The following is a 72,089-nucleotide window of genomic DNA, read 5'->3' as shown; positions in this document are numbered from 1 at the left end:
TTTATTGCTTCATTCTCCGGGCGTTTTTGTAAAGTAAACAATGCTGGGTGCCGAGGTCTGCGTGCTACAAAGACGTGGCAGTAACGTCTTCTCGACAATCACAACGTGGTAATCAGAACGCAGCAATAAAAACACGATAATCCGAAGGCGACATTCACAACGATGCAGTCAGAAATCGCCAGTAAGTACATAACACTAACTACTCGACGACCCTAGCACGACAATTACAGTGGGGCAATCACACCGAGGCAATCACACCGAGTGAATCACAACGAGACAATCACACCGAGGCAATCACAAAGAGACAATCACAACGAGACACTCAGAATGCGACAACCACAACGCGACGATCACAACGATACACTTTACGACATCACAACAAGACACAGCAAGACATGACATCACAACGAGACACATTACATTATCACAAGACACATTAAGACATCACAACTAGGCAAATTAAGACATCACAAGACACATCAAGACATCACAAGATGACACATTAAGACATCACGAGATACATGAAGACATCACAACGAGACACATTAAGACATCACAAGATACATTAAGACATCAAAACAATACAAATTAAGACAATCAGAAAGCAGGAATGATGTCCTTAACTTACCTAACCAAGAAGGACGAAGTAGGTTCGTGCAGGCTACTCGTAAACGTTCTCTTCTCCTTGAAGACAGAATTTGCCACAAGTTATTCTCTCATATTTTTTTCCTCTTGAGAACTTTGTCGAGTAGTGTCAGGTCGTGACAGTGGCTTAAGTCTGGCTAGATTTGTTTCTCAGCGTTTTTGACTCTGAATGGGTAAAGTCTCGTAGGTCTGGCCCTGTGACAGACGGAGACTGAAGGGGCATGTCATTTCCCTTGTCTTCTAATAATTATGTTATTTTTTCCCCTGTATTCTACCTTGCCCATAATTACTATCACATTTGCTTTGTCTGCTTTCGTAAGGCGAAGTCCAAGATCTTTTGTTAATTCATGGTATAACTTAACAAATCTTTGAGGATAATTGTGTTGCTAAGCTTTTTCAGATCTCAGCAACACAATTGTCCTCAAAGATTTGTTAAGTTATACCATGAATTAACAAAAGATCCTGGACTTCGCCTTACGAAAGCAGACAAAGCAAATGTGATAGTAATTATGGACAAGGTAGATTATAGGAGAAAAATAAACATGATGTTAGGAGACAGGTAAACTCACGCGCCTCTTAAAGGTGTCTTCGTTAGACCTGAAGACAAGAAAACAAAATGGTGGATAAAATACATGTACAACACCTTGATTTTTTCATTTTCAAAACATTCCGGAAATATCGAAACCACACTGTTGCACGTGATTTTTTTTACCGGCATTGTACAGCAATATTATTGAAAACAAGGTCTTTGCATTATGCCTAAGGTCAGGAGGCTGGAGTGACAGGCCCTGTAAATTAAGTCCAAGGCCGGAAATCAAAATGAGAGGATCTCTGCATTAGAGTTAAATTCAAGAAGTAAGACTGGAAGGACTTCATCCATAAGCCAAAGACAAAAGGTGAATTTGAAATTGTCTATGTATCAAAGCCCGAGACCACAAAGTAATACATAAGGACATCGAAGGATAGGGAGGATAACTTCGAAGGATAGACGCACTGACGTCACTGACTTCATAGTCTGAGGTCGATAGAGCAGTGACTTGCAATTACAAGACGTCAGCTTCCCAAGTAACTATTTAGATGCAGGTAAAAACAGGTAGCAGGCGTAAGAGCTTCTACGTTACGCCCCACCCTGAAATCAACCCCGAGTCCTTTCGGCTGTAAGCCGAGTGATCTAACCTGCGCCACAAGCCACTTATGTTCAGGCCAGCATACAGTAAGACACCAAATAATACGAGGGAGGAGCAGCAAACAAGCAGACAGCAGGAGAGAGACAGTAAGCATGAGAGAGAGAGAGAGAGAGAGAGAGAGAGAGAGAGAGAGAGACAAACTTGTGAGTGAGCTGCTCAATCTTCTCTGCCAATTTAAAGTTATTTCAGTTTATTTTCCACCACCACTTGGAACCATTTCAGAATTTGCTACGGGTGAAACTTTAATGAGGTCAGGACTTCAGATTTAAACCCCTGAAGCCGAGACGGTAAATGAAAGTGAATATAGAAGGAAGGTCTAACTTCAAACATACACACACACACACACACACACACACACACGTGAAGTATGATGTATCTCCTCTCCATTCTTCAAGATCTGAAAAAAAATATGTGAAGACTTCATCAATCCTGCTGAGATCGAACCTTGAACCTCTGGTTGAGACATGGAGGTAATATACCTTACCCCCACACAATTGATGAATAAACGTCACCTTATGTGTGTATGTGTGTGTGTATGCAATATATGTATTACAGTATATATTATACACTTAGAAAGCGCTAAATTGGTTTAGATTATATTTATTCAAGTCAGTATGTTACGTTCTGCTCTCGTTTATACGTGTTTGGTTATACCTCGTAGAATATATTGTCAGTAAAACAAGGTCTCTCTTTTTTAATTTTTTTCTCATTAGTTTGGTCTGTTGCTATACTTTTCTCATTATATCATGGTCTGTTGCTATATTTTTCTCAGTTTAATGGTCTGTTGCTATATTTTTCTCAGTTTAATGGTCTGTTGCTATATTTTTCTCATTAGTTTAATGGTTTGTTGCTATATTTTCCTCATTACTTTAACGGTCTGTTGCTATATTTTTCTTATTAGTTTGATGGTCTGTTGTTATATTTTTCTCATTATATCATGGTCTTTTGCTATGCTTTTCTCATTAGTTTCACATCATCTGAGAACAGGGATGCCTCTGACTATTTCTATTGTCACAGTGTTTACATGCATATAAAACAGTACAGGTCCTGGTACTGACCCTTGCAGAGCACCATTCATCATGCTTGCCCATTACCAAACCACTTCCTGGACAACTGCTCCTTGTTTCCTCCCTGTTAATTATTCCATAATCTATTATAGTGCTCCTCCTTGTTATTCCAGTTTCATCCTCTAGCTTTTGTTCAGGTCTCGTCTGCGGTATTGTACTCACATATTTGTGTGTGTCGTGTGGCCCCGCCTCTTCGCTGTGTACTAGGTGTGAGCTGTTAAAACTATGTATGTGTGTGTGGCCTTACTGTGTTTGTGTGTGTGTTTGTGTGTGTGTGTGTGTGTGCGTTTGTGTGTGTTTGTGTGTGTGTGTGTGTGTGCGTGTGTGCGTGTATTCACCTGTTTGTGGTTGCATACGTAGATTCACAGCTCCTGGCCCAGCCTCCTCGCTGGTCGATACTAGGTCAATTCTCTCGATCCTCCAAGAGTTTTATTGTGTGTGTACTCACCTAGTTGTGGTTGCGGGGGTAGAGTCACAGCTCCTGGCCCCGCCCCTTCAACTGGCCGCCACCCGGTCACTCTTCCGCTCCATGAGTTTTATCATACCTCTTCTTAAAGCTATGTATGGATCCTGCCTCCACTACATCAATACCCAGGCTATTCCACTTCCTGACAACTCTGTGACTTATTAAGAAATACTTGTGTGTGTGTGTGTGTGTGTACTCACCTAGTTGAGGTTGCGGGGGTCGAGTCCGAGCTCCTGGCCCCCGCCTCTTCACTGATCGCTACTAGGTCACTCTCCCTGAGCCGTGAGCTTTATCATACCTCTGCTTAAAGCTATGTATGTATCCTGCCTCCACTACATCGCTTCCCAAACTATTCCACTTACTGACTACTCTGTGGCTGAAGAAATACTTCCTAACATCCCTGTGATTCATCTGTGTCTTCAGCTTCCAACTGTGTCCCCTTGTTACTGTCTCCAATCTCTTTAACATCCTGTCTTTGTCCACCTTGTGTGTGTGTGTGTGTGTGTGTGTGTGTGTGTGTGTGTGTGTGTGTGTGTGTGTGTGTGTGTGTGTGTGTGCGCGCATTTCGTATGTATATGTGTGAATGTATGTGTATGTGTCTACAAAAAAAACTAGGAACAATGGACACAGTCACAGAGTCATTACTCTGAGTGACAGAGATTCGGCGGGTAACAGAATCCTCTGATGAATGTCAAACATTAATTTCAACGCGCATATTATATTCATTGATCATTCAGCATTGTGAAAAAAAGATCACTTTGATCTTTATTCCTTTCGTGAAAATACTGGCGAGCTGTAAACCTAATTGAACTTGACAGCGCAAACGAGGGCCTGGCCTTTTTTACACGAGGACAATTCTTCTAAATTAATAAGTCGCCTTTTATTACAGCTGGTAAAAAAAAAGGTGAAGGGCAGATTTTTACCATTATATCGTCTGTCGATATGTAATTTTTCGGCTAGAAGTGGGCCATGGAGAGAAGGGAGGGAGGTGGTGGGTGTATGCCTGATGGGGATCCAGAAAGATCAGGGGAGTTTACACCTGCTGGAGGCTCAGGAGAGTATGTGAAGGTGGGGCAGGCGAGTGTGTGTGTGCTGCATAGCGGGACAGGTAGGAATATATATATATATATATATATATATATATATATATATATATATATATATATATATATATATATATATATATATTATGTGTATATATATGTGTGTGTGTGTAGTCAATGAGTTGTGGCATATTTCTATTAGTACTCCATCTTCCTTTAATATAATAATAATAATAATAATAATAATAATAATAATAATAATAATAATAATAAAAATAATATCTTTATTTCTACAAGTACATGTACAAGGTATACAGACCATAGCTGACATAAATGACATACTACTATATAGAAAGCCTCTGGTTATGCTGAACATTTCGGGCAAATTAGGTCAGTTTTGTCCCAGGATGCGACCCACACCAGTCGACTAACACCCAAGTACCCAATTTACACTGTTGGGTGAACAGGGACAGCAGGTGTCTTATGCAAACACGTCCCTAATGTTTTCCAACCGTACCGGAGATTCGAACTCCGGACCTCAGTGTGTGAGCTTAGTGCGCTAGTGATCTCTCTCTCTCTCTCTCTCTCTCTCTCTCTCTCTATCTATCTATCTATCTATCTATCTATCTATCTATCTATCTATCTATCTATCTCTCTCTCTCTCTCTCTCTCTCTCTCTCTCTCTCTCTCTCTCTCTCTCTCTCTCTCTCTCTATAAGTAACTAACTAAAGAAAACAGCACTGTCTTCTAAGTATTGCAGGGTAAACTTCTGTAAACGGAAGGAGCCTCTCTCCTCGTCTCAGTTGCATCTCTCTCCTAAAACCGTGAAATTTCTGCTTCGTCTAGCAAACCCTTCCCTACTCCACACCCTGCTTGAGGCACTCTGCAGTCCCAAACAACCTCTGATAGTGGAGGCACACAGTAGCGTTCCAGTGGGAATACAGTGGGCGAGATCCCCTGGTGGGGACCTGAGTTACAATCATCGATTAAAGTGGAGGTTGGTCGCAGTGGCTGGCACAGCTGGTCTGATGACGCAACTCCAGCTAGCCCTAGAGGTTAGTTCCCTTCCACCTCCAACACATCCCCAACTTTAACCCCCTACTGCCCTCCCGTCACCACCTCATCCTCTAATCCCTGGCGATGAGATGTCTGTTATAGACACTGGACCTATCCTACCCTTCATCGGATCAGATTTGATTATCTCCCATTAGACCAGCTGATGTTTGGCCCCTACGAGTGTTAAGACTGAATGAGTGTAAACATAATGTGCACCCTAATCCATCTTTACCTCCCCTTCCACCCATCCCTCGCGTCCCAAACTGCCTGATCCTTCTGTCTCCCTTCCCTTATTCTTCCCCATTCCCCCCACCATCTCACATTCGGTGCAACTCTCCTGGCTATTATGTTCGTTAATGAAGCCTTAGTAGGAAACTGAGGGGTCTACCAGGTCAAACGAAGCAAATTAGATGTGGTTCATTGTGGTGACGCTGGCGTCACGATGCTGGCTTGTCTTCCTTGGCTTGTCTTCACCACACAATTCATGAGGGCATCTGCTAGCCTGGCTTGCCTTCTCAAACTGCAAGTGGTTTGTCTTCTCGGTTTTTAATGGTATTTTATTTGTGTGTTCATGGAAGCTCTATTAAAGTGAAGTCGCTAAAGTCTTCGTTATCACTGTTGGTGACTGAGTGTTATTGTTGGTGACTGTGTTGTTGTTGGTGACTGACAGTGTTGCTGTTGGTGACTGACAGTGTCATTGATGATGACTGACAGTGCTCTGTCTTATTTCTTTTTGTTGTTCCTAAAATAACAAAAAAGCCACAATACCGTGACTGGAACGATACACAAATAACCCGCACATAAGAGAGAAGCTTACGACGACGTTTCGGTCCGACTTGGACCATTTACAAAGTCACACTCCGTTCAGTCTTCCGAGGTGTTTGAAGATAGAGAGCAACTTGACGCATGTGAAGGGCTCTTGATCAAAGAGGCGCTGTATAATCCTACGGGTTTAGCGCTTCCCCTTGATTATAATAATCTTGATCAAAGATGTGGACGTTAGGGGTGTGGAGGAAGGGGAAGGGGTGAGAGGCAAGGAGAGTGGGGAAGGGGTGAGAGGCAAGGAGAGTGGGGAAGGGGTGAGAGGCAAGGAGAGTGGGGAAGGGGGAAATTAGGGGTGAGGAGTGTGTGGTGAATGATACTCCTCTGGGAACCTGTGAATATTCATGTCCTAAAACAAGGTAATTTCCATCTCTCCTGAAACTGCATGAGAGATTCTGGAGGTGTGTGGAGGAAGTGGAGTGAACCCCTGGAGGAATTGGAGTGACTGTGTGCAAGATTTGGAGGTATAATGAAAGATGTGTGTGTGACCTGACTAGTTTGTTCTACTATGTCAGATGTGGTGCTCCTTCCTTTAGTGAATGTGACCTGACCTGACTAGGTTGGGGCATTGGCTTAAGCTGGTAAGAGACTTGGACCTGTCTCGCATGGGCCAGTAGGCCTGCTGCAGTGTTCCTTCTTTATGTTCTTTTGCGTGTGGGGAAGGGCATGCACACGGTAGGTAGGGGTTGAACCTTTGTTCCTGGTGTTGAAGGGTATTGAAGGGAAGATGGTGGTGTTGCAGCTCCTTGAACTGTAATGGGCGTGGGTGGGCGTCTAGAGGGTATCCCCCGCCCACTCTCCGGTCGTCTTGATGAGCTTAATGTCGTTACACGAGTATGCTCTTCCTCCCTGGGCGGCGAAATAAAAGCGTAAACAAATTTATCCTTTCCTTGCACACACCCCCACACACACCCCCACACACACACAGTGAAGAGGCGAGGCCAGGAGCTATGACTCGACCTCTTCAACCACAAATAGGCGAGTACAAATAAGTACGCAAACACACACACACACATACACATACACACAAGGAGGCAGAGGAGAGGTTTGTTCCCAAGGGAAACAGAAATAATGGGAAGAACAGAACGAGTCCTTGGTTCACCCAAAGGTGTAAAGAGGCAAAAACTAGGTGTACTAGAGAATGGAAAAGGTACAGAAGACAGAGAACTCAGGAAAATAAAGAGATTAGCCGAAGAGCCAGAAACGAATGTGCACAGATAAGAAGGGAGGCTCAGCGGCAATACGAAAATGACATAGCATCGAAAGTCAAGACTGACCCGAAGCTGTTGTACAGCCACATCAGGAGGAAAACAACAGTCAAGGACCAGGTAATCAGACTGAGGAAGGGTGATGGGGAATTCACAAGAAACGACCGAGAGGTATGTCAGGAGCTCAACACGAGATTTAAAGTAGTATTTACAGTGGAAATCAGTAGGACTCCAGGAAATCAGAACACGGGGGGTACACCAGCAAGTGCTGGATGAGGTACATATAACCAAGGAGGAGGTGAAGAAGCTGCTATGCGAACTTGACACCTCAAAGGCGGTGGGACCAGACATCTCTCCGTGGATCCTTAAAGAGGGAGCAGAGATATTGTGTGTACCATTAACAAAGATCTTCAACACATCATTTGAAACTGGGCAACTCCCCGAGGTATGGAAGATGGCAAATGTAGTCCCAATTTTTAAAAAGGGAGACAGACATGAGGCACTAAACTACAGACCTGTATCACTAACGTGTATAGTATGCAAGGTCATGGAGAAGATCATCAGGAGGAGAGTGGTGGAGCACCTGGAAAGAAACAAGTGTATAATTGACAACCAGCACGGTTTCAGGGAAGGTTCCTTGATGTTGGTGAGGGGCTCTTGATTTAGGGAATTGGATCTGTGCTCCAGCTCCCCAAATTAAGCCTGACTGCCTTCCACATCCCCCCCCCCCCAGGCGCTGTATAATCCTCCGGGTTTAGCGCTTCCCCTTTGATTATAATAATAAATTCAGGGAAGGAAAATCCTGTGTCACAAACCTACTAGAGTTTTATGACAAGGTGACAGAAGTAAGACAAGAGAGAGAGGGGTGGATCGACTGCATTTTTTTGGACTGCAAGAAGGCCTTCGACACAGTTCCTCACAAGAGATTACTGCAAAAGCTAGAGGATCAGGCACACATAACAGGAAAGGCAATGCAATGGATCAGAGAATACCTGACAGGGAGGCAACAACGAGTCATGGTACGTGACGAGGTGTCAGAGTGGGCCCCTGTGACAAGCGGGGTTCCACAAGGGTCAGTCCTAGGACCTGTGCTGTTCTTGGTATATGTGAACGACATAACGGAAGGGATAGACTAAGAAGTGTCCTTGTTTGCAGATGATGTGAAGTTAATGAGAAGAATCAAATCGGATGAGAGTCAGGCAGGACTACAAAGAGACCTGGACAGGCTATAAGCCTGGTCCAGCAACTGGCTCCTTGAGTTTAACCCTGCCAAATGCAAAGTCATGAAGATTGGGAAGGGCAAAGAAGACCGCAGACACAATATAGTTTAGATGGCCAAAGACTGCAAACCTCACTCAAGGAAAAAGATCTGGGGGTGAGTATAACACCGAGCATATCTCCTGAGGCGCACATCAATCAGATAACTGCTGCAGCATACGGGCGCCTGGCAAACCTACGGATAGCGTTCCGATACCTCAGTAAGGATTCGTTCAAGACTCTGTATACCATTTACGTCAGGCCCATACTGGAGTATGCAGCACCAGTTTGGAATCCACACCTAGTCAACCACGTCAAGAAATTAGAGAAAGTGCAAAGGTTTGCAACAAGACTAGTCTCAGAGCTACGGGGATTGTCCTACGAAGAAAGGTTGAGGGAAATCTGCCTGACGACACTGGAGGACAGGAGGGTCAGGGGAGACATGATAACGACATATAAAATACTGCGCGGAATAGACAAGGTGGACAAAGACGGGATGTTCCAGAGATGGGACACAGACACAAGAGGTCACAATTGGAAGTTGAAGACTCAAATGAATCAAAGGGATGTTAGGAAGTATTTCTTCAGTCATAGAGTAGTCAGGCCATGGAATAGCCTAGAAAGTGACGTAGTGGAGGCGGGAACCATACATAGTTTTAAGGCGAGGTATGATAAAGCTCGTGGAGCAGGGAGAGAAATGACCTAGTAGCAATCAGCGAAGAGGCGGGGCCAGGAGCTATGACTCGACCCCTGCAACCACAAATAGGTGAGTACACACACACACCTGTTGACCTGACGACAATGGAAGACAGGAGAGTTAAAGGGAATATGATAACGGCATATAAAATACTGAGAGGTATAGACAAGGTGGACAAAAACAGGAGGTTCCAGAGATGAGACATAGCAACAAGGTGTCACAGTTGGAAGCTGAAGACACAGATGAACCACAGGGATGTTTGGAAGTATTTCTTCAGTCACAGAATTGTCAGGAAGTGGAATAGCCTGGGTAGTGATGTAGTTGAGGCAGGATCCATACATAGCTTTAAGAAGAGGCATGATGAAGCTCACGGAGCGGGAAGAGTGACAGGGTATCGGCCAGTTGAAGAGGCGGGGCCAGGAGCTGTGACTCTACCCCCGCAACCACAACTAGGTGAGTACACACACACACACACACACACACACACACACACACACACACACACACACACACACACACACACACACACACACACACACACACACACACACAGAAAGATGTCACACTCGTCTGCTAAAGGAAATGATAGATATAATAGAGTGAAATGATGGATAGAATGATAAAGATACAACACAGAAAGGCAGAGAGGAGTGAATGAGAATGATGGATAAAAGAGAATGAAAGAATATAGCTAAATGGGAGAGAACTCAGAGGAAGAGAGAAACGTTGCGTTCTGCACTTTGACTCACGCTAACACCAGTAAAAAAATTGACAGAAACTTTGGATAGAGGAAGACAACATGCAGAACATATTTTTTAATGGCACAACGTTTCGCTCATGAGGCTAAATTGTACTACCTTGTACAGGGCCCAGGAACCTACCTTGTACCGGGCCTAGGAACCTACCTTGTGCCAGAACCAGGAACCTACCTTGTACCGGGCCTAGGAACCTACCTTGTACTTGGCCCAGGAACCTACCTTGTACCTGGCCCAGGAACCTACCTTGTACCTGGCCCAGGAACCTACCTCGTACCTGGAGCAGGAACCTACTTTGTACCGGGCCCAGGAACCTACCTTGTACCGGGCCCAGGAACCTACCTTGTACCTGACCCAGGAACCTACTTTGTACCGGGGCCAGGAACCTATCTTGTACCGGGCCCAGGAACCTACCTTGTACCGGGCCCAGGAACCTACCTTGTACCGGGCCCCAGGAACCTACCTTGTACCGGGTCCAGGAACCTACCTCGTACCGGACCCAGGAGCCTACCTTGTACCGGGCTCATGAACCTACCTCGTACCTGGCCCAGGAACCTACCTTGTACCGGGCCCAGGAACCTACCTTGTGCCAGAACCAGGAACCTACCTTGTACCGGGCCCAGGAACCTACTTTGTACCGGGCCCAGGAACCTACTTTGTACCGGGCCCAGGAACCTACTTTGTACCGGGCCCAGGAACCTACTTTATACCGGGCCCAGGAAAATACTCTGTACCGGGCTCAGGAACCTACCTCGTACCGGGCCCAGGAACCTACCTTGTACCGGGCCCAGGAACCTACCTCGTACCTGGCCCAGGAACCTACCTTGTACCGGGCCCAGGAACCTACCTCGTACCGGGCCCAGGAACCTACCTTGTACCGGGCCCAGGAACCTACCTTGTACCGGGCCCAGGAACCTACTTTGTACCGGGCCCAGGAACCTACCTTGTACCGGGCCCCAGGAACCTACCTTGTACCGTGTCCAGGAACCTACCTCGTACCGGGCCCAGAAGCCTACCTTGTACTGGGTCCAGGAACCTACCTTGTACCGGGCCCAGGAACCTACCTTGTACCGGACCCAGGAACCTACCTTGTACCGGGCCCAGGAACCTACCTTGTACCGGACCCAGGAACCTACCTTGTACCGGGCCCAGGAACGTACCTGGTACCGGGCCCAGGAACCTACTTTGTACCGGGCCCAGGAATCTACCTTGTACCGGGCCCAGGAATCTACCTTGTACCGGGTCCAGGAACCTACCTTGTACCGGGTCCAGGAACCTACCTTGTACTGGGCCCCAGGAACCTACCTCGTACCGGGCTCAGGAACCTACCTTGTACCGGGCTCAGGAACCTACCTTGTACCGGGCTCAGGAACCTACCTTGTACCGGGCTCAGGAACCTACCTTGTACCGGGCTCAGGAACCTACCTCGTACCGGGCCCAGGAACCTACCTTGTACCGGGCTCAGGAACCTACCTGGTACCGGGCCCAGGAACCTACCTGGTACCGGGCCCAGGAACCTACTTTGTACCGGGCCCAGGAACCTACTTTGTACCGGGCCCAGGAACCTACTTTGTACCGGGCCCAGGAACCTACCTTGTACCGGGTCCAGGAACCTACCTTGTACCGGGCCCCAGGAACCTACCTCGTACCGGGCCCAGGAACCTACCTTGTACTGGGCCCAGGAACCTACCTTGTACCGGGCCCAGGAACCTACCTTGTACCGGGCCCAGGAACCTACCTTGTACCGGGCCCCAGGAACCTACCTCGTACCGGGCCCAGGAACCTACCTTGTACTGGGCCCAGGAACCTACCTTGTACCGGACCCAGGAACCTACCTTGTACCGGGCCCCAGGAACCTACCTCGTACCGGGCCCAGGAACCTACCTTGTATTGGGCCCAGGAACCTACCTTGTACCGGGCCCAGGAACCTACCTATCATGTGGGAGTTCGATACGTGGATTAGGGAAGAAATACTCACGTAGGCTGTTATTACGTATAATTACTGTTATGTGGAGAGAGCCCTTGCCAGCCCTACCTATCTCCTTGGCTACACTCGTAATACTGACTAGCCGGCTGCAGTACCCTATGTGAGGGGGCCTTATACTGCTGAGGTCAGCACAATATGAATTCAGATAGTGACTCAGGCAGAGACGGTTGGTCGTTGAGTCAACGGACGGTTACTGGTAACTGGTTACTACTACTGAGACTGGTAACTGGTTACTACTACTGAGATACCTTGTACCGGGCCCAGGAACTTACCTTGTACCGGGCCCAGGAGCCTACCTTGTACCGGGCCCAGGAACCTAATTTGTACTGGGCCCAGGAACCTACTTTGTACCGGGCCCAGGAATCTACCTTGTACCGGGCCCAGGAATCTACCTTGTACCGGGCCCAGGAACCTACCTTGTACCGGGCCCAGGTACCTACCTTGTAGCGGGTCCAGGAACCTACCTTGTACCGTGTCCAGGAACCTACCTCGTACCGGGCCCAGGAACCTACCTTGTACTGGGCCCAGGAACCTACCTTGTACCGGGCCCAGGAACCTACCTTGTACCGGGTCCAGGAACCTACCTTGTACCGGGTCCAGGAACCTACCTCGTACCGGGCCCAGGAACCTACCTTGTACTGGGCCCAGGAACCTACCTTGTACCTGGCCCAGGAACCTACCTTGTACCGGGCCCAGGAACCTACCTTGTACCGGGCCCAGGAACCTACCTTGTACTGGGCCCAGAAACCTACCTTGTACCGGGTCCCGGAGTCAATAATCTGGCCCAGAACGTGAATGCCTCACCTCCTCAGGGAAATTAACTTCTTACAAAAGCTAAATAAGCCCATGATTTTCCACTTTGAGTGGATACACAAATGGTAATCATTTTAATGCATTACTCTGCCACAAACATTCAAACCAAGGAATTACTGCTTTGGTCTAGGCGTATATATACGGTAAATATCATACCACAGGAACTGTCTGGGTGTGAAGATTTCAGTATGTATAGCGTCGTTCTTGCGTGCGTAAATATACTCACACACACACACACACACACACACACACACACACACACACACACACACACACACACACACACACACACACACACACAAGCTAGCAGAAGTCAGAACAACTTGGAAGGAGTTATCGTGAGAGAAATGTTTGGGCTATAACTATGGTCAAACGAGTTGCTTGAGGTCAGGATCCAAGAGTCTGACGACGTAGATGTTCGCTGCTGGACTCGCCAAGACGGTGTTAGATGGTTAGATTCTTAGTTGTTAGATTTAGTAGTGACTGATGGTAAAATTTCTATGAAGGTTGCTGGAAGACCTTCCAGGGAGGCTGCTGGAAGACCTTCCAGGGAGGCTGCTGGAAGACCTTCCAGGGAGGCTGCTGGAAGACCTTCCAGGGAGGCTGCTGGAAGACCTTCCAGGGAGGTGAAAAGCACGAGAACAAATTAAATTTATTAAGCCTGTGTGAAGAGGAAGGGTGATGTCTATCTTCTCTCTCTCTCTCTCTCTCTCTCTCTCTCTCTCTCTCTCTCTCTCTCTCTCTCTCTCTCTCTCTCTCTCTCTCTCTCTCTCTCTCTCTCTCTCATCTTTAATAGAGACTCAGACAATTGAATTAAATCACAAATGTTGCCCTCTTGCCTATTTCCTGTTTCTCTTTTCTCCCAATTCCCGTTACGCATCCACGTTCCTGTATTGTTTCAGCCACGTTCTCTGTCATTTACGATTTATGGTCCTATTCCAGCTTCTCCTCCTCCTCCTCCTCCTCCTCCTCCTCCTCCTCTTCCTCCTCCTCTTCCTCCTCTTCCTCTTCCTTTCTTCTTCTCTTCCTCCTCCTCCTCTTTCTCCTCTTCCTTCTTCTCTTCCTCCTCCTCCTATTCTCCTATTCCCCCTCCCTTCCTCTTTTCCCATTTTTCTCCTCTAGCCTCTTCCTCCTCTATCCTTCCTCCTCCCCTCTTCCTCGTTTCCCCTTCTCTTTTATCTCTCTCTCTCTCTTTCAATTTCACAGAAAACCTTGAAGAACACAACACTGCAATATATTGATGTGCTCCTAACACACATGTTTCTAACATGACTTATTACGGCTTCACAAGGAGCGAAACGTTGTCCTAGTAAAGGCTTCTTTTCGCAGCATGTCTTTTCTTTACTAGTGTCGAAAGAACGACATTCCTTCCGCGAATGACGTGCCAAAACATCGTCTAACATTTCCTGTCTAGCTTGCAAGTTAGATTTGAAATGTTACAGCCGGGATATTGTGGGTTTTTTTCTAGATTCTAATACCTCACGTGAATTAGCCAGGATTTTTCCCTTTGAACCGAGAATAAAAATCCATGCCAACCAGTGGTTTCTGTCTTCTTTTTTCCCCTGTTCCATTTTTTTTCCATGTCGAGGCTGGAAGGTTCAACTAATTTCCATGTAAATGGGTGTTGTTGAACATGCAGTGGTCAGCGTGGCAAAGCGTCCAGAGGATTGTTCCAGCCCTCAGGGAGCAAGGAAGCTCTGACGTGAACCGTGATGCATGTTGCTCTGTGGGGATCAGGCAACACACACACGCTATACACACGCTATACACACTCTACACACACACACGCTACACACACACGCTACACACACACACGCTACACACACACACGCTACACACACACACGCTACACACACACACGCTACACACACACACGCTACACACACACACGCTACACACACACACGCTACACACACACACGCTACACACACACGCTACATACACACGCTACACACACACACACACACACACAAACACACACACACACACACACACACACACACACACACACACACACACACACACACACACACACACACACGCACACACAACTAGTATTTAAAAAATCATGGGCTGCTAGAAGCATCCTGATAAAGAATTCACCCCAACAGTGTGCTTAGGTGTCTACAGAATTGGTTGCAACCGTTGTAGTCTCTCCTATTTGGGACAGATGGGAAAACCGTTAGATGTGAGAATTTCACAACACTGTTATTCGATATGTATAGCTCAGGAGTCGAACGCGATTTTCAACCATATTAGAACTTGTAATAACCTGGCAAAATGGCAGGAAGCAAGAGTCATCTTCACTTGTTCCTCCTGGCTTGAAAGAAATATTGTAAAATCGGCAGTTATTGAGCTTAATAAGCATTCATTATACAATATCAGTGATGGGTTGTTCAAATTAGATGCGTTTTTAGTTGAGGCAATAGTACACAGCCAAAAACTGGGCTCTTATGAGAATGCATTAGATTGTCTTAAATGTAGTGCCACACCTAGGAATTAATGCCTATTCTTCCTGCTGTTTCTGAAGGTTGAACCAGAGTTTGCCTCACAATCACGTGGAATGAATAACTCTGGCCATCTTATTTGTAATTACTTATGCCTCCCTCTTTAAATGAGTTTATTTTAATGAGCCCCGTTTTCCTTTGTATAACTTTTAGAAGTCTCCTTTATATGTTCAATTTTTCTCGTCCGTTTAAATGAACCCGCCGAAGTAAGGCTACTCCATAATTGCCAGTGACTTCTATGTCACTGATAATATAATTATGAATGTAAAATTACTTATAGTGGAATATGACCGAATTTTTATTATTGCCACGTTGCTTTCGTTTAGGCTACTATTGCAATATCAATGCTTGTGGGTTTTTTCTAATGCTATAACATTCATCCTTCTGGCTATGGGCACTGGTATGCCTGGGGGCATTTCCCGTTCCCTTCTCTCTCTCCCTCTCTCTCTCTCACTCCACTGAATACATCCTCTGGGATCCTCCGTTTTCTCTGCAACTTTGCAAGCTCCTGATGTGTTGATTGCAACACGAAAGGCCTTGAGCTATCATTCTATTCCCCCCGGTAGCTGTTTTGCATCCAGTATTGCTTGGTTTGTGATATTTTCATATATATATATATATATATATATATATATATATATATATATATATATATATATATATATATTATATATATATATATATATATATATATATATATATATATATATATATATATATATATATATATATATATATATATAAAGTCATTGGTTAAATTTATTGAATATTACTTAAAATCAGTGATATATATTTTCTGAGTTATGCTAAGATTGATTTTCCGCTAATTTATGAGAAACACAAATTTCCATTCTGCTGATGGAAATTTCCAACTAGTTCCATTTTCTCTAAATTACCTTTCTATAATGTTTCCATATTTGTTGATCGACTTATTTGTTTTCTTTACGTCGAAGTTTTTTTTACATTAATTTGTTCGTTGTAATTTCCAGTGATTTGATTATAAGTAATCAATAACTTATTTACAAGGGTAATTAACTTGTTTAGTAAAGTAATTAGCTTAATTAGTTTAACGAAAGCAATTACCTTAATGAGTTCCCAGCAACAGTTACATTAACAACAGCAACAACAGCGATCTTCATCATTATTAGTGAGGACGTGAATGAAACTTGTAAAGAAAAAGTTAGGAAGGAAATAAAAGTGGTAAAGAGAGTGGGGAAAAGAAGATAGAAAGGGGGAGAGAGAGAGAAAGAGAGAGAGAGAGAGAGAGAGAGAGGGAGAGAGAGAGTGGGCAGGGAAGAAAGTGATATTTCAAGGTATAGAAAATGTAGAGCTGACTTTTATGAAGGAGACAGTGGGAGAGGTGGTCATTCCCTGAGCCTTGAATGAAAATGGTTTGTCCCGTAGCCTTGAATGAAAGTTGTCAGTCCCTGAGCCTTGAATGAAGGTTGTCAGTACCTGAGCCTTGAATGAAGGTAGTCAGTCTCCTAGCCTTGAATAAAGGTTGTCAGTACCTGAGCCTTGAATGAAGGTGGTCAGTCCTTTGGCCTTGATTGAAGGTGGTCAGTCTCCTAGCCTTGAATAATGGTGCTCAGTTCCTGAGCCTTGAATGAAGGTGGTCAGTCCCTTAGCTTTGAATGAAGATGGTCAATTCCTTAGCTTTGAATGAAGGTGGTCAGTTCCTTAGCCTTGATTGAAGGTGGTCAGTCCCTTGGCCTTGGATGAAAGTTGTCAGCTCCTTAGCCTTGAATGAATGTTGTCAGTCCCTTAACATTGAATGAAGGTTGTCAGTCCCTTAGCCTTGAATGAAGGTGGTCAGTCCTTATCAGCTAATTTTGAGCTCAGCATCTATGAGATTACTTAGAATTCAGTATATATGAGATAATTTTGAGCTCAGCATCTATGACCTAACTTTGAGATCACACACGCACTACAAAGTTCCGACTAATGAGACGACCTCGCTCAGAAGGCCAACTTCGGAAGCCTGTTCCAGCAGTGTCCATAATTCATAAGGTATTCTGAACAGCACCTGCAGCAGCAGGAGCTGCAGAAGCAGCAACAGCAGAATGACAGACAGCAGAAGCAGCTGCAGTAGCAGAAGCAACAGCATCAACTGTGGTAGTAGCGTGAGCAGCATTCACAACAACAGAAGCACCAGCAAAACAATGACAGATCCACAAGCAGCTACAACAGCTAAGCAAGAAAAGCAGAAGCACAATAACCGCAACAACCACAACAACCACAACAACCACAACAACCACAACAACACAGGTTATCTGGTTCCTCTTCCAAATAATATAATATTTGCATTGTGAATATTTCACTTCTTAATTAAAAATTTTTTTTATATATACGTAGGAAAAGTAAAAAAAAAACAAAATACCTCAAGCTCAGCTAGGAGCTATTCCATTAACTGTGAAGAAAAAAATATCCGGAAAGTTTTCTTGATTCCAAAAGTTCCAGTCGCAAGAAGCAATTCCAGTGTTGATGGTGATTTGTTGAGATAATTACTAGGAGTGCTTCAAGTTTGCCACAGACAGCACGTCTGAGAACTCGATTAGTTGTACTCGACTAGCTGTACTCGACTAGTTTTATCGACTAGTTGTACTCGATTAGTTGTACTCGACTAATTGTACTCGACTAATTGTACTCGACTACTTGTACTCGACTAATTGTACTCGACTACTTGTACTCGACTAATTGTACTCGACTAATTGTACTCGACTACTTGTACTCGACTAATTGTACTCGACTAATTGTACTCGACTAATTGAACTTACAGGAAAAGAGTCGTAGCCTAATACATTCTTTCTCTCCTCATATTTACTTTACTTTCTAAGTTCTGTTTTATTAATTTCCTTTTCTTCTCCCTTTCCCTCCCTTCCTCCTCCTCCTCCTGATACATCTAATTTCCTTGATGGTTCAGCCTAATTTATCAAAATACTTTCAAGTATATTTTTTATATTGTTAGTTATCATTTTATGTCCCTTTCCCCATGGCATTTAACTCCCCATGCATGGGAGGTTAAATACCCACATACCCGAACTGACGAACCGACACGTAGAGAGAGATATGAAGAAGATACCATACAAGGTTTTAAAGAGTAGGTTAATTAGGGCCCCGCGAGTCTTGGAAGAGAGTTCGACACTGTATGTGTGTGTGGGGGGGAAGGGGGGAAAGGGGTTAGAGCACTTACCACTTCACTGTTGGCATCAGTATCAGAGCTGATCAGAGAGTGACGAAGCTGACGAAGCACTGAACCTTCCATACACTCAAAATATAAATAATGATAACTAGTGATGGCGTGTTATTGTAAGTAAGTGAATTAATGCTATCAACCAGTACATCATTGGTGTAGCTCTGAGCATTAAAATACATTATTTATATATACATTAAGATACACTATTTATATATTTTGTCTGTAATATAAATACGCTCGTAAAGTATAGATTTCACCCTCAAATCTTTTCTTAACTGATTGACCAGGAATAAATATTACTGTCAAACATCTTAACTGATTCACCCACAAATGGATCACATTCTCAAATCTTTTAATAGACTTGCTGACCCAGAAGCCAAGTGAAGGGTATAATTCATTATTTAAAACTAGAATAACTCAAAATAGCGAAAGGTTTGAGCCTGCGGTATATGGGAAACTTTAAGTAATTCTAGAAATTAGTTAGAAGGCAATTTATTAAGCCCAGGAAATTTCCTCTCCCTCGAAAGGCCTGGTCGTGGACCGGGCCGCGGGGGCGTTGATCCCCGGACTGCCCTCCAGGTAGACTCCGGCGTTAGAGTCTGGTATTAGTAAGTCAGCTAACTGTATGGTGTCAAAGGTTTTCCACACTGAGGCGTCAGCGAGTCACACCAGCGGTTGCTTGGTGGCTTCACATCTGTTTTCGAATTAAGGGTGCCAAAGGTGCCATCCAGATGGTCATGTTATTGACTATGATTCACATTAGTAGGATTTAGTGACAGAAAAATATATCCTCCACCTTCTCTTCCTAACCCTTTTCTGCCTCTTACTCTGCCTTCTTTATATCATCCTCCGTCTCTTCTTTCTCTTCCATCATAATCATCTAACTTCCTTCTATCCCTCTCATTATCATCATCTTTCTTGTTCTAGTCTTCCTCCATCTTTCCCCTGTACAATTCCCCTTCCATTTCCACTTCTTCCATATATCTCCCTCCCATCAATTCCCAGCCTCTATTTTTCCCCTCTCCCCATTCCTTTTTTTCACCTATTCCCCCCTCACTTTTCCCCTCTTCTCGCCCCCTCCTCCCCTTCCCCTAGGAGTGTAAATATCCCCAGTGACACTAACGGTGGCAGGAAATGAAAGGCAGTGTCAGCAAGAGGGAAGGATAACTCCACTGCAGTGAACTATTGCCTATGGTAGCGACTGTCGCTAGTTTTGTCTACCTTAGTGCTACTTTCCTGTCCCTCTTGCTCCTCTCTCTTCCTCTTCTTTCTCCTGTGACTTTTCTTATTTCTTTATAACAGCATGTTTCTTCCAATCTCTCTGTCTCTCTCTCTCTCTGTCTCTCTCTCTCTCTCTCTCTCTCTCTCTCTCTCTCTCTCTCTCTCTCTCTCTCTCTCTCTCTCTCTCTCTCTCTCTCTCTCTCTCTCTCTCTCTCTCTTTCCACTTCATCGTTCTTTACGGTTTATTTGTCACCACTAGAGCGAGCTTTCTGAAGGTTCCTCCTTATAAACAATGTAATTTATCCATAAGTATAAAGAATGTATATGGCCTATAAATTGACGCAATGTATATTTCTTTTAAGATTCGTCGTTCAGTCTGTTTTCATGAGATTTACTGAGATGTTTATTATTTATTATTTTTACTGTCCAAATATTGATATGTTGTATAGATGATGATAATAATCATTAAAATAGTGATAATAAGAGAACAAACTTCTTCGTGAATTTACTTATAAACATTTTTCAGTGTATATACATAGTTCTTTCACTTAATATTTTTTTCAATTGACTTTCATTCTTGTTACTTTAGTAATATATATATATATATATATATATATATATATATATATATATATATATATATATATATATATATATATATATATATATATATATATATGTCGTGCCGAATAGGCAGAACTTGCGATCTTGGCTTGAATAGCAACGCTCATCTTGCCATATAGGACAAGCGAAAATTTGTGTATGCAATAATTTCGCCAAAATCATTCTGAACCTAACGAAAAAAATATATTTCACTGTGTTTGTTTAGTATTAAATTATTGTAAACAAATCTAAAATATATTTAGTTGAGTTAGGCTAAAATAAATTGCTCTTGTTATGATAAGGTTAGGTAAGTTTTCTAAGTTCCTTTTGGTGCAAAATTATAAATTTTTACATCAACATTAATGAAAAATATATATCTTTAAACGTATAAGAGAAAAATTTAGAAAGGACTTAATTTTAGATGAGTTCTTGCTAATTGACCAGTTTTACATATTCGGCACGACATTATATATATATATAATATATATATATATAATATATATATAATATATATATATATATATATATATATATATATATATATATATATATATATATATATATATATATATATACACTTAATAGACTCTCACATAACACGATAATAAAAAGAACATATAAGAAAAAAATAGGGTGCGCCTTATATGCTCAAGGTCAGGGTTAAGGGTAGACTTTGGGTTACGTTTTAGCAGTTGTTTACTAAGTTACGTTATAACTGCTTGGAAACATCATCTTTCATGTTTTATATGCTCATGTGCACCTTGTCTGCCGAAAAAATACGGTAAGTACAATTATCATACATAATATAAATTATTTACGTCCTTGAAAACTGACACTAATTCATGCCACATTTTTAGATACAGGCATAAATATTCAAAAGGTAAGAAAGATGCTACTGGAAGGTATATGTTACATCTGTCTCTCTATCTCAGTAGAACTAAGTCTACTGCAACTACTCATGCTACTCTACTTCCATCCGTGGTGGTGTGCATACCACCAGTTTCATATCAAAACTGTCTGCTAGATGGAGGCCACCCGTGGCCACTCCACCTTCCTGTGTAGTTATGTCAGGAACTTCCACCAGGGTGCCTGTGACCACTGCCCAGAGTGAAATGCGGCTAGTAGCATCCTGTATCTCGAGAGAGAGAGAGAGAGAGAGAGAGAGAGAGAGAGAGAGAGAGAGAGAGAGAGAGAGAGAGAGAGAGAGAGAGAGAGAGAGAGAGAGAGATGGAGATGTAGGGAGGAATGGAGGAGGAGAAAGAGGAACGAAGGGAGGAATGGAGAGGAGAACAGAGAGAGACGGAGGGAGGAACTGAAGTACAGCCAGACTGTCAGAAATTTGCACTAGATTTCTGGCATGGGTTGGATTCCTTGTTTTAATCCTGACAGATTTTGTCAACGTATTTCCCGGTGGCTATTTTCTTTAAATTTTCCCTAACACTGCAGTTGACATCCCTGGAAATTATTTACTATTACTTAGCAGTTGTCAGCACTGGGATTATTTCCCTATATTTCTCAAAAACATTGAATTCAATCGACAGTTATCAGCTCTGGCCAGTATATCCCAATACCTGCCAATGTGACTCGCCAGGCGAGGGACAGGGAAATAGCTGACTGTCGTGGCGATTATTTCCCTATAATTCTATGAGTGAAGGCATATTTTTTTGGATTAAGAGCCCTTCACCAGTACCAAGGACCCACCTATCCCTCTCCCCCCCCCCTCATGAAGAGACGGGATGTCAGCGAAATTAACACAGCTGTCAGCTAGCAGCGTATCGCCAGGGCTGACAGCCACGGACCCCCACTGGGACACTTCGCCCGCCAAGTTTAAATGAAATTAGTAGTTGGAGGGTGGCACTAGGGAATTAGACCAGTGCCAGGTTTTGGCATGCGGTACGCGAAATATATTGGTGTTGCTTTTTGTGCTACGCTAAACAAATGGGTGTGTGTTATCCGCACCTGCCAATAGCCACTGAAATGCCTTTTTCTGGTGTTGAAACACACACACACACACACACACACACACACACACACACACAGAAGGATCAGGGAAGCCATGATAACGACATATAAAATACTGCAAGGAATTGACAAGGTGGGCAAATACAGGGTGTTCCAGAGAGGGGACACAGTAACAAGGGGTCTCACTTGAAAGTTGAAGACTCCTATGAGCCAAAGGGACGTTAGGAAGTATTTCTTCAGTCAGAGTTGTCAGGAAGTGGAATAGCCTAGAAAGTGACGTACTGGAGGCGGGAACCATACATACTTTTAAGACAAGGTTTGACAAAGCTCATGGAGCAGGGAGAGAGAGGACGTAGTAGCAATCAGTGAAGAGGCGGAGCCAGGAGCTATGAATCGACCCCTGCAACCACAAATAGGTGAAAACTCTCTCTCTCTCTCTCTCTCTCTCTCTCTCTCTCTCTCTCTCTCTCTCTCTCTCTCTCTCTCTCTCTCTCTCTCTCTCTCTCTCTCTCTCTCTCTCTCTCTCTCTCTCAAATAAATAAATAAATAAATATATATATATATATATATATATATATATATATATATATATATATATATATATATATATATGTATAATCATTAGGAGAGTGAGAGAGAGTGGACAGTGAGAGATGTGAGGTTGGTCTCTCATTAATGGGCTGTCAGCTATGTCACTCACTTGGCCACACCCCCCTTTCCTCTCTTACTTTCCCTATTCCCATTTCTCAGTCTCTCTATTCCAATTCTCTCTCGCATGCCTTCTCGTTTTCCAGTACCTCTTTTCCTTCTCATTCTAACTCCCTCTCACTCATTCTCCCTCTCTTCACCCTTTTCTCCTTCTCCAAACCAATTATCTCTCCCTTCTCTCATTACTAAACCATTCTGCCTTGGATTATTTTATATTTTTCCAATATCCTTCGTTTATTACTCTGTAGCCTCTGTTGTTATTATTATTATTATTATTATTATTATTATTATTATTATTATTATTATTATACAGTAGACCCGCTTAATCCATATGGATTATACAATGCCTGGGCAGCGGGAGACAGGTCAAGTCCTGGAATTAAAAGCCCCTCACCAGAATCAAGGACCCCTCACCAGAATCAAGGACCTCTCACCAGAATCAGGGGCCCTTCACCAGTATCAAGAACCTCTTACCAGTATCAAAAACCTCCTACAGGTATCACGGACCTTTAACCAGTATCAAGGACCCATCACCATTATCAAGGACCCCTCACCAGCATCAGGGACCCTCCATTAAGTGACTGCTGCTCCGTTACTAAGTTGATGACAGTGTGTCTACAAAGTCCTTTTCCGATTTATTCTTTCCCTCATGACAGCTGAACTAACTTACTGTTACAAAATTTCTTTGCTGTATAATCTATTCGCTCTAGTGGCCCCTAACACATCGATAACCCGGCACGACTTTCCCTGCGCCATTATTAATAATACCACAAAATGTTATTAATGTCATTTATTGGTATCTGCAAAATGTAATGGTCCACAAAATCTCACAGGAAGACATGAAAGAGGGTGATGTCAAGAGAGCAAAGTGTGACTTTGTAAATGGTCAAAGTCGGACCGAAACGTCGTCGTAAGCTCCTCTCCTATGTGTGGGTTATCTGTGTATTGTTCCAGTCATGGTATTGTGTCTATTTGTTCTTTAAGAGAGCATAGGGACATTTTAATGGGGCAGTCACACCCACTGCATCTGCCAGCCAGCTTCATGTTACGATATTACGCTATCGTTTGTAGATAACAGCACTTTTGTGCCTTTTACCATATTTTTGTAATAAATTTTAGAAATTGGAAGAGATTTTTGCGCATAAGAATTTATATTATCTATCACTTCTTCCTTCTGTAAATATTGCCTTGGCATAATCTGCATGGCTGTATATCTGTCTTAGCTACAAATTCGCCAAAATCAGTCTGATCATCACGAAATATAATTTAGGTAGACTTCTAGAATGACTGGGCAGTTTGGACTATGATATATTGTGCAAGATTAGCAGGGTTAGGTTAGATTTAGTGAAAGTTTAATGCTTCCACTGGCTTTAAATACTGTCAGATCAGCAGAGTTCTAACACTGCTAGACGCCGTTAGTGAGGGCGCAGGCAGTCAGATGCATGCCCTCAGACAGACAGGACAAGACTGCAGGCTGGATTTTCTAAAACCTGTTCTCAATATTGCAGTTTACCGCCTCATTGATTATCATTTACCACTAATATCTGATTTAAGGAGTTCCAGAAGTCTAGATAATGCAGTGGCTGACCTTTCTCATCAACACACTCGTCTTCCAGTAGCTCTGAACACTCTCTGCTGATGGGAACATGGTTTGCAAATTCTTGAAAGAGTTATGCAAAAGATTCTTTTATGCATTTCTTGTTTGTTTAATAGATTTTAATTAGCAGACACATTAGATATGGTCAGACACACAGACTATTCCTTGCCGTTCATTCTCTCACCCTCCCTCCCTCTATCACCTTCGCTCCTTCTGTCACCCTCGCTCCTTCTATCACCCTCACTCCTTCTATCACCCTCGCTCCTTCTATCACCCTCGCTCCTTCTATCACCCTCACTCCTTCTATCACCCTCACTCCTTCTATCACCCTCGCTCCTTCTATCACCCTCGCTCCTTCTATCACCCTCACTCCTTCTATCACCCTCACTCCTTCTATCACCCTCGCTCCTTCTATCACCCTCGCTCCCTCTATCACCCTCCCTCCTTCCATCCCGCTTCCTCATTCCCTCCTCCCCAGAGCCACACAGACCATCAATTACTCCATCAACTAGCCGTCCCTCCCACCTGAAGGAAATTGATCGTATGAAGGTTGGAGGAACGTCTTCAAGTCATTCTTAAACGACATCTCTATCGTCTTAGGCTGTAAGTCTGAGTTTTGTATGTGCTGCATTTGTGGCTTAACCCTTTGTTCTCCCCATCGTCTTTTCGTATCTCTGTATTTCTTCTTCGTGTCCTTGTGTTGAGATTCTTGGAAGTGTGTGAGAGTGAAAGAGATAGATGAAAGAACAACACAGTATTATTAATGATGATAGTAGTAGTAGCAGCAGTAGTAGTAGTAGCAGTTGTAGTAGTAGAAGAAGAAATATGAAAGAACATAAGAATGCAGGAGCACTGCAGCAGGCCTACTGGCCCATGCAAGGTAAGTCCCTATCAAAACCAGGAGATCGTTCAACACATTCCCATCGTGTTATGTAAATTTTCGTCCTGGGAACTTCCCTATTTGTGTTAGTGATGATAGACGTAGCTGAGAGCACAGTTTTCCAACCTGAAGTCCCTTTTGCATTCACATGTTAAAAAAGTGACAGAAAAGTATTTTGATAGTGTGTACATAAGTAAAAATTATCAATACTTGAACGTCTTAAAGTTATGGGTATAAAAAAAAGTCTCTTGGCTGACGTTACTTGTTTACCGTCAGTCCAAATGCAAAGTCTTCACTCCAAAGGGATCGACAGTGTAATTTCAGTAGTGACTATGACTTGTACCTGTGGAAACACTGCTCTCTTATGGATTATTAATCACTAATTATTTTTACCAACTTATGTGACACTGATAAGTTAATTTGTCATTGAAGATATAAGATAACCTTAATAATTGTTTATGAGTTTTTTCTTACATATTAGCACATAGAAATTATTCCTGCCGTACTGTGTGTACATTTTTTATAAGAGTTAAATAAATATTACTAAAAAATGAATTTCGTCCCCCTCTCAGGCTGTGATTCATTTCTGCACACTGAACGCAGCAGTAGTGGTAGTAATAGTAGTGGTAGTAATAGTAGTGGTAGTAATAGTAGTGGTAGTAATAGTAGTGGTAGTAATAGTAGTGGTAGTAATAGTAGTGGTAGTAATAGTAGTGGTAGTAATAGTGGTAGTAATAGTAGTGGTAGTAATAGTAGTGGTAGTAATAGTAGTGGTAGTAATAGTAGTGGTAGTAATAGTAGTGGTAGTAATAGTAGTGGTAGTAATAGTAATGGTAGTAATGGTAGTAATAGTAATAGTAGTTGTAGATATAGTAGTGGTAGTAATAGTAATAGTAGTGGTAGTAATAGTAGTGGTAGTAATGGTAGTAATAATAATAGTAGTTGTAGTAATAGTAGTGGTAGTAATGGTAATAGTAGTGGTAGTAATGGTAATAATGGTAGTAATAGTTGTGCTAACAGTAGTGGTGAGAGTATAATAGTAAGAGTTCCCCTATAAAGATTATTGGTAGAAATGATAGTTGGGGCAGTAGTAAAAGTAGAAATAATAATAATAATGATAATAATGATGATATTATTATTTTCTTATGAAAATGTAAATAATACAAAAATAAGAACTTAGGACTACAATCACAATAGTTCAGATGAAGAAACTACAACACTCAATGCAGCACAAACAATTCTACACAATGCAGATGAACACAGTGCAACAAACACTAGTATAACACACAAACACAATGCCACACAGTTCAACAAACACCAAAACAACACACACACACAACACACTACAACAAACACCAATGCAGCACACACAACACACTACAACAAACACCAATGCAGCACACACAACACACTACAACAAACACCAATGCAGCACACACAACACACTACAACAAACACCAATGCAGCACACACAACACACAACAAACACCAATACAGCACACACAACACACTACAACAAACACCAATACAGCACACACAACACACTACAGCAAACAGCAATACAACACACACACACACACAACACACTACAACAAACACCAGTGCAGCACACACAACACACTACAGCAAACAGCAATACAACACACACACACACAACACACTACAACAAACGCCAGTGCAGCACACACAACACACTACAGCAAACACCAATACAACACACACACACACATACACACACACAACACACTACAACAAACACCAATGCAGCACAAACAATTCTACACTATACAGGGCATGAACACAAAAAAATAAAGCAATTGTACACAGCATAACAAACACCGATACAAAACACACAAACACACTACTACACAATACAACAAACACCAATACAACACACACCAACACAAGGCTACACAAAACACACAAGAGCCTCAACGGTGCTAGACCGGAGCATAAGTAGCGTGGACCAGCAGTATGTTGATACACAGCTCCCTCGGGACATTAAGTTAATGCAGGGCACAGCGGCTGTACCTTCACAGTGAGTGTGGATGTTGCTCTCGTGTCTCTTGATAATGAGTTATGTACGCTGCCCCACGTACGCGAATGGTACCTCAATAAGGGACTGAGGTAATGAGACGAGTGTGTGTGTGTGGGGGGGGTGTAGGTGGGTGGTTGTGTGTGGGTGTGTGTACTCACCTAATTGTGGTTGCAGGGGTCGATTCATAGGTCCTGGCCCCGCCTCTTCACTGGTCGCTACTAGATCCAGTCCTTGCTTCATGAGCGTTATCGTTACCCGTGCAACATATACACACATACACATACAGGGTGAGTACTAGGTGAGTACACACACACACACACACACAGGGTAAGTACTAGGTGAGTACACCACACACACACACACACACACACACACACACACAGGGTAAGTACTAGGTGAGTACACCACACACACACACACACACACACACACACACACACACACACACACATTACATTACAAACACTACACACAAACATTACACACTACATTACAAACTTCACCCCCACAGCAACAACCCATAGTTCCTTACCAGGTCTCCCACTTCCCCAACCCCAATATACTTCCCAGACCACAGTCTTAGAAAAGAAGTTGAAGGTGTGGTATACAAATGCAGATGGAATAACAAACAAGTATGAGGAGTGGCACGAAAGAATCAAAGAGACATCCCCAGACATAATAGCACTCACGGAAACAAAACTCACCAGAATTATAACAGATTCAATCTTTCCATCCGGATATCAAATCTTCAGGAAAGACAGAGGGAGGAGAGGGGGAGGAGGAGTTGCACTGCTCATTAAAAACCAGTGGGGTTTTGAGAAAATGGAAGGAATGGATGGCATGGGCGAAAGGGACTACTTAGTAGGAACAATCCAGTCTGAGGGACATAAGGTGATAATTGCAGTAATGTACAACCCACCACAGAACTGCAGGAGGCCAAGAGAAGAATACGATGAGAGCAACAGAGCAATGATCAACACACTAGCCGAGGTGGCCAGGAGAGCACACATGGGGGGAGCAAAGTTACTAGTTATGGGTGATTTCAATCACAAGGAGATTGACTGGGAAAACCTGGAGCCCCATGGGGGTCCCGAAACATGGAGAGCCAAGATGATGGATGTGGTACTGGAGAACCTCATGCATCAACATGTTAGAGACACTACCAGAGAGAGAGGAGAGGATGAACCAGCAAGGTTGGACCTTGTATTCACCATGAGTAGTTCGGACATCGAGGGTATCATGTATGAAAGGCCCCTGGGAGCTAGTGATCATGTGGTTCTGTGCTTCGACTACATAGTTGAGCTCCAAGTGGAGAGAGTAGCAGGAATAGGGTGGGAAAAACCAAACTACAAAAGGGGGAACTACTCAGGCATGAGGAACTTCCTTCAAGACATTCAGTGGGAGAGGGAACTGACAGGTAAACCAGTACAAGAAATGATGGACTATGTAGCAACAAAATGCAAGGAGGCAGAGGAGAGGTTTGTTCCCAAGGGAAACAGAAATAATGGGAAGAACAGAACGAGTCCTTGGTTCACCCAAAGGTGTAGGGAGGCAAAAACTAGGTGTACTAGAGAATGGAAAAGGTACAGAAGACAGAGAACTCAGGAAAATAAAGAAATCAGCCGAAGAGCCAGAAACGAATATGCACAGATAAGAAGGGAGGCTCAGAGACAATATGAAAATGACATAGCATCAAAAGTAAAGACTGACCCGAAGCTGTTGTACAGCCACATCAGGAGGAAAACAACAGTCAAGGACCAGGTAATCAGACTGAGGAAGGGTGATGGGGAATTCACAAGAAACGACCGAGAGGTATGTCAGGAGCTCAACACAAGATTTAAAGAGGTATTTACAGTGGAAACCAGTAGGACTCCAAGAAATCAGAACAGGGGGGGGCACACCAGCAAGTGCTGGATGAGGTACATATAACCAAGGAGGAGGTGAAGAAGCTGCTATGCGAACTTGACACCTCAAAGGCGGTGGGACCAGACAACATCTCTCCATGGGTCCTTAAAGAGGGAGCAGAGATATTGTGTGAGCCATTAACAAAGATCTTCAACACATCATTTGAAACTGGGCAACTCCCTGAGGTATGGAAAATGGCAAACGTAGTCCCAATTTTTAAAAAGGGAGACAGACATGAGGCACTAAACTACAGACCTGTATCCCTAACGTGTATAGTATGCAAGGTCATGGAGAAGATCATCAGGAGGAGAGTGGTGGGGCACCTGGAAAGAAACAAGTGTATAATTGACAACCAGCACGGTTTCAGGGAAGGAAAATCCTGTGTCACAAACCTACTAGAGTTTTATGACAAGGTGACAGAAGTAAGACAAGAGAGAGAGGGGTGGATCGACTGCGTATTTTTGGACTGCAAGAAGGCTTTCGACACAGTTCCTCACAAGAGGTTACTGCAAAAGCTAGAGGACCAGGCACACATAACAGGAAAGGCACTGCAATGGATCAGAGAATATCTGACAGGGAGGAAACAACGAGTCATGGTACGCGACGAGGTGTCAGAGTGGGCGCCTGTGACAAGCGGGGTTCCACAGGGGTCAGTCCTAGGACCTGTGCTGTTCTTGGTATACGTGAACGACATAACGGAAGGGATAGACTCAGAAGTGTCCTTGTTTGCAGACGATGTGAAGTTAATGAGAAGAATCGAATCGGACGAGGATCAGGTAGGACTACAAAGAGATCTGGACAGGCTACAAGCCTGGTCCAGCAACTGGCTCCTTGAATTTAACCCTGCCAAATGCAAAGTCATGAAGATTGGGGAAGGGCAAAGAAGACCGCAGACACAATATAGTTTAGATGGCCAAAGACTGCAAACCTCACTAAAGGAAAAAGATCTGGGGGTGAGTATAACACCGAGCATATCTCCTGAGGCGCACATCAATCAGATAACTGCTGCAGCATACGGGCGCCTGGCAAACCTACGGATAGCGTTCCGATACCTCAGTAAGGATTCGTTTAAGACTCTGTACACCATCTACGTTAGGCCCATACTGGAGTATGCAGCACCAGTTTGGAATCCACACCTAGTCAAGCACGTCAAGAAATTAGAGAAAGTGCAAAGGTTTGCAACAAGACTAGTCCCAGAGCTACGGGGATTGTCCTATGAAGAAAGGTTGAGGGAAATCGGCCTGACGACACTGGAGGCCAGGAGGGTCAGGGGAGACATGATAACGACATATAAAATACTGCGCGGAATAGACGATGTGGACAAAGACGGGATGTTCCAGAGATGGGGCACAGACACAAGAGGTCACAATTGGAAGTTGAAGACTCAGATGAATCAAAGGGATGTTAGGAAGTATTTCTTCAGTCATAGAGTAGTCAGGCCATGGAATAGCCTAGAAAGTGATGTGGTGGAGGCAGGAACCATACATAGTTTTAAGGCGAAGTATGATAGAGCTCATGGGGCAGGGAGAGAGAGGACCTAGTAGCAATCAGCGAAGAGGCGGGGCCAGGAGCTGTGACTCGACCCCTGCAACCACAAATAGGTGAGTACAAATAGGTGAGTACACACACACACACACATGAAGATATGCGCATGCAAACGCACAACTCACAAATGCACTCATTCACAAATGCACAGATACTGTTCGTGAGGCAGGAAATCATAACGTTGTGGCACAAACTGGCGTGAAACACATGATTCACGGAATGTCAGGAAGCATTTCTTCAGCCTCAGAGTAGTCATCAAATGGAATGACCTGGATGACGAAGGGGAATAAAACAGATTCCGTACATGACACGGCAACCACCACCATCGCTATCAACACAACATATATCAGTAACAAAGCCTATAGCACCAGTACCGCTCCTCTCGCCCTTCTGCCTCCCATATCCTACGTACACACCTGAGTTTCACATGCGCTTTCCAGCCAATATACACGCAGCATGCGGAGAGGAAAACACTCAGGCTGTCACGCACGAAATTTGCATGATAAGAGCAGAAAATGGCAAGCCCTGGGGAACACCGCCCTGAAAACACGGCAGAGTGGTAGCCAAATGACGCTAGACAGGACTGGCGACCCAGGATAAGAGGTATGAGATTTTTCAGGCAGATAGAGACGGGGGGGATAGGAGAGAAAGAGAGAGAGAATCTCAACACTACCACATCACATAACGATCAAAAACCCAGAAAATCAACGCTTCATCTACAAGTGTTCTCTCACTCTACAAGACAGGGAAAGCCTAGCTGTGAGAGCAGGGAAGTTTCTCAAGATCACTCAACGGAGGATCGAGCCTCCGTCACTCCGTGTACTGAATTACCCAGTAGGATTTAGCACTTTTAAATCCTTTAAGAAAAATGATCTGCAAGAAACGCAACAGAGATCAAATATATATAAATACGATTCTCAGGGGAAGCTTAATACAGGCAGGAAATATCAGAGGAGAAATACGCCACAAGCCGTCGTAACTCCTAAAAACAACAAGACTGAGAAATACGGCATAAGCCGTCGTAGCCCTTAAAAGTAATGGCACTGAGAAATACAGCATAAGTCGTTGAAGCCCTTAAAAACAGCAGCACAGAAATACCGCATAAACAGTCGTAGCTCTTAAAACCCACAATATCAAGGGAGAAATACCGCACAAGTCGCAACATCCCTTCAAAAAAAAAAAAAAGCAAGAACATAGGAGAAATGGTTACCTCGCTGTCACACGGACCATCCAGATGATTAATCTCATCACATAGGGACGCGAGGAAGGAGGAGAGACACACAAAGGAAATGAGGCAGATAATTGCTTATAATAAAGGGTTGGAGTATGAAAGATGAAAGGAGGAGACAGGGAGAGTAATGGGGGAAGACTTCTACTTATGGAATGTCTGATACGGAGGACGTCTCTACATGCCACACTCCAAGGATAACCTATTGCGATAAAACCTCACTTTATGTACACTGAGAGAGACGTGGCAGGCTTTACATATTCTTAAGATTTAAAACTTACATACGATGGAATCTGGTTGCCAGAGAAGTGTCTAGTTTCGCGATTAGTGGAAGGAGGTTCACGCCTTCACTATGCCCTGAGTAACCCATACCAGTTCAACGATTTTCATAAAAAATAATAATTATTATTGTTATTATTATTCTATTATCATTATTATTTATTTACGCTTTGTGTACACAATATATTTTTTTCTCAGGGGTCTTGAGCCACACAGGTGTGTTACGGTCACATAAAAAACCACAATATGTGGATTTAAGCTGAGATAACACAATAAAGTCAAGCTTAACACTTATTTCCATCGAGGTTCTGACCACTTTACATAGACGGTTATACCTGCCGTCAATTATATAGAAATACAAATCAGATACACAAATAACCCGCACATAAAAGAGAGAAGCTTACGACGACGTTTCGGTCCGGCTTGGACCATTGACAAAGTCACACTAAGCTTCTCTCTTTTATGTGCGGGTTATTTGTGTATCGTTCCAGTCACGGTATTGTGGCTTTTTTTTTTTTTTTACAAATCAGATAATAAGTCAAATGGAGCATCTCAACATTTATGAATGTTTTAACCATACAAAAATAATAATCTTTATTTCTAAAGTACATGTACAAGGTATACAGGCCTAGCTGACATCAATGATATATTACTATATAGAAAGTCGCTTGTTATACAGTGCATTTCGGGCAAATTAGGTCAATTTTGTCCCCAGGATGCGACCCCCACACCAGTCGACTAACATCCAGGTACCTATTTTATTGATAGATGAGCATGTATAATAGTACCTTAAGGAAACACATCCTAATGCTTCCTCTCGTAGCGGGGATCGACACCCGGACCTCAGGGTGTGAACTGAGTGCCCTAAACAAATCACGGTAAGGGTGGGGATTAAATTCGCGGCAAGTGAGCCGTGAAACTCCAGGCCAGCGTGTAAGCTATTGGGCCTGCTGGACATACCCTTTCTGTAGCTTACTTCATGTATTCCTTGACTCTTTTTTTTTTTTAATTTCTTACACTGCGACTGGCCATGATATGGTTAGGTAACACCTTCCATTCCTTCACCACTGTGTCACAGTAGGTGTTTGAGGTTGGTCACATGCTGTGGTTACTACAAAATTGTCTTTACTTACACCTAGTAGTATACTAGCCAGGCCACGGTGCCCTGTGGCCTGATAGCTAAAGCTCTCGCTTCACACGGTGTGGGTTCGATTCTCGGCTAGGGTAGAAACATTGGGCGTGTTTCCTTACACCTGTTGTCAATGCTCACCCATCAGCAAAATGGGGAACCTGGGTGTTAGTGAACTGGTGTGGGTCGCATCCTGGGACAAAACTGACCTAATTTGCCCGAAATGTTATGCATTACAAGCGGCTTTCTATATAGTAGTATGTCATTACCTGGAGACAGTTCCGGGGTTCAACGCCCCCGCGACCCGGTCTGCGACCAGGCCTCATAGTGGATCAGGACCTGATCAACCAGGCTGTTACTGCTGGCTGCACGCTATCCAACGTACGAACCACAGCCCGGCTGGTCAGGTACCGACTTTAGGTGCTTGTCCAGTGCCTGCTTGAAGGCAGCCAAGGGTCTATTGGTAATCCCCCTTATGTATGCTGGGAGGCAGTTGAACAGTCTTGGGCCCCTGACACTTATTGTGTTGTCTCTTAACGTGCTATTGACGCCCTTGCTTTTCATTGGGGGGATGTTGCATCGTCTGCCGAGTCTTTTGCTTTCGTAGAGAGTGATTTTCGTGTCCAAGTTTGGTACTAATCTCTCTAGGATTTTTCAGGTGTATATAATCATGTATCTCTCCCGCCTGCTATGGTCTGTATACCTTGTACATGTACTCGTAGAAATAAAGAAATTATTATTATTATTATTATTATTATTATTATTATTATTATTATTATTATTATTATTATTATTGTCATTATTATTATTATTAAAATTATAAAATTTTCAGCAAAATATTCCAGACACTGGTTGTTAAGAAGTTCTGAATACACGGTTGAGTTTCAAATGATTTGCTCTATGTGATCCTTTAAGCATTTACAGTTTTTGGTTATTTCCACCTATGTGGAACTTGCCAAGTTGTAGGAAAACACAGAACATCTTGCACAAGGCTCTTGAAGCAAGGAGTGGACCTGGTTGCTACCAGCGAAGAGGTGAGGGCCAGGAGCTGTGACTCGACCCTTGCAATCACATATGAGTACATATAGGCAAGTCCACCACCCAACAATAGATCCTGGCTTCTTCAGCAACTCTAGTCAATCCGGCTTCAGCATTCCAAGATTTCGCAACCTGAGATACTAGTTATGTATTATATTTGACCACCAAGGCAACGTAGTCAGCTCAGGATCCTTCAGCTCAACAGTCAACGAATTATTCCGTCTGAATAACTTACCACAAATTAAATTTCCCTGGGCAACGCCATCCGCCCGAATATTCAAAATCGTCACCGCTACTGAGGCTACCATCTTCATTCCGTCAACAAGAAACACTTCCCAATGAAAATCTTACAGTATAATCCTCACCTGCCTCTCCAGGCCTGCCATCAGAAGAAATTCTGTAAACATCTCAAAGCATCATTCTCCAGCCAACATCCTCTACTCTCAGCAACATTTGAAGACCCCCCAACCCCACCTGAAGAAGGAACGAGAACTTATTCATTGTCCAGTTCTACACAAACCACTTGACCAGCTGAGCTGTGGTACGTACGTTCGATTCCGTGCGGCCAGCAGTAACAGCCTGGCCTGATCATAGACCGGGCCGCGGGGGTGTTGGCCCCCGGATCACCCTCCAGGTAGACTTGGGATTACATCATTGAATCATGCAATACTTACTCTCCCCAACACTGAACTGAACTACTAACATTTATTTGAAATCCTACATGACAGAGAACCTTCATTATATTCTGTGATCGCATTAACGTACACTAAAGTAAACTCTGTCTCTTTACTCCCTACCAAGAGTGGACTAGGCCACTCAGATTTTTCCTCCCTTTCCTATTATTTACCCCATATCCCTTTTCCAAATGCTTCATCCTTCCCCAGTCCTCCCTTACCTCCAAGTCTTCCCTTTCCCTAACTCTTGCCATTAACTTTAGAATAACATGGAGAAAAATTACCATCATAGAAATGTGTTTGTCAGTAGAAAATAAATAAGTTTGGCATAGGTTACACAGAAAACTGTTTAGAGAATTCATAGAAAACGTTTGAAATTGTTCTCTGTTACAGACTAACTTATATTAAGATTCCTAATACCACCTTAAGTAATTAACTTTTTATTTAGATTTCAACGATAATCCTTTATACTTTTTATAGTGACTTGAGGGCACACAAGAGTTACTGGTGTACAGGACATTAATTTAGGGAATAAGATCAATTTTACCCCTTGGTGGCCTGGTGGCTAAAGCTCCCGCTTCACACACGGAGGGCCCTGGTTCGATTCCCGGCGAGTGGAAACATTTCGACACGTTTCCTTACACCTGTTGTCCTGTTCACCTAGCAGCAGTGCTCCCCTTTCTTTATATTTGACTGGCTCCTCCTCCTTAGTTCCCCACTACTACCACTACTACTACTACTACCACCAGTACTACTACTACTACTACTACTACTACTACCACCACCACCACTACCTCTTCCTGCCTATATATAGCCGTCCTGCTCCACTTCTGATTAGTGTGATTTTGTAAATGGTCCAAGTCGGACCGAAACGTCGTCGTAAGCTCCTCTCTTTTATGTGCGGGTTATTTGTGTAAGGTACCTGGGTGTTAGTCGACTGGTGTGGGTCGCATCCTGGGGGACAAGATTAAGGACCCCAATGGAAATAAGTTAGACAGTCCTCGATGACGCACTGACTTTCTTGGGTTATCCTGGGTGGCTAACCCTCCGGGGTTAAAAATCCGAACGAAATCTTATCAGTATTGTGTGTATTGCAACTATTGTATGGTTGTATATTTTTCACTAAAACCACAGGTAGTGACTGGTGAGGTGTATTACAGGATTTAATCTTATTTATTTTATTTTTCGTCAGATTTCATACATTTTTGTAAAATCAGGTATTGATGGAAAAAAATCTGGAGAAATTTTGGCAACAAATAAATGAATCAAAAATATAATAAGAAAAAATTGATTTGGCAACACTCTTGGCCAAATTGGTCAGGTCAAAATTATTTTGATCAGTCTCTATAAATAAAGCAACGTTCAATTGATGTCTGGACGAATGCCCACATTAATGTTAAATGTCAACGGCCATACCTCGTTGACTGCACCACTTCTCGTCTGATCAGCGAATCTAAGCAACGTTGGGTTTGGTTAGTGCTTGGATGGGTGACCGACTGGAAACACCAAATACTGTTTGTATCAATCTTTACGGTGGCCCGTGGCCTGGTAGGCAACGCCCTCGTTACACTGAGTATCTGTGGTTCGATCCCCGGCAAGGGGGAAAACATTGAGCGTGTTTCCTTATACCTGTTGTCCCATTCACCCAGCAAGCATCCTGGGGGTCAAGACTGAGGACCCCAATGTGAATCAGACAAGTGGCTAACCCTCTGGGGTTAAAAAACAATTCGATCAATATTCCACGAAATTGGCATTCACGGCGGCCTAAGGATTAATATAGGCCTCATTTCGTAATAGGAAGTGTCGTGACTGTTCCTAATGGAGAGTGAGGGAACGTGATTTACGGGACCACGATAATAGAGTGGTAAAAGGTGATTACGGGTAGGACCGGGGGTGACTGACGCGTCGTCCTGGACTGAGCCCCGGGAAAATTACCCTTGGTTTAATCATCACTCATCGGTCTCAGATCTTAATGAAGTGATCTCTAATGTGTATAATAATTTGAGTCATTAGATCGTCTTGTGAATTGTAATGTAATTAAGGATAATAACGCTAAGTTAAGAGAATATGTGAAGTGAAATAAGTCGTTTGCTCCGAGTGAACACGCTAGACCTCGTTGTTAACGAGACGAGGAAAGGGAAACTCCTTGAGTCACGACGTCTAAAGCAGGACAAACCAGCGGATACCTCGTCCTGCTGGAATGAGAATCGTGTCGGTGTAGCAGGACACCGAAAATGAGTAGGTTACGAGTGATCCAGCTACATCAAGTGACCACCAGAGAACATCTGGTAAGTAGTGGGATTATGTACAAATACGGATGTATCCAGGTGTATCCTAGCTAAACTAATATAATCTATACAGTCCACAATTAATTAGTAGCACCGTACTTGTGGGTGCTACCCAATCCATACTGGTCTCGGATAGATATGGATAAGATTTATCTTGATTTACCTCAAGTTTCATCGCCCTCCCAAAAAAAACGAAGTTAGTAAATTTTTACAAAAAAATATTTGCAATATGCAGCCGCCCATAAATGCAAAAAAAAAAAATCGGGGCTCTTAGCATTTTTGAGGGGGATTGTAAAACAATAATTGTGTTGTTGAATGCTTACTGTGAAAATCTTTTCATTAATAGGTTTATTAAGGTATGCACAAATAGTTACATAGATTATTATACATAGCAGTATATGATGTAGGTCTGCATATAGGTCAGTAATTTACTTTCCAGAAATTTAAAAAAAAAAGATCGACACCATACCCAGCCCTTCTAGGGCAGGGTAGGTACCTGAGCCAGAGCTTACAGCTCACAAGACTGTCATTCCCATTAGCCCCCTTGGGGCGGGGATGGCAGACCAGAGAGGCCTAACTTATCCCTACGAGCCCCGTGAGGGCGGGGAATGTGTCTAGGCCTGGGGACAGTTGGTCCCAAAGATTAAGGGGTCCTTGTACTTCCTCCCATGGGAGATTTAGGTCTCGGACATTTCCTAGACAGGGAGCCAAGGCCGGGCCACCACTTGGAAAAGGCCCGGGCCGGGAGAATACCGGTGAATCTTTAATAATAATAATTAAAAAAAAAGACAGTAGGCCAATAACTTTTTGAGCAAATATTTGCCATTTGAGAGCGACTGAAGGCAATTTATGCATTAAAGCATGTGAAAGGAGTGTCGTTCTACAATTCTTCTGTAGTTTACCCCCTGAGTAATGATAACATTTTCTTTAGTAATGATAGATCAGAGAGAACGTTATATAATAATCATCAGTGTAACTCCGCTACCTCACCTCAATATTATGTCTATTTATTAGTGTATGATAATATAATAATAATAATAATAATAATAATAATAATAATATCTTTACTTCTACAGGTACATGTACAAGATATACAGACCATAGCTGACATCAGTGACATACTACTATATAGAAAGCCGCTTGTTATGCTGAGCATTTCGGGCAAATTAGGTCAGTTATCTCCCAGGATGCGACCCACACCAGTACACTAACACCCAGGTACCCATTTTACTGATGGGTGAACATGGACAACCAGTGTAAGGAAACGCCCAGTGTTTCAACCCCTTTGCCGGGAATCGAACCCGGACCCTCACCGTGTGAAGCGAGACCTTTTGCCACCAGGCCACAAAAGATTTATGTATCGACCAGGAATCGAACCCGGGGTATGATAAGATATTGTTCCAATTTTTAACCCCGGAGGGTTAGCAACCCAAGGTAACCCAAGAAAGGCAGTGTGTCATCGAGGGACTGTCTGTTATTTCCACTGGGGCCCTAAAACTTGTCCACCAAGATGCGACTACACCAGTCGACTAACACCCAGGTACCTACTTGCTTGCTAGGTGAACGGGTAACAGGTATAAGGAAACACGCCCAATGTTTACATCCTTGCCGGGGATCGATCCACGAACACTCAGCGTGTAAAGCGAGTGTTACCTACCAGGCCATGGGGCACCATGGCCTGCTAGGCAACGTCCCTCTTCACCTAGCAGTAAGTAGGTACCTGGATGCTAGGCGACTGGTGTGTGTCACAACCTAGGGGAGAGGATTAAATTACCGCAGTGGAAATAATTATTATAATCACGGGGGAGCGCTAAACCCATAGGATTATACAGCGCATAGGGGGGGTGGAAGGTATTCAGCCTCAATTCAGGGAACCGGAGCACAGATCCAATTCCCTAGATCAAGAGCCCTTCACCAGCGTCAAGGAACGTCCCTTGAGGGGCAATGGAAATAAGCCAGGCAGTGTAATGACAAGGCTTTATTGGCTTATCCCAGTTTATTAAACCGAATTAAATGTTCTCGAACCCAATTAATCCGAGAGAACCCGGATCAAATCATGAGCTGTTGGTTATGGGCATGTCTCTTAACAAATTCTACTCTTGCTCTCCTACAGGTAAATATGTACCTAGAAGATAGTCGATCATTATTGGTTGTGTCATGAGGGTAGCGTCTCCAAAAAAAAAAAAAAAAAAAAAAAAAAAAAAAAAAAAAAAAAAAATTCAATGGAAATAAGCCACTCGACTTGGCTTTATTTGATTATCCTGATTCACAATAATCTGGATAGTCTGAATACTGGGGTTTATTTTCATTGGGGGGGGCGTATTTTACACCCTCCCATGGGATGTGATTGGTAAAGGAATTTACTTGTGTCAGAGGACTGGCCCGTATCTCTCTCTCTCTCTCTCTCTCTCTCTCTCTCTCTCTCTCTCTCTCTCTCTGAATAAAATGAACAGTTCACTGTAAGTTTTTATTAATCGACAGCATTCATATATTTTTGTTCTTCGTGGTTGACTTGCTGTGGACGCTCGGTCGCAGCCGCTACCCATCCACTGCCAGCCACCTTCCTCAGTGCCTGAAGCATTAATAGTAGTAGTAGTAGTTGTTGTTGTTGTTGTTATTTTATTATTATTAGTAGTAGTAGTAGTATTCGTGGGGGGCAGCGATAAATCCGAAAGTGAATGGGAGATAATTAGGTTTGATCCGATAATTAGGTTTGATCCATTTTCTTGGATCAACCACCATCTTTGTATTGTCTCTTCCATTAAGTAAGATGACAAAATTTTTACATATACAAGTTTCTCTCTCTCTCTCTCTCTCTCTCTCTCTCTCTCTCTCTCTCTCTCTCTCTCTCTCTCTCTCTCTCTCTCTCTCTCTCTCTCTCTCTCTCTCTCTGTTATCTCCCGTTATCTCTCACTATGGGTAAATAGAAAAAAATACTCACCTGTTTTTCCCATAAAACTCTCACATATCTCTTAAATATAATTTACTCCTGATTGTACAAGTTCATATGTATGAGTGCTCTCTTGTGACGTGTATGTATGTATGAACATATTAAAAGTGTACCTGTATACATGCATTTGTATGCCCTTGTATGTGTGCGCGTTCGTGTGTACATTACCGTATATGTGGTGTGTTCGTGCGTTTAGGTGTTTACATGAATGTGTGTGTGTACTCACCTAGTTGTGGTTGCAGGGGTCGATTCATAGCTCCTGGCCCCGCCTCTTCACTGGCCGCTACTGTGTGTGTGTGTGTGTGTGTGTGTGTACTCACCAGGCTCGTGTAGCCGGGACTTAGGTTCTGACCCTCCTAAGTCTGCCGTCACTCCTAGCTCTGTTTATCAATATATTACTTGAGTGATAGCAACTCCAGCTCTGCTGAAATGAAACCTTGAAACAAAATGCTCAATAAATCTAAAAACTGTCCCATACACACTCTATCTATGTATGTATAATGTTGCAAATGAGGCTTTTTCATAGTAAGGACCTATAATTGACCTTTGTATAGAAAAACACGACAGTATTTACCTTGTAAAGTAAAAGGACACAAGTGCAACTAATGTGACATTTATTGTGGCAACGTTTCGCTCTCCAGGAGCTTTATCAAGCCATTACAAACAATACAAGCAAAAAGCAAACAAGTTTAGGTAAGATCCCAATGGGATGAGCGGGGAAGACGGGACAGATGAAGAATAGCTCTGGAGAGGAGTGTTCTTAGTAAGAGAAATAGAGCCAGGGCTTAACCCAGCAGCTAAGGCGATCGTGGGGCAGACTTGAGAACAGGAATAGCAGGGACTGTTGCATTGAACTTGTTGTAGTTGAAGTCTTGAATCTTGAGTAGCTGGCAGCAGGCTAGGTCACATCAGAGGGTAGAACACATATGGGAGTTATAGGAGTAACTGAGGAGGCAGGTTAGCAATGGAGCCATTTTCAAACTTTTTGAAGCTGCTTCTAGATAGGTGGTATAATTTAGCCTTGTTGCTGAAGGTGAAACGTAGAGGCTTGATGAACTCAAGAACTTGGGTGGTAAAAGGTAAGGTTTTCCCATGAGGGTTTACTGGAGTCGTCGTTATCTTCCTCTTCTGGAGTGGATTCACTGGGAGAATCTACAATGGTGGTAGCAGGTGACTGAGGTTCGACAGGAGCAGCTGTGAGGTGTAATGGTTGTGTAACAGCAGGCTGGGAGAGGTGGGAGGCGGTGGTTGAGGCAACTTGATCAACGTTGTCAGCGGTGGAAGTGGTTATAGAAGTTACAGGAGCAGTTGCTTGGGCAGGAGACAGGTCTGTAGGTGCAGTAAAGTTCAGGACGTTGGGAAGGATCTTGAGGATGTCTTCTGAAGGTGTGGATTCCGGAAAATTGAAGGCAGGCATGTTGTTCAGACGGAATAGTTCGTTAATAGTGGTGTTGAAAGTGCCGGGGCTTGCTGCGTTTGCAAGGTGTGCATACACCATGCAGTACAGCACCTTGGAAGGAGCACCGTCGGGAAGTGGAGAGAGGGAGTTGCTGGGCGATGGTGCCTGTAGATTAGCGTGTAGAGTCTTGATGGCGTCGGTTTGTGGTTTGGTTATTGCAGCATATGTCGGTGAATTGGAGGTTTTCTTCAGAACTTTAGTTTTCTTCAATATGATTTCTTTCCTGAGTGGGCACTTAGCTGCAAGGGTATGATGATTACCCTTGCAGTTAAGACATGTTGGTGTTGTAGTAATGGTGCAGGATCTGAAATCATGTCCATCATTCCCACATTTTGAACAAAACTTCTTATTCTTGATGGGGCAGTCCTTGGTGGTGTGATTATAGGAGTAGCAGGTCCAGCAGTGGGAGATGTATGTGAAACGTTCTTGTTCTATATGACTTGGGTGAATGTGGTAATATGAGATGGCCAGACCGTCAGAGAGAGCTTGGGCAGCCATGGAGATGTCTGAGAATGTAATCTTTAGCATTGATGTGGCGTTGGGGATCTTTGAGATGTTGTCTACCGAGGCCCACGCGTTTTGTTCCTCAATAGATGTCTTCAGTGCTTCAATAATGGACACAGGGTATATATAGGCTCTGAGTGAGGTGCAATACTAGTGGTGGTGGTAGTAGTAGTAGTAGTAGTAGTGACCTAAGTTGTAGTAGTAGTAGTAATACAACATGGTAAAGCAATTAATTCGTACATGAGTAAAAGGATATAAAAGCTATTACTTGGGTAACATAAAAATAGGTTTCACAGCTATCGCAACAGACACAACTTCCTACAAGATTGCCTGGCAGAGATGATCCCTAAGTCTACTCCTGCACAACTCTCCAACTCCAAGCACCCCTTCTCTCCAGCTACCCAAGCTTACTTAACTGAATGTGCCGAAGAACTTTCTAACATCGCTAAGAAAACCTTTGAAACTGCAAGGAATATGGGGGCCAATCTTCAGATTAACCAACACACCGCTGAGCATATTCTCAGCACAGTCACCACAGCTAACCTCCAACAGAAGATAAAACTCAATCTCAAACTTCAGTACCTCTGCACTAACAGTCGATGGAAGGAAATGGGACGCGAATCCCTGATAAACAACTTGTCGCCACGCACCTTAACTGACTACGAGAAACAAGCACTGAGTCTGGGACTCAAATTTACCACCAACATACGCAAACCTAACTATCAACTCAATCTAGTTACCAGGAACCATAGACACAGTGACAGCAACTCCCAGAAGGGTTATATACAGGGCCTTCTCACTGCAGATTTAATGTGAATTTTCTTCTTCTAATCTTTCTAGACGATACATCACTGCCCTTAAGGACCTCGCCAACGACCCCAACATTATCGTCACCACCGCCGACAAAGGAGGTGGAGTCGTCATACTCAACACCAGTGACTACAACACTAAAATGATGGACCTTTTGAATGATCAATCTACATACGAACCCATCAGCACTCAACAGTGGGAGACGCTCACCAAAGATTTTCTATACAAAACCAGACAAATACTCAAACGCACTAGAGAAGGGAAGAAACTTCTGTACTTGTTACCAAGCAACCCTAAACCAGCACACATGTATGGTTTACCCAAGACCCATAAACACAATATTCCTCTCAGACCAATCACGTCAGGAATAGGCAGTGCTCCACACAAACTAGCCGGAGTTCTTGCCAAGCATCTTTCCTGCCTTCTGGGGACCATCAGCCCCGTTCATCTTAAACACTCAGGCGACCTTCTCAACCGCATCCGAAACCTCTCCATCCGTAACAAGAAACTAAGCAGTTTGGACGTGACTTCCCTCTTCACAAAAGTACCTACCACAAAAGCCATCGTGGTTCTACGACGTAAAGTCAATCAGGACCTTAATCTTCCTCTACCTCCCGGAGATTTTGTTGACTTGATTGAACTCTGTGTTAATTTCAACTGTTTTTCTTTCAATAACAAGCTCTACAAACAAACCTATGGCATGGGAATGGGGTCCCCCATCAGTGCCGTCCTAGCCAACTTATACATGGAACACCTAGAGTCCGAACACTTCGCCAACATCATCCCTTCAAGCGTCACTTGGTTACGTTACGTGGACGACGTCCTCATAATAACTCCCAAACGTTTTGATGTACGGAATCTTCAGGCAAGGCTCAACGCAGTTGAACCGGCGATCCAGTTTACACTAGAAGAGTTCAATGACAAGCTACCTTTCCTCGACGTCCTCATTCACAAAGTAGACAACAACCTAAGATTTCAAGTTTATCGGAAACCTACCAATAAAAATGATCTCACACACTTCTATTCCAGTCAAGATACCAAGACCAAAAGAGGCATCATCATCGGGTTTTTCCTAAGAGCATACCGAATTTGTAGTCCTGAGTTTCTTGACGAGGAATGTACATATTTACCAAACATTCACGGAGTTACATTTTCCTTCCTTTTTCATCAAAGACTGCAAGAAAAGAGCTCTTCAGATCATTCTCCACGCACCAACACCACTCCCAACAAAGTTATAATTCTTCCCAACAGCCAGGTTGCACTGAACGTCTCAAAAGTACTTTCACAAGCTAACACCAGAGTCGCCATCGCTTCTAGCACTTCAATAAAGGATCTAACCAGGACAAAATCAAAGCACCACGAACCAGTCAACGCAGGAGTTTACACTATACCCTGTAGAGGCTGTGACAAGATTTACGTAGGTGAAACAGCAAGAAACCTCGACACCCGCCTCAATGAACACAATTGCGCCTGTAGGAACGATAACTTGAACAACGCCTGTGTACAACACCGAAATTCCACCAATCATCTTATGAAATTCAGGGACGCCCAATTAGTGATCAAAGAAACTAATTTCCGCAGACGCAAGTGCCTTGAATCAGCACTGGTCGCTGTTTCGAATACAATTAAACAAAACAACGGCAGCTTCACCATCTCTGAAGTCTTAGCAAGAATCCTCCTAAAAACAGTAAACCCTGCCATCACATAGTCTCTCCTGTTATACTACACAAAGCACATTACAGAGAGTGAACACTGAAACAGGCTGCCTCTATCCAGTCTATATTTGTCCAACCTATTTTTATGTTACCCAAGTAATAGCTTTTATATCCTTTTACTCATGTGCAAATTAATTATTCTACCATATTGTATTACTACTACTACTACAACTTATGTCACTACTACTACTACTACCACTAGTATTGCACCTCACTCTGAGCCTATATATACCCTCTGTGTCCATGTATTGTTTGTAATGGCTTGATAAAGCTCCTGGAGAGCGAAACGTTGCCACAATAAAATGTCACATTAGTTGCACTTGTGTCCTTTTACTTTACATAATGTCGGTAATTCTACCAACTTTATTACAGTATTTACCTTAGCAATAACACTAGCTCTCGTAGTTACTAAATAAGAAGCTGAATTCGTGAAGGTATCTTCGTGTTTACCTGGAGTTTACCTGGAGAGAGTTCAGGGGGTCAACGACCCCGAGGCCCGGTCTGCGACCAGGCCTCATGGTGGATCAGGGCCTGATCAACCAGGTTGTTACTGCTGGCTGCACGCAATCCAACGTACGAGCCACAGCCCGGCTGGTCAGGTACCGACTTTAGGTGCTTGTTCAGTGCCTGCATGAAGACAGCCAGGGGTCTATTGGTAATCCCCATTATGTATGCTGGGAGGCAGTTGAACAGTCTTGGGCCCCTGACACTTATTGTGTAGTCTCTTAACGTGTTAGTGACACCCCTGCTTTTCATTGGGGGGATGTTGCATCGTCTGCCGAGTCTTTTGCTTTCGTAGAGAGTGTCTTCCTTAAGTCTGCCAGTTCGTAGACACACGGGTGATGGAAGGAGACTTACCTGAAAGGGGATACTCTTAGTGTCTGGTGGTAGCGGTGCTGGGTCAGGCAGTCTGTGATAGACTCCGTGGGGCCTCAGGTGGTACAGGAGGTACTCCAGCTGGTACATCAGGTGGCTGTCCACGTAGTGGAAGGCCACGGCAGAGTCCGAACAGCAGTTAAGTCCCTGAGGACAGATTAACAAGCTAAATTAGCAAGCCTAGCCAACAAATTCCAGATTATTCAACATATTACCAGAAGATCAGAAACACTGCTGGGACAATTGAAGAAGTTTTCAATAGGAAACTGGACAAGTATCTTCAACAGGCGCCAGAACAACCAGGCTGTGGTGGATATGTGGGTCAGACGACCAGCAGCAGCAACAGCCTGATTAGCCATGCAAAGTCAACCGGGCTACTCTCAGAACTCATAAAAAGTAGATCAATAGGAAGCCTACTCCTGATGACGCACTTTCATCACCGGATGTATGCATTAATTTTTACACATTGGAACTTTATAAATATTTACTTTAATATGCTTTGGAAAAATGACGTTCAGAAGTTCGAAATGTCAAGTTCAGAACGGCAGATGTTTCGCCCTTAGACACCCGTCGAAGAGTCATCACTTGTCAACTCGACCACGTCAGTAGATTTCCAGAGTCGATTATTACAAAAAAAAATAAGTTACGAAATATTCAGATCGTTAGTAACTAGTTACTTAACATTTAACCTGGACCAGTCGCCGGGAAATTTCTTTGCAAAAGCAAGGTTGTTTAAGACTCTGAAAGGCATCTCAGCTACATATCATCATCTCAGTTTAAGATTCGAAAAATCCACATTTTTCATAGACTCAGTGATTTCTTAGCTCAAACTGACATAGTGTGCCAGGGGGCGTTGATCCCCGGAATTCCCTCAAGGTAGATATCCTTAGTATCACCTCCCTTACCACATATAGCGTCATTAGACCTGCGCTGGTGGTAGTAGTAGTAGTAGTAGTAGTAGTAGTAGTAGTAGTAATAGTAACAGTAATAGTAGTAATAGTAGCAACAGTAGTTTTAGTAATTTACATGGAGTTTACCTGGAGAGGGTTTCGGGGGTCAACGCCCCCGTGGCCCGGTCTGAGACCAGGCCTCATGGTGGATCAGGGTCTGATCAACCAGGCTGTTACTGCTGGCCGCACGCAAGCTGACATACGAACCATAGCCCGGTTGGTCAGGTACTGACTTTAGTTGCCTGTCCCGTCCCTTCTTGAAGACAGCAGGGGGTCTATTGGTAATCCCCCTTATGTATGCTGGGAGGCAATTGAACAGTCTTGGGCCCCGGACACTTATTGTGTTGTCTCTCAGTGTACCTGTGGCGCCCCTGCTTTTCATCGGGGGAATGTTGCATCTCCTGCCGAGTCTTTTGCTTTCATATGGAGTGATTTTCGTGTGCAAGTTTGGTACCAATCCCTCCCAGGACCTTCCAAGTGTATATTATCATGTATCTCTCTTGCCTGCATTCGAGAGAATACAGACAAAGCACCTTCAACCGTTCCCAGTAGTTTAGGTGCCTTATCGAACTTATGTGTGCCGTCATTAATTGCCTCTTCAAAGTCTTGTGGAGTTAGAATAATATCCGAGATTTTTGGGATGACCAAATTTTGGCTTTCGTTTATAAAGAATTCATTTGGATTGTCGACCCATAGAGTGGGCAGCGGCTCGCTGAACACTGAGTCATATTGGGACTTTAGTATCTCACCCATTTCTTGGCTATCATCTGTGTATGTCCCATCCCGCCTAATCAGGGGCCCAATACTGGATGTTGTTTTTCCCTTATATTTTGCATAAGAGAAGAAGTATTTTGGATTTTTTTTCAATTTCCTTTATGGCTTTTATTTCTTCCTGTGATTGTCTCCTATAAGATTCCTTCAGCTTAAGTTCGATATTTGCAATTTCTTTGACTAGTGCCTCCCTTTGTATTTCAGATATATTGACCCCACTCAGCAGCTCTGTGACTCTTCGCCTTCGTCTGTATAGGGAACGTCTCTCTCTTTCTAGTTTACATCTTCTCTTTCTTTTTCTTAATGGAATGTGTCTTGAGCAGATCTTAAGAACCACAGAATTCTTTTTTTCAAGACAAATGTTCGGATCCGTGTTGTTTAGGATATCTTCCCAGCTTGTTTCATTTAGGACATCTTTTACTTGATCCCATTGTATGTTTTTGTTATTGAAATTGAATTTCGTGAAGAGACCTTCATGACTGCTCACATTTTGCTGGTCCGGAGCCCTGTTCATACGTAACTGTACTTCTATTATGTTGTGATAGGAGTGAATTGTATTTGATACAGTTATATTACATATTAAATCGTCATTGTAACTAGTAACAGTAGTTTTAGTAGTAGTACAGTAGTAGCAGTAATAGTAATAGTAGCAGTAGTAGTAGAGGTAGTAATAGTAACAATAATGGTAGTAGTAGTAGTATTGTAGAAGTAGTAGTAGGTGAAAGACGAACAGGATAAAGACAAGAGAACAAAAAGACTAGTGCGACTTGTGAATGGTCAAGTCCGACCGAAACGTCGTCATAAGTTCCGCTCTCCTATGTGCGGGTTATTTATATTAGGGGACAAAGCTGGAGGGGGAATAATTTTGAGGTGACCAAGTAGTGGTGAGGTGAGATACCATGTCTGGTTTGTAGTAGACGTAGTCGAGATACCAGTCTGGCACCAGCCCGAAAAGGTGAGTGACTGGTGTGAAGGGGAAGAAGCGACCCCGTCCATAGCTGTCACGGGAATCACCAGCAACCACTCCGATGTTGTCCAAACACTTTCCTGCAACCAGTCACTGATTATAGTGCCGTTCAGACACTTTCATGCAACCAGCCACTGATTATAATGTCGTCCAGACACTTTCCTGCAACCAGTCACTGATTATAATGTCGTCCAGACGCTTTCCTGCAACCAGTCACTGATTATTAGGTCGTCCATACACTTTCCTGCAACCAGTCACTAATTATTACGTCGCCCATACACTTTCCTGCAACCAGTCACTGATTATAATGTCCAGACACTTTCCTGCAACCAGTCACTGATATAATCTTGTCCAGTTACCTTTCCTATAAAAGTTATTCACAGCACTGACTACACAATCACATCTATGCAACACCCTCTTACACCTTCTTCTGTTATTCCAATTGTTTTGTTCTTTATCATTTTATTCGCTTCTGTTACTCTCTGAATCATTCTTTAATATAATGTCATATTATGTACCATGTTGTACCATTGTGTACCATTCTGTACCATTCTGTACCATTCTGTACCATTCTGTACCATTCTGCACCATTCTGTACCATTCTACACCATTCTGCACCATTCTGCACCATTCTGCACCATTCTGCACCATTCTGTGTCAGTATATTATGGTTCTGAACCGTTTAATTGTTCTCTCTTATTTTCTCTAATGTTATCATCCGTTCTTCTTCACTCTGTTCATTCCTCATCTTCCCTCAAGCGGGTGTTGCCTCGATGCTGGGTAAAAGAGTTCAGGATCCAAGGAAATGGCGCTAACCTGCTCTTTTATCGGATCTTAATTACCTCCCACTTCCCAGACCATCTATGACCCCTATGGGTTTAACACTTCCCCATGAATAATATAGTATTAATATTGCTAATAATAGCTATATAATAAAATTATTATTATTATTATTATTATTATTATTATTATTTTATTGCTCTTAATAACAATATTAATACTATATTAATAAATCATTTAATTATTATCAATAATATAGTATTAATATTATTAGTAATAGCAATAATATAATGTAGCGATAATACAGTATTAATATTGTCAATAATAATAATTTATCATTATTATAGTATTAATATTATTATTAATAGCAATAAAATAATATATTTCTGGTTTGAACATTTATATTGTGTTGTAATTGTAAATCACTTCACTGACCCAGTTCCGCGTCCTCGGCACCAGTGTTAGTATCTCCCTTACACAGCTTCTTGTTTGGTAACGACACTTCGATGAACTGCTTCAGTGCCTCTCTGCTGAGTACGTAGCCGCCTCCTGTGTCCTCAGACAGGAAATGAGGGAGGAAAGTAGAGTGTATAGGGGAGTACACGGGAGTACATGAATAGTACACGCTCTCACACACCTCCACTCACGCTGTTACTCTCACTCGCACTGTTAATTAACTCATACTCTCGTACTCTTGCACTCTCATACTCTCACGCACTCTTGCAGACTCTCACGCTTGTTGGTACGTTGGTCTACCAACGTACGTACAGGCACTCATTCTAAGTCACTCTCACACTTAAAAATACTCACCTGCACTCTGACTCATTTATACTGTCACCTACACTCTGACTCATTTATACTGTCACCTACACTCTGACTCATTTATACTGTCATCTACACTCTGACTCATTTATACTGTCACCTACACTCTGACTCATTTATACTGTCACCTACACTCTGACTCATTTATACTGTCACCTACACTCACCTCCACTCATGTAACCTTGCTTAGTAAACAGTTTGAATCTTGATCCAAAGTAAATGGGAAAGTTTGGGTCGTAGATAGCCAACATATACCGCAAATTCTCCATAACAGCGTACCTAAGTGATAGACAGTTTACAATTAACAGGATTGTTGGTGATTGTGATTAGCTGTGACAGGTAGATGACAGTGGAAAGCAGGTTCTTGAGAAAGTTGAGTAGATGTGTTAGATAGGCGGGTTGATGACTAGAATTTGAGAATGAGGAAATATAGATTTATGCACAGTTTCGGGAGTAGATATGATAATTCCCAAGAGGCCAGAAATCGGTGACCCTGATGAAGGTAATGTAAGAAGCGGAGCCAAGAGCTGCGTCTCGACCCATGCAAACGCAACGGAGTGAGTAAAACTCAGTATGAACACATGGCGAATTGGTAGTGGCAGGTTGATGGATGGATTGGTAGTGACAGGCGGGTTGGTGGATGGATTGGTAGTGACAGGCGGGTTGGTGGATGGATTGGTAGTGACAGGCGGGTTGGTGGATGGATTGGTAGTGACAGGCGGGTTGGTGGATGGATTGGTAGTGACAGGCGGGTTGATGGATGGATTGGTAGTGACAGGGCTGATTGATGGATGGATTGGTAGTGACAGGCTGGTTAATGGATGGACAGGTGGTAGCTAATAGGTTAGCCTGCCACCACCTCATAAATCAACTTCATAGGTCTATTAGCATCATAAATTAATCCGCCTGCCACTTGGTGGCAGGCGGATTAATTTATGATGCTAATGGAAGGATAACTATTAATAACTGCTTCCTCTCAAAGTAGAACACTCAGTTATTTTTAACCAACTACCCTTCAAGAGGCGGACTGCCTTAAACTGGTCTAGACCATTAATCCAAGAAACTAGAACGATAATCCCCTTAGACCAAACCTGATTACTTCCCATTCCCCAGGAGATGTATAACAACTATGATGATAATGTTAAACTACATAATTATACCAGGAGGCTGTGTTGAGAGGAACTCACGTGTCGTCATCAGCCTTGAAGAACCAGTCGTAGTCTTCAAGGTAGAGGTTGTAGGCGTGGGTCAAGGCTGCCTTGGTTTTTCCCCATAGGACCTGTCTTCCCTCACCGACACCCACATCGATGGCTCCAAGTTCAGTGTCTGAGAATGTGAGTGTCCCTCATCACGACCCCCACTTGTGTCCACCACTAAAACTGTCACCAACACAACCATCATTGTCACCCACCTCCATGGGTGTAAACTCATTGTACGTGGGATTGAATACACATCATCGCAATCACGCTTGCCTACCACTATCACCACCAGAGTCTACATTAACACCCACAGTGACAGACCCGAGCTCATTGTCTGAGGTTTAAGCTATCTTAACCACTAAAAATTAGATCCAAAACACTGTGGCTAGACAATTCACAGTAGCCTCACACCCTAAAATGAAAAATAACGTTTCAGCTCAGACTGAACCATTATTAAGCCCTGAATAGGGAAATGGGAGCAAACCAGAAAACAATTCAGGTCACTGAGAGCTTGGAAGACAGCCATGTATTTAAAAATTAGAGCTTTCGAATATGTATCTAGAGAAGCTTCACGTATTAAGATGAAGTATGTCGTAGCTGACGGTACGGTAAAAGGAAAGTTTTATTAGCTCTACGTTTCGAGTAGCTGAAACGTCCTAGTAATAAAGGTCATTTTTGCTATACCTTCCTTGGGATGTCGTGTATATTTACAGAGTAAACACAACTGTGTCTGTCACTTTTACGACTCACTCACCGCGAGTTCAATCCCCGCCCGTGGTATGGTTTGTGTCTGTGAGGGCTAGATATAGTATTAGAAGCTATACATTATTAGAGCGCCAGAATTTAGATTAATTTTAATTCTTAACATTGACAGGAGAGAGCATTATTGATATTAAAAAAAAAGAATAATTAACATTCAATTAAATTCTGGACCAAAAGTATAACACTACTAAGTTTGAAGTTGAATCCAATATTAGTCAAGACTATCAAAATGAGGATTAATATAAATACTAAATTTGATCTCTCCCAATATTTCCCAAAATTAAACTGACAATTATGGGATAAAATTTTTGTGCATTGTTAGAATAATAAATTGTAGCGAATCATCAGCATATTGATATATATTAGGTAAGGTTTGTCAGGAAAGTGGACAAGTGTTTCCTGACGCGGGTTTTAGTTACATGATGACCCGCATCTGGAGCATTTGGCCATCTGACCGAGGCCTTCCGCTGGCTAACCGGTCTATTCTTTTAAAAATTAAGGTTATAATTGTAACCTCCAATGTTACTTATATTGATATAGATAAATGAGAGTCGCAGGATAAATAGACTGCGAGTTTAATCTATGTTTTACGGATTCAAGTGTTTTTGACTGGTGGTGAAGAGGTGACATGCAGTTTTAATGACCGTCATGTACTCAATAGGCTTTAAACCATCCTTCCCCCCTATTTAACCATTCTTCCCCCCCCCATTAAAGAGGCAACCACGAGAGCCACTAACCATTCTTTGAGCTGATAAAAATAAGTTTGTCACAGCGTGAACCCCAGGTGGCCCTGACGTGCACTGCCTTGCTCAAGTGTGAGGTTGGCGTGGTCAGCACCCAGCACAGCACCCGAACCTCCTGCACCTCCTGCCGTGCCTCAGTAATCTCATCTGTGCACACCACGCGCGCACACAAACGTGCACAAATACAAAAAAAATCAGAAATTAAAAAATAATATTAAAACATGTCATTAAATAAGCAGTTTAACATATTTGCAATTATAAATTTTCATAATGTAATTTTTTTTGGCAAGTAAATGTATAAACCGTTTTTTCCACAGCAGAGAGTTAATTACATCAAGTTTTTTGTTGAGTTTTTGTTAATGTAATCGGTAAGAGTGACCGAGTAGCGGCCAGTGAAGAGGCGGAGCCAGGAGCTATGGCTCGACCCCTGCAATTACAACTAGGTGAGTACCTGGGTGACTGTGGGTGTCCAGAGGGAAGGAAGGTATCTGTTCCCCCTCCAGGTCAGCGTGGGTCAGCGGCTCTCTGGGTGAGGGGAGACAAGATGGAAGGAGGGAAAGAAAAAGGAGTTGTTCGAACAAGGGAGGAGGAAGAAGGGGGGAAAGGGAGTGGATGGGGGAAAAGAAGGATAATAGGAAAATGAAGAAAGGAAGGAAGAAGGAAAAAGATAAGGAAGAGCATTAACAAGGAGAGGAAGAGAAAAAAAGAAAGATGTGGGCGTGAAGGAAAGGGAAAGAGAAGATGATTAGCCAGTTTTATCTCCAAACTTTGGTAAACAAAATTATTTTCAACATTTTCGAATAATTAAATTTGACTAAATAAAATTTTGACCAGTGACAGAAATTTAAGACATTTATTCCCGTTAATTCTATTAAAACACGATCATGAAAAATAATAATACTGAGTTTTCTCTAAATACGTTATATATATATATATATATTAGATTCCAGTCAGATTAGGAAGTATTGGTGTCTGGAAGGCATCACAGATGGCACTACCTGTTTTCCTATCCTCTTGTGTTGCATCCAGTGGACCTGTAGCAGGACGGAGACACACTCAGGGATAATCTAACGGGATCTGAAACCAAACCTAATCTTCCCCAACAACTAGTCACACTGGGATGATCCAATAGTGGAGAATACAGCCTCAACAGTGCTTCAGTGTGTCAAGGAAGGACAGAGCCCTCGTCCTTGTAACAGTGAGAGCTACTCATGCAGGGGACTTCCTGTTGGCTGTCCCCAACCCCTCCCTTGGCACACATCTCGACACACAGGCCATCCCCATCGGTGTTGCCCTTTGCCTTGCCGCCCCCTATTCTCGCCGAACATCGGTGTATTTGCGGCAGTTAATCGGAAGACAGATTTGTGTCTCATGGTCTTGATAGCCGTAGATCCGAGGGAAGGATGGCAGAGCATGAAGAGGCTAACAAGATCATCAAGGGGAGCCTCACAACAGCCAGATGCCCACCAATAAGGGAGCCACCTCAAATGGTAGCTGATGGCAGCCAAAAGCGTCTAGATGACATCGCCCTTAAGCCTGACACACGGCAAGCAGGTGGTGTGGGACTAAACATGTGCATCCACATTGGCTGATAGCTAATTCCAATACATCAGAGAAGAAGGGGGCAGCTAACAGCTTCAGGGGGTCCCAAAAGTCTAGATAATACGGTGAACTTGCCCATCATTATATATTTGTTCGCATAGGCTCAGAGACCCTTGGCCCATGCGGAAACAGTGAATGCAAGTTCCTTAAGAAGCTAAGCAAAAGACTCATCAGGGATACTAGGATTCCCAGGATGGCTAGTTTTCTGTTCCAGCGACTCAGCCCTGTGGTACAGAGGGGTAATGCCTGCTGTATCCTGGGTACGTGCCCCAACTGCAGAACTGAATGAGATTTTCGCATTGTAATCTGTGACAAACATGTAGCAATATGTACTTGAAATGTATCCCTCAAACCTCATGTACTGTATATGCCATCTTTGTACCAGCCGCGGGGGCGTTGATCCCCGGAATAACCTCCAGGTAACCTCCAGGTATGTATTTTTTAAGTCTTGTGTACTATATTATGTAATATACCTATTAGTAAAAAACAAAAGATGGGGTGATAGGGGAAGTGGAATATTCAAATGGCTTAAGGAAGAATTTCAAATATTTTTTTTCGAAGCATTTTTACCCACTCCGAGGCTATGGGTCCCACAATTGAGTTATATATACATATATGTGTTGTGATGCAGTTCAGATGGGCTTGTGAGGTCTCTAGGGAGACTTAATTATATGGTCACACCTGCCTTGGCAAATGTCGGGTAGTCACGCCCACGTCTGAGGTCTTTTGTTCTTGATGGCGTCAGACCTCGGCGTCAGGTCGTAACACGTGGTGCACACCCAATTGTGGAGAGGTACTTTGACCACCATATAAGCTCAGGGAACAGCTGAGCAAGGAGGTTGTTGGTGACAGATCCGGGGGAGCGAGAGCTCTGGACAGCCGCGTGTGTAGTGGACCACGCATTGGGAATCTCGGTCAGCAGGTCGGTGAATTAAGAGTGAGTACTAGTCTGTGTTACTGATAACATCTACCTTCCCCCTGGTAATAAGTCTCGTAGCTCAATTGTTATATTATGTAAATGTTCATCAGGATATGTTGTATTTTAGCCCTTTTATGTTATTAAGTAAACTATAGCCATAGTTCCCATTTTTATATGTACCTCCATATGCTATTCCCTATTCTGTTAAGCACTGAGATAACACAGGAGACGTGCTCACTTGCTGGGAATACCTCAGGCAGAGTGAATAAAGGTCTGTGTGTGTGTGTGTGTGTGTGTGTGTGTGTGTGTGTGTGTGTGTGTGTGTGTGTGTGTGTGTGTGTGTGTGTGTGTGTTTTGGGGTTTTCGATAACTCAGTCCCCATGGCATCCACCGCAGCCAAGTCATTAAAAATAGAAACCTAAGAGACGAAAATATACGACGCCTCGATCCATCCTTGACTCATTATCAAGTCACAAACTTTGTCACAGGCTTCCTTGATTTCAAGAACAGGTTTTAGGCGATACAGCATTCCGAAATTTTAACTAATCCGTAATAAAACCCCGTTGAGAGTGATAAAATCCCTCACAGTGGGTGTAGAGTTACTTTTAAAAACAATATTGAGTACACATTATGGTCTACCAACCTTCTGTCGTTGTCGAGAGGGGGTACGATATCCAGGGATGACAGCAACGCTCCCAGCATCATGGAGATCACTATGAGCAGCGCCGTCTTCAGTGATGTCTCTACAGGAAGGCCACGACAGAGAGGATGTTGAACACGACTCGTGTCATAGAAACAAATATAAATAACATGAAGTTCACACAAGAATTACAGTTCATAGCGAAGTGTTGTACTGCTCTTTCTTCTGAATATAATAATAATAATAATAATAATAATAATAATAATAATAATACTAAAATAATAATAATACCAGTATGTATATATATTATTTGCTTACCAGAGCTATAGATAATTAACCAAGTCTACATAGTCTAACTGAAGATTTATGTCCATTTAGTCTACTCAATCTTGTCTACAAGTGGATTCTTATATTTGTCTATTTTCTCGTAATTTAAGAACATAACGAAGGAACACTGCAGCAGGCCTATTGGCCCATGCGAGGCAGGTCCAAGTCTTCTACCGGCTTAAGCCAATGCACCCAACCTAGTCAGGTCAGGTCACATTGACTTAAGGGAGGAACATGGCAACCGACCTGGTAGCACAAGCTATCAGGTCCAACTCACACCCACCCACATCCACTCATGTATTTATCCAACCTGATGTGTACTTAGCTCAGTGAGGACGTATCGAGTGTGCTCTCTACGGACTGAACCAAGATGCCCTCCATCGAGCAACTTTACCAACAGCTTAAAGAAGAATTGAGGATGGCGAAGATGGAGATTCGGCGACTGACTGAGGAAAACAAGAAGATTCGTAGTAGTCCTCCTGTTTTGAGTCCTCAGGTCAAGAAGGGAAACTGGTCAGTGGCTGGACAGCAAGGAACGAAGTTGACGATCAAGAAGACGAATGGAAAGGTGGAAACGATAAAGAAAGAGACTGCTGTGGAAACTGTTGTGGAAACATCTAATACATTCTCAGTGCTACCCGACGAATGTGAGTCGACTACTGGGAACGTCACGACGAACGACACCAAGGAAGGTGTCGTGACAGTGGTGACGTGTACTAAGCTCTGTGAAGACCTGTTTGTGTGCTCTCTGTGAATCTGAACCAGGATGCCCTCTCTTGAGCAACTTTACCAGCAGCTGAGAGAAGAGCTCAGAGTTGCTAAGCTGGAGATACGGCGATTAACGGAGGAGAACAAGAGGATTCGCAGTAATCCTCCTGTTGTGAGTCGCCAGGTTAAGAGGGGAGCTTGGTCAGTGGCCGGGCAACATGCAACCAAGCTGAGGATCAAGAAAACGGTTGGAGAGGCAGAAACAACGAGAAACCAGAAGACTACCGTGGAAATTTCCAACCCATTCTCCATGCTACCTGACGAATGTGAGTGTTCTACTGGGAATGCCACAACGAGCACCAAGGAAGCATTGGCAGACGTGAGTGAGACATCCCTAGAAACCCCAACGAAGACCATCGAGAACGTCTTGAAGAATTCCACAAGTGGTGTAATGCTACCTGACGAATGTGAGTCGACTACTGGGAGCATCACGACGGACGACACCAAGGATGGTAAAAATATTGTTGTTGTTGGGGATAGCTAGATTAGGTACATGGATAGGGCATTCTGCTTGAAGGATAGGAGTAGGAGGCAGAGAGTGTGTTTTCCTGGGGCTGGGATGAAGGATATTGTTAGTCGTCTGGATGACATGAGAGGTAATGGGAGCAATCCTATTATCTGTCTCAGTGCTGGAGGCAACGATGTTGGCAGACGTAGGAGTGAGGACCTGATTAGCAGGTATAGGTCAGCAATAGAGATAATTAGGAGGAAGGGTGGGAAACCTGTCATATGTGGCATTTTGCCAAGGAGAGGAGTTGGAAATGAATGGTTGTCCAGAGCAATTGGCGTCAATTGCTGGCTGGACAAATACTGTAAGGAAAATGCGGTAACATTCATTGACAACTGGGACCTCTTCTATGGCAGTAATGACATGTATGCCAGGGATGGGGTTCACTTATCTAGGTGTGGGGTGGGAGCACTGGCCAACGCAGTGGGGGGAGCTGTTAGGTCTTTAAACTAGAAATAGTGGTAAGGGTTTTGTCAGGAAAACAGTGAAGTCCCAGTGTAGTAATATTATGAGTTCTAGGGAAAATAGTAATAAGCAGAACGAGGTAGGTATTGAAAAGCCAGTGACACTAGGTGATAAGGACAGTAATAGGTTTTGTAGAAAAACAGAAATGAGCAGGAAGGGTAAAGAGAAAGGAGAGTCTTTCAATGTTTATTATGCTAATAGCCGTAGTGCTAGGAATAAGATGGACGAGTTGAGATTAGTTGCTAGTGCAGGTAACATTGATGTATTTGCCTTAACTGAGACATGGTTTAATTCAAAAAGTCGGGACATGCCTACGGAATGTCACATTCAGGGTTTTAAATTGTTCCAAGTAGACAGAAGTATCGGGAAGGGGGGTGGGGTGGCATTGTATGTCCGAGATCGCTTGAACTGTTGCATAAAAACGGATATTAAGTCTGAAGTAACACATACTGAAGTCCATATACACAGTATCATATTCATTACCATGATCTACCTCCTCAAATACCTTAGTGAAAAAAGTTAATAAATTCGTAAGGCAGGAACGCCCCTTTGTAAAACCATGCTGAGATTCGTTGATTAATTTATGCTTTTCAAGGTGGCTACGAACTGCCTCGGCAATTATTGATTCCACAAATTTTCCCACAATCTCTAGCCTTTGTAGTACTTGACCTCACACCCTCCAGTCTGTGTAGTACTTGACCTCACAACCTCCAGTCTGTGTAGTACTTGACCTCACAATCTCCAGTCTGTGTAGAACTTGACCTCACAACCTCCAGTCTGTGTAGTACTTGACCTCACAACCTCCAGTCTGTGTAGAACTTGACCTCGCAACCTCCAGTCTGTGTAGTACTTGACCTCACAACCTCCAGTCTGTGTAGTACTTGATCTCACAACCTCCAGTCTGTGTAGTACTTGACCTCACAACCTCCAGTCTGTGTAGAACTTGACCTCACAACCTCCAGTCTGTGTAGTACTTGACCTCACAACCTCCAGTCTGTGTAGAACTTGACCTCGCAACCTCCAGTCTGTGTAGAACTTGACCTCGCAACCTCCAGTCTGTGTAGTACTTGACCTCACAACCTCCAGTCTGTGTAGTACTTGACCTCACACCCTCCAGTCTGTGTAGTACTTGACCTCACAGCCTCCAGTCTGTGTAGTACTTGACCTCACAACCTCCAGTCTGTGTAGAACTTGACCTCACAACCTCCAGTCTGTGTAGAACTTGACCTCACAACCTCCAGTCTGTGTAGAACTTGACCTCACAACCTCCAGTCTGTGTAGAACTTCACCTCGCAACCTCCAGTCTGTGTAGTACTTGACCTCACAACCTCCAGTCTGTGTAGTACTTGATCTCACAACCTCCAGTCTGTGTAGTACTTGACCTCACAACCTCCAGTCTGTGTAGAACTTGACCTCACAACCTCCAGTCTGTGTAGTACTTGACCTCACAACCTCCAGTCTGTGTAGAACTTGACCTCGCAACCTCCAGTCTGTGTAGTACTTGACCTCACAACCTCCAGTCTGTGTAGTACTTGACCTCACACCCTCCAGTCTGTGTAGTACTTGACCTCACACCCTCCAGTCTGTGTAGTACTTGACCTCACAACCTCCAGTCTGTGTAGAACTTGACCTCACAACCTCCAGTCTGTGTAGAACTTGACCTCACAACCTCCAGTCTGTGTAGAACTTGACCTCACAACCTCCAGTCTGTGTAGAACTTGACCTCACAACCTCCAGCCTCTGTGGTATAGGAGTCCAAAAGTTAATTTACAGTTTTATTCATCACATAGATTATGGTGCTCAGTTTTGGTCTCCTCACTACAAAATGGACATAAGTTCACTGGAGAACATACAGAGTAGGATGACATGTAGATGAACGCTTCAGAGAACCGACAAGTACATAAATTAGACACGTTTCCTCATGACAGATACCCAAGTGTTGACTCACGATATCGTAATGAAACGATGGTAATAAACAAACCATACCACGGGCGGGGATAGAACCCGCGATGGGAGAGTCTCTAGTGTTGTACATGTGTCTAATTTATCAAGGATGACAAAGTTGATCCATTATGTAAGAAATCTCCCATATGAAGACAAACTTAGATTTTTGAATCTTCACTTCTAACACTTCATTCCTGTTTCGTCTGAGTTTCTAGATTCTTAAGTCCAGTCATACCACCTCTTGAAACTGTGTAACAAATTATGCTTTTGCTTAATATATTAATTCTGGCAATATATGTGAAGAGATATACTAGGGCTCTACAAGAAAACATTTCGCCACTTTTCGCCACGTTACCGTCCTAAGAGGCGGCGTAATGGTGAAAACTGCCCTTATTAATGTCTTAATCTGAACTTATACACCTTTTCACAATTATTGATCATTTAATCCCATTTCAACCCCGTCAACTAACGTAGATAAATTGCCAACTAAGTTTTACAAATTCACGCTAGTTTACGTCCCTTATTTGAGTATCTTCTTCAGAGAGGTTCGAACACGTGAGTGACACAGGTGTGTAATACAGGTGTTTCTTGCAGGTGTTTGCTTTTAATTTCTTTTCACCGGTTTGTGTGGGTTTACGGGAGAGGACAGGTAACGTAGACATGTATCTCTACGTGGCGCTGATGTGTGTGTGTGTACTCGGCTATATGTTGTTCCAGGGGTCGAATCACAGACTCTGGTTCCGCCTCTCCGCTAATCGCTACTAGGTCACTCTCCCCGGTTCGAGAGCCTTATCGTACCTCTTCTTAAAGCTATATGTAGATCCTGCCTAAACTACTTCACTCTCCAGATTGTTCCACTTCCTGATAACTCTAAAGCTAAAGAAATACTCGCCTCCTAGCTGCATTCAACTAGCAGCTGTACTCAACTATCTGTAATCAACTAGCTGTACTCAACTAGCTATACTCAACTAGCTGTACTCTAGCTGTATTCAACTAGTAGTACTCAACTAGTTGTACTCAACTAGCCCCAACTAGCTGTACTCAACGAACTTAACTCAGCTAGCTGTACTCTAACTGTGCCCAACTAATTGTACTCAACTAGCTGTACTCAACTCAACTAGCTATACTCAACTAGCTATACTCAACTAGCTGTACTCAACTAGCTGTACCCTAGTTGTACTCAACTGTATTCAACTAGCTGTATTCAACTAGCTGTACTCAACTAGCTGTACTCAGCTGTACTCAACTAGCTGTACTCAGCTGTACTCAACTAGCTGTACTCAGCTGTACTCAATAAAACCGAGTTTTTTTTTTTTAGTCGTACTGTGGAATTCTCTTCAAGACACAAATGTAGAGAATAAAGTGATACTCTTGGAAGAGTTTAGACACTTTCTATATATATATATATATATATATATATATATATATATATATATATATATATATATATATATATATATATATATATATATATATATATAATGTCGTGCCGAATATGTAAAACTGGTCAATTAGCAAGAACTCATTTAAAATTAAGTCCGTTCTAAAATTTTCTCTTATACGTTTAAAGATATATTTTTTTCATTAATGTTAATGTAAAATTTTTTAATTTTGCACCAAAAGAATCTTAGAAAACTTACCTAACCTTATTATAGCAAGAGCAATTTATTTTAGCCTAACCGAACTAAATATATTTTTGATTTGTTTACAGTAATTTAATACTAAACAAACACAGTGAAATACGTTTTTTTCGTTAGATTCAGAATGATTTTGGCGAAATTATTGCATACACAAATTTTCACTTGTCCTATATGGCAAGATGAACGTTGCTATTTAAGCCAAGATCGCAAATTCTGCCTATTCGGCACGACATATATATATATATGTCGTGCCGAATAGGCAGAACTTGCCATCTTGGCTTAAATAGCAACACTTATCTTGCCATATAGGACAAACGAAAATTTGTGTATGCCATAATTTCGCCAAAATCATTCTGAACCTAACGAAAAAAATATATTTCATTGTATTTGTTTAGTATAAAATTATTGTAACCAAATCTAAAATATATTTAGTTGGGTTAGGCTAAAATAAATTGCTCTTGTTATAACAAGGTTAGGTAAGTTTTCTGAGTTTCTTTTGATGCAAAATTAAAAATTTTGACATTAACATTAATGAAAAAAATATATCTATAAACGTATAAGAGAAAGTTTTGGAAAGGACTTAATTTTAAATGAGTTCTTGCTAATTGACTAGTTTTACATATTCGGCACGACATTATATATATATATATATATATATATATATATATATATATATATATATATATATAATAATCCAATGATTATCCATCAGTCGTGTGAAGATCAGTAATGTGATTCACGTTCTGGACTTGTTAAAAATATAGCAGAGATAGTTTCGAAAATATTTTTTTTCTGTTTATTGTTTCTATACTTCTAGTTGCTGTTTTTATAGTAAACGTCATAAGCAAAAAAAAAAAACCAGTTTCTCTATTTCTGACAAATTTGATGATTTCCATTTTTTCCCCCAACCAGTTTCTTTATTTTCGACTATTATGATGATTCCCTATTTTTTTTCCAACCAGTTTCTGTGATTTTCGGAAATTATGATGAATCCAAATTTCTGTAGTTAGTTAAAGATTAGCCGGTATTCTCCCGGCCCGGGCCTTGTCCAAGTGGTGGCCCGGCCTTGGCTCCCTCTTTAGGGAGTGTCTGAGACCTAAGTCTCCCATGGGAGGAGGCACAAGTACCTCCTCATCTTTGGGACCAATTGTCCCCAGGCCTAGCCACAAGCTAGGCCTCTCTGGTCTGCCATCCCCGCCCCAAGGGAGCAAATGGGAATGACAGTCTTATGAGCTAAAGGCTCGGCCTCAGGCACCTACCCTACCCTAGAAGGGTTAGGCATGGTGTCGATGCAAATTTCTGTATTATCGACAAATATGATGAATCCCAATTTTCTTTTTTTTTTTTTGGCAAAATATGTCATAATCGCTTGTGTTCTGTTTCGTTTATTTTCTTTAAACGACGTTAATAACTTCATGAGTTATTTTATTTTAGTAACTTAATAAAATCGGATTTTTCACCGGGGATTTAATATCAGGTTTAATTTCCTGTTTATAAATGAATGGCTCTAAATGGCTTAGTTTGCCTTGTTTGTCAGTGATAATGTTTTACTGTGTTTTCTGTGGCTCTTCGTGGTTTGTGCATTATGTGAACAGGACGTGATACGGAAACTAAGGACTCCAGAGCGACAAGCGTCCTTGTCCCGAGACTCAGGGTGAGGTACGTGATGCCATGATACAGTCACCATGGTAAGGAGGTATACATGTATTGAATAAATGTTGGTTTGGACCGTTGTGTTAGGTCGGGTTTGTCAGGAAACATGACAAGTATTTCCTGACGTGGGTCTTCAGGTTATGTTTGGTAAGGTTGGTTAGGAAACATGACAAGTGTTTCCTGACAACGGGAGGTTTTGCTCATCTGACCGATGCCTTCCACTGGCTTACCCCTCCACCCCTTTAAAAATTATGGCTAAAATTAGGACTAGTACATTATTAATCGTCACTTAATTAAGGTTTCACGTAACTCTGATTTGTTTATATTGGTTGATCAAGAGTTTGTGTGTCCTCCATCCACGCATTCATCCATCCACACGTATATCTCTTCATACATACTTCCATCCATCCACTCAAATATTCATGTATCCACACAGCCTTCCCTTCAGTGTACCCACCAATCATTCCTGTCTCACCTTTCGACATAGTCCCTGCTTGCTTCCCTTCTTGCTTTAGGCCTTCTTGCAGTTTTCAGAGATCTTCTGAGACCTCTGTAGCTTCACTCAGATCTTAGCAGATATGTGGATATCTCCAGAGGTTTTTGGAGACCGTTCAACGCTCTTCATTTAGACATAATAACACTTCAGACATGACGGAAGAATACCAGAAGATAGTGTTAAGTGTGACTACTGCTTTGAACTGACACAATGAGGTAGAATTGTTGGTGAACTCAATCCGTCCACAGAGTGTAAACTGGTTGGTTTTCTTTTCTCTCCTCCTCTCTCTCTCTTGCTTACTCGCTCGCTCTCAGCGAACTGATAAGGGAAGACTGGAGACGACTTTTCGATACGCAAACAGCTGCTTATCTCTTACTACTGTCGCTATAACTCTTCCCCTCCTTCCTTCTCTTTTTCTTCCTAGGTAAGTTAGCTCCCTGTCTCTCTTTACCTCGCAGTTATTATCCATCCACTCATATCTCTTGCCTGTTGCAAGTTCGTCAGTGTTCGTCTGTCACCTCCCGTCTGTGTAAGTACACACACACACACACACACACACACACACACACACACACACACACACACACAAACACACTGTATCAGATATATTTTTAGTTAATGGACAGTTGTGCCTCACTCTAGATTTAATAAATATGTAAGAGTGTAACATAAAAAAACTCATATATAATCTCCATTCTACACAGTTTATATTATAATTATATATTTATATATAAATGTCTGCAAATTTTATATCTTCAAGCACTCATAGAGGTGTTCACATATCTGTTCCTTCTCCTCGTATCACACAGTTTCAGGTGTTCAAATGTTTGCATTCAAATACACATATAAACACATACAGCGAAGAGGCGGGTGGCAGGAGCGGCTCTACCCGTGCAACCGCAAACGGGTGAGTACACAAAATATATGTAGAACTAATACCCAGGCATTTATTTTCTGTGAGCTTAACTAGGTTAAAAAGAGCAGCAAGTGTAAAAGGAACTATCACCTACGTATCTAAAGATATACGAACAGGGCTGCAAGTGTAAGGAGACTCGTCTCTACATCTGTCTAGCGTGCAAGAGCAAGGTAGCATAACGTAGAAGCTGAGAACCAGATGAGCCAGATTGTTGCTGTGGTTGTGCTGGCTGTTGCTGTTAAGCCTGGTGGCTAAAGCTCCCGCTTCACACACGGAGGGCCCGGGTTCGATTCCCGGCGGGTGGAAACATTTCGACACGTTTCCTTACACCTGTTGTCCTGTTCACCTAGCAGCAAATAGGTACCTGGGTGTTAGTCGACTGGTGTGGGTCGCATCCTGGGGGACAAGATTAAGGACCCCAATGGAAATAAGTTAGACAGTCCTCGATGACGCACTGACTTTCTTGGGTTATCCTGGGTGGCTAACCCTCCGGGGATTAAAAATCCGAACGAAATCTTATCTTATCTTATCTAGTATTGCTGTGGAATGGGACTCTGATCCAAAAAAGTGAAGGGTAATTCCACTTCTTGGGATCAAGAGCCCCCCTCACAGTCAAAGCACTCGGTTGCAGGACCAGAAGACCCATAGAGATGTTAGGAAATACTTCTTAATGCTACAATATCTTAATACTACTGATTGCGAAAAGGATTTAAGAGTTCTAGTTAGCGATAATCTAAAATCAAGACAACAGTGCATTAGTGTTCGTAAAAAAAGTTAACAGGATTCTTGGCTTCATATCTAGAAGTATAAACAATAGAAGTCCTCAGGTTGTTCTTCAACTCTATATATCCTTGGTTAGGCCTCATTTAGACTATGCTGTTCAGTTCTGGTCACCGTATTACAGAATGGATATAAATGCACTGGAAAACGTACAGAGGAGAATGACAAAGATGATCCCATGTATCAGAAATCTTCCCTATGAGGATAGAGTGAGGACCCTGAATCTGCACTCTCTCGAAAGGCGTAGAATTAGGGGAATATGACCGAGGTGTATAAATAGAAAACAGGAATAAATAAATGGGATGTAAATAGCGTGCTGAAAATTTCCAACCAAGACAGGACTCGCAGCAATGGTTTCAAGTTGGAAAAATTCAGATTCAGGAAGGATATAGGAAAGCACTGGTTTGGTAATAGTTGTGAATGAGTGGAACAAACTCCCGAGTACAGTTATTCAGGTTAAAACGTTGTGAAGTTTTAAAAATAGGTTAGATAAATACATGAGTGGGTGTGGGTGGGTGAGTTGGACCTGACTAGCTTGTGCTGCTGGGTCTTGTGCCGTCCTCCTTCCTTAAGTGGAGGTGACCAGACTGGGTGGGTCATTGAGCTAATCCGGGGGGGGGTCATTCGGCTTATCCGGGGGGGGAGGGACATGGACCTGCTTATGTTCTTATGTTGAATATGGTGGAATGAAAATTGTGGAGGAAATGCTACGTACAGTTTTATTCCCTAGGTGCTGTAGGTGTCAGGAACTAACAAATCCCCCCGACTGCACATTAGTCTATAGTGTCCCGTTGCTGCTACTAGGCTTCTTAAAGACTCACAACCAACGAACCCGGGCTCAAATCTCAGGTGAGGTTGGTTAAAAAGGTTTAAAGCCTATTGACTACACGAGGGTCATTAAGGCAACACGTAACCTTCACACCCCCAGACAAAATTACGTTAATCCCTAAAATAGGCATGAAAGTCAATCCTCAGACACATACACCACATGGGGCTTATATGAAGAATTAGACACATGTGCAACATCTGGGTATCTTTATTGAGAAAACTTTTCGCCACACTGTGGCTTCATCAATCCATACAAAGGAGAAACTTGAAGAACAGGAGGAGAATGAGGTAATCAGTCCCTCAACCTTGAGTCGATGTGGTCAGTCCATCAATCTTGAATAGAATGCAGCATATGTGCGGAGAAGGAGCTTATAAACCGTAGGCAGGAGAGGTGCAGCAGTCGTAGGTGGCGTCACATTTGTTCAATGTGGAAGTAGGTCGTGCCCAAGGGTTAGGCAAGCGAAAAATTCCCAAGTATTAAGATCCCAAGAAGTTGCAGTGTCTGACAGGATTGATATGCCGTATTCTATTCAAGATTGATGGACTGACCACATCGACTCAAGGTTGAGGGACTGATTACCTCATTCTCCTCCTGTTCTTCAAGTTTATCCTTTGTATGGACTGATGAAGCCACTGTGTGGCGAAACGTTTCCTCAATAAAGATACCCAAGAGTTGCACATGTGTCTAATTTAACATGTCTTTGTATTGTATTGATAAAGCCAATGGTGGGCGAAACGTATACAATATATCCAGATATTGCGCTTGTGTCTAATTCTTCATCTTGTCGGTATTATATTGCATTTATGTACTACGGTACTCTCCTAATTGTGGTTGCAGGGGTTGAGTCATAGCTCCTGGCCCCGCCCCTTCACTGGTCGCTAGTAGGTCCAAGAGCCTGATCTTGAGCTGAATGAGGATTTTTTATATTCAGATTCAGTATACCGCGAGGCCTGGTCACAGACCGGGCCGCGGGGGCGTTTACCCCCGAAACCTTCTCCAGGGATACTCCAGGGATACTCCAGGGATACTCCAGGGATACTCCAGGGATATACACGAAATGATTTTTCTACCGTTTTCCCATATAATTACCTACGTGTAAATTTAGGTGGCCCGGTGGCCTGGTGGCTAAAGCTCCCGCTTCACACACGGAGGGCCCGGGTTCGATTCCCGGCGGGTGGAAACATTCGACACGTTTCCTTACACCTGTTGTCCTGTTCACCTAGCAGCAAATAGGTACCTGGCTGTTAGTCGACTGGTGTGGGTCGCATCCTGGGGGACAAGATTAAGGACCCCAATGGAAATAAGTTAGACAGTCCTCGATGACGCACTGACTTTCTTGGGTTATCCTGGGTGGCTAACCCTCCGGGGTTAAAAATCCGAACGAAATCTTATCTTATCTTAACTTAGAATAATCTAAATACACTTAGCTATTACTCTCGGAGTCCTTGCGTTACCCTGTGTCTTCTAGTAGTAAATACTTAAGTGTTACTTATAATAATCTTCATTTTTACAAGTACATGATGCAACTTATACAGATCCACACTAGTTGGTGAACAGGAACAACAGGTGTCTTAAGGAAACGCATCCAGTGTTTTCACCTGTACCGGGGATCGAACCACGGACCTCAGTTTGCGAGCTGAGTGTGCTGCTGGAAATAAGTCACTCTGTCTGACTTTTTTGGGTTATCCCAGGTTCTCTACACATATGCTGCTATGTATGATAATTCTATGTAACTGTATTTGTGTATACCTAAATAAACTTACTTACTTACTTAAAGGACTGCTGGTATCTTGGAGAGTGTAGTAGCTTCAGCAGGGCTAGGCTCCGGAAATGTGATGATGTTAGATAGCAGCTCCTGGTCTGTAAATTCAATGTGTTTAAAAAAGTGGAAACAAGTAACGTTGGTTATTGTTTTATCTTTTATCTTATCTCTTTTCTTAGATAATTTACAAATTACTATGTAAGACAATTGTAAACATCTAAAATTAACGTGACCCGTGGCCTGGAAGGCGACATACTCGCCACACACACTGAGTGTCCGTGGTTCGATTCCCGGCATTGGTAGAAACATTGGGCGTGTTTCCATACACCTGTTGCCTGGGTACCTGGGTGTGGGTGTGAGTGGCATCCTGGGGGACATGATTGACGGACTCCAGTGGAAATAAGACACAGTCCTCAATGACACACCGACTTTCTTGGGTTATCCTGGGTGGCTAATCCTCCTGGGTTAAAAATCCGAACAAAATCTTCTTCTATCTTATCTTACCTCAATGAATATACCAGGTAAACTATTATTTTGTAGTTTATGCTTCTAAATTGCCGTTTTCTTTCATAAGATTTTACAGAAAATTATTTAGAGTTACCCTTCGAAAGTCTAATAGCGTTCAACGATATATATTCACCTAGCAGTAAATAGGTTCACCTAGCAGTAAGTAGGTTCACCTAACAGTAAGTAGGTTCACCTAGCGGTAAGTAGCTTCACCTAGCAGTAAATAGGTTCACCTAGCAGTAAGTAGCTTCACCTAGCAGTGAGTAGGTTCACCTATTCAATTCAATTCAATTCAAAGTTTATTCTCTATAAAGATTACAATGTTGAATTTACAGAATTTGGTTGTTGTGTGGTTTACATGTAGTTAAATAATGATTACAGAGTGTACCACTAGAACGCCTAGCATGGCTAGGCATTTCGGGCAGACTTAGTTTAATTCTTTATTTTAAAATATTACAAATTATGAGGTAGTTGGTATTATGGCTAAGTGACTAAATACTAGTTTGTGATTTTAGCAATGTGAATGCTTTTGTTTTGGCACAGTACATAGTTTCAGTATTGGAGTATCACAGGATTCATTATTTTAAGATTGAGATTAATATTTCTGTTTATGGTCAAATGGGTGAGTGAGTGTAAGTGTGAACCACCAGGTGGTATTCGTGTAGTTAGTTGATGGGGTTTATCAGGGAGATAAGATGTTTTCTAATGGTAGTTTTGAAGGTGATGAATGTATCTGCAGTTCTAGAGTTCTCAGGTAGGGTGTTCCAGATTTTAGGGCCTTTGACATACATTGAATTTTTGTAAAGGTTTAGTCGGGCATGGGGAATGTCGTAGAGATGTTTGTGTCTGGTGTTATGCCTGTGGGTTCTGTCACAACTATCAAGAAAGCGTTTTAGGTCAAGGTTGATATTGGAGTTTAAGGTCCTGTAGATGTAGATTTCACAGTAGTAAGTGTGGATGTACTGAACAGGGAGTAAGTTTAGATCTATGAAGAGTGGAGGGGGGGTGTTGCCAGGGATGGGATTTAGTGATTATTCTTACTGCAGCTTTTTGTTGGGTTATTATTGGCTTTAGGTGTGTTGCTGCAGTTGATCCCCAAGCACAAATAGCATAGGTGAGGTATGGATAAATAAGTGAGTGGTATAGTGTGAGAAGGGCATTTTGCGGCACGTAGTATCGTATCTTGGAGAGGATCCCAACTGTTTTGGATACTTTTTTGGTTATGTGTTGGATATGGGTGCTGAAATTCAGGTTGTTGTCAAGGTATAGGCCTAGGAATTTGCCCTCATTATGTCTGGTAATTAGAGTGTTGCCGATCTTAATGTTAATTTGTGCATCTCCTGCTCTGCTACCAAACATAATATAGTAGGTTTTGTCAGTGTTAAGCATAAGTTTATTGGCTGTCATCCAAGTCGATATTTTGATCAGCTCCTCGTTAACAATGGTGTTGAGGGTGGCAAGATTAGGGTGAGAGATGACATAAGTCGTGTCGTCAGCAAAGAGAATGGGTTTCAGGTGTTGGGATACGTTTGGAAGATCATTGATGTATATGAGGAAGAGCAGGGGACCAAGGACACTTCCCTGTGGAACTCCAGTATCAAGTGGCCGTGTTGTTGATGCTGTGTCTTTAATGGTAACATACTGATACCTATTAGTAAGGTAAGATTTGAAATAAGCAAGCGCATGGCCTCTTATACCGTAATGGTCAAGTTTGTGGAGTAGGATGTCGTGGTCTACTGTGTCAAAAGCTTTTCTTAGGTCAATAAAAATTCCTAGTGGATATTCCTTATTTTCCAATGCTGTGTAAAGCGGATCTAGCATTTTTATGATTGCATCATTAGTGCTTTTATTTTTCCTAAATCCAAATTGGCAGGGGTTGAGTATGTTTTGTGCTGTTATAAATGAATATAGTCTCCTGTGCACGAGTTTCTCAAAGATTTTGGATAGCAATGGTAAGTTTGATATTGGCCTATAGTTGTTTAAGTCTGTAGGGTCACCACCTTTATGTATTGGTGTAACCCTTGCCATCTTGAGTAGTTTCGGGAAGGTGCTAGTTTCTAGTGACTTGTTAAAAAGTAATGAAATAGCATGCGAAAGGATATGGGCCGCTCGCTTGTACAGTAATGGTGGGACATTAGACAGATTCCCTGAGTTGTTTTTAAGTGACTTTATAATCTCGGTGACTTCCGAGGGCTCAGTTGGTGCAAGATAGAAGGAATTTGGGAAATTCCCATCTAGGTAGTCCCCGGCATGGGCATTAGTATGTGGGATTTTATTGGCGAGATTAGATCCTATGGTTGAGAAGAAGTCGTTTATCTTGTTAGCTGTGTCAGTGGGATGTAGTGGTGTTTCATTAGGTTTAGTTAGGACAATATTCTTGTTTTTTTCGGTTTGTGGGTCCCTAGAATCTGAGAGAGTGTTTTCCAGGTCTTTTTTATATCTCCTCTAGTGTCTGTGAATCTACTGGAGTAGTATAGTTGTTTGGCTTTTTTTATCACTTTGGTGAGAGCTGATGAATAGTGTTTAAGAGTATCTTTGTGTATTAAGCCCTGTCTATATTGCTTTTCATATTGGTGTTTCTTGTCAATGGATTTCAGAATGGTGCTGGTTAGCCATGGGCAACCAAGCCGTTTGTTTGTGATCTGTTTCGTTTTTATAGGACAATGTTTGTTGTATAGTCTAAGTAATTTGTTAAGAAAAATGTCTGTCCAGTCATCAATACCATTGGTCTTGGAGAATTCTGTAGGCCAGTCAACAATCTCTAGGTCAGTTGTGAACTTCCTTATTGAGGCCTCGTCATGGAGTCTAAATGAGACTTTGTTGTATTCAAGTGGTGGTTTATTAATGTTTGTCAGGAGGAAGGTAGGGTAGTGGTCTGTAGTGCTATCTGTGATTATCCCTGATTTAAGGGGGGCTAGTATATTGGTCCATATGTGGTCTATTATGGTTGCACTTGTCTCAGTGAGCCTGGTTGGTTTAGTTATTGTTGGTATGAGAAGTGTGTTGTTCATATTGTTGATGAAATCAGTTACAGGCTGATCATCTAGTAAGCCAAGGTTGATGTTGAAGTCTCCAGCTAAGAGAAGGTGGTGCTTATTCATTTGTCTGTTTATTATTAGTGACTTTAATTTCTCACTGAAATTTGGGATGTTTGTGTGAGGTATCCGGTAAATGGCACCGATTGTTATAGGTTTTTTTTACAGTAAAATTAGCAAAAATGTATT

General features: G+C 42.7%; 1 protein-coding gene and 1 pseudogene across 1 annotated transcript; one reads left to right on the top strand and one right to left on the bottom strand.

Annotated features, from left to right (window-relative positions):
- The first annotated feature begins 36,915 nt into the window (after positions 1 to 36,915).
- Positions 36,916 to 37,034, top strand: LOC128702941 (5S ribosomal RNA; annotated as a pseudogene).
- A 3,194-nt stretch (positions 37,035 to 40,228) lies between these two features.
- LOC128702921 (glycoprotein-N-acetylgalactosamine 3-beta-galactosyltransferase 1) lies at positions 40,229 to 64,341 on the bottom strand. The gene is made up of 10 exons (XM_070102588.1): positions 64,051 to 64,341; positions 56,274 to 56,373; positions 53,561 to 53,634; positions 53,104 to 53,256; positions 51,593 to 51,731; positions 50,572 to 50,684; positions 50,019 to 50,132; positions 48,735 to 48,883; positions 46,098 to 46,262; positions 40,229 to 40,373 (listed from the first exon to the last, which is right to left on the bottom strand). The coding sequence occupies exons 1-10, from the start codon at positions 64,058 to 64,060 to the stop codon at positions 40,272 to 40,274; spliced, it is 1,119 nt and encodes a 372-aa protein (XP_069958689.1). The 5' UTR covers positions 64,061 to 64,341; the 3' UTR covers positions 40,229 to 40,271.
- Between the last annotated feature and the right edge of the window lie 7,748 nt (positions 64,342 to 72,089).

Source organism: Cherax quadricarinatus, chromosome 82, assembly GCF_038502225.1.
Source record: "Cherax quadricarinatus isolate ZL_2023a chromosome 82, ASM3850222v1, whole genome shotgun sequence".
Taxonomy (NCBI): Eukaryota; Metazoa; Arthropoda; class Malacostraca; order Decapoda; family Parastacidae; genus Cherax; species Cherax quadricarinatus.
This window is presented reverse-complemented; position numbering and strand designations above follow the sequence as displayed.

Excerpts from the sequence above, each read along its gene's own strand:
- LOC128702921 (XM_070102588.1), bottom strand. Across the intron at positions 53,635-56,273 it reads CCTCTCGACAACGACAGAAG|AGAGCCGCTGACCCACGCTG; the intron begins GTTGGTAGACCA and ends CCCCTCACCCAG. Across the intron at positions 53,257-53,560 it reads GGACACCCACAGTCACCCAG|ATGAGATTACTGAGGCACGG; the intron begins GTACTCACCTAG and ends TGGTGTGCACAG.